At 38.5% G+C, this 71,030-nt stretch overlaps 5 protein-coding genes across 7 annotated transcripts; 2 read left to right on the top strand and 3 right to left on the bottom strand.

Annotated features, from left to right (window-relative positions):
* Nucleotides 1-16,912: 16,912 nt before the first annotated feature.
* Nucleotides 16,913-21,590, bottom strand: LOC140926851 (hemicentin-2-like). The gene is made up of 4 exons (XM_073376529.1): nt 21,371-21,590; nt 20,658-21,155; nt 18,701-19,471; nt 16,913-18,111 (listed from the first exon to the last, which is right to left on the bottom strand). Exons 1-4 carry the CDS (start codon nt 21,549-21,551, stop codon nt 17,543-17,545), a joined length of 2,019 nt encoding a protein of 672 aa, XP_073232630.1. The 5' UTR covers nt 21,552-21,590; the 3' UTR covers nt 16,913-17,542.
* A 7,053-nt stretch (nt 21,591-28,643) lies between these two features.
* Nucleotides 28,644-35,239, bottom strand: LOC140926850 (kelch-like protein 25). Its single transcript, XM_073376527.1, has 5 exons — nt 34,728-35,239; nt 33,154-33,443; nt 32,370-32,788; nt 30,381-30,533; nt 28,644-29,939 (listed from the first exon to the last, which is right to left on the bottom strand). The coding sequence occupies exons 1-5, from the start codon at nt 35,097-35,099 to the stop codon at nt 29,497-29,499; spliced, it is 1,677 nt and encodes a 558-aa protein (XP_073232628.1). The 5' UTR covers nt 35,100-35,239; the 3' UTR covers nt 28,644-29,496.
* A 2,327-nt stretch (nt 35,240-37,566) lies between these two features.
* Nucleotides 37,567-40,587, bottom strand: LOC140926849 (glutamate receptor ionotropic, kainate 2-like). The gene has a single exon (XM_073376526.1). It carries the CDS (start codon nt 40,570-40,572, stop codon nt 37,642-37,644), a length of 2,931 nt encoding a protein of 976 aa, XP_073232627.1. The 5' UTR covers nt 40,573-40,587; the 3' UTR covers nt 37,567-37,641.
* Nucleotides 40,588-40,929: 342 nt separating this feature from the next.
* On the top strand, nt 40,930-52,995 carry LOC140928322 (dual specificity protein phosphatase 22-like). Of its 2 annotated transcripts, XM_073378058.1 has the most exons (8): nt 40,930-41,069; nt 42,876-42,909; nt 43,375-43,457; nt 45,510-45,559; nt 46,402-46,446; nt 47,647-47,676; nt 48,042-48,213; nt 49,782-52,995. In XM_073378058.1, the coding sequence occupies exons 1-8, from the start codon at nt 41,049-41,051 to the stop codon at nt 49,998-50,000; spliced, it is 654 nt and encodes a 217-aa protein (XP_073234159.1). In that variant the 5' UTR covers nt 40,930-41,048; the 3' UTR covers nt 50,001-52,995. The 2 variants fall into 2 exon arrangements, with proteins under 2 accessions (XP_073234159.1, XP_073234160.1); XM_073378059.1 differs by lacking the exon at nt 42,876-42,909 and having other exon boundaries at nt 40,943-41,069.
* Nucleotides 52,996-55,508: 2,513 nt separating this feature from the next.
* On the top strand, nt 55,509-66,597 carry LOC140928321 (uncharacterized). 2 transcript variants are annotated; one of them, XM_073378057.1, is made up of 9 exons: nt 55,509-56,280; nt 60,753-60,811; nt 61,666-61,848; nt 62,585-62,896; nt 64,048-64,102; nt 64,212-64,249; nt 64,542-64,616; nt 65,178-65,480; nt 66,000-66,597. In XM_073378057.1, exons 1-9 carry the CDS (start codon nt 55,941-55,943, stop codon nt 66,306-66,308), a joined length of 1,674 nt encoding a protein of 557 aa, XP_073234158.1. In that variant the 5' UTR covers nt 55,509-55,940; the 3' UTR covers nt 66,309-66,597. The 2 variants fall into 2 exon arrangements, with proteins under 2 accessions (XP_073234158.1, XP_073234157.1); XM_073378056.1 differs by having other exon boundaries at nt 55,513-56,280; nt 60,750-60,811.
* Nucleotides 66,598-71,030: the final 4,433 nt, after the last annotated feature.

Raw genomic sequence — 71,030 nt, 5'->3', positions numbered from 1 at the left:
CTGTATTTTATTGTGTAAGAAACACATAAAATAGAAAAAATGTGACAGAGAATAGACCGTTTGCTTTGGGAGATGGTGCCCAGGAGAGGTGGAGATATTAAGAGGGCCTACACCAAGAAGAACAATATTATAACAAAAAACAATAATCTTGTTGATCAATTATTATTACTAGTAGCCTTTTTTGAGTACGATAGTATACCAGAAAGATACCACATGCCTGCAATTGCTGTGATCATAATTTATTGTTTTAGAGGGAGGCATGCAAGGTTTTTGCTTAGGGGATTTCAGGGGTGGTAACAGCACACCTACACTGTATGACAGAGTGCATTGTTGTTTATGGGGTATTGTGAAACTTAATGACAGCAAACTTAATTTGCACAGATAAGCAAAATTGCATTGCCAGTTATTTTCTCTCTGTGTGGTAGGGGATAGACAGTTCAATTACATGTGAAGCACTAGAAGCATATTTTTTGCCAATTTTCCCTTGCCGAGCCTTAAAATCCATATTGTAAGACAGTTGTGCATAAGGGATATTTGCATTATTTGATTCTAGGATCCTTAAAAGTTGTAAGGAGAGGGGGTCTTCATGGCCAAAACAAACAAAAAGTATTTTATATGAAACTTGAATGAAATTTCTACCTGGTAGGGAGTTGTTGGGAGAAAATGGCCTCCCTGGAAAAAGGAAGGATATTTTTTGTTCTGTAATATGAAAATTTCATCTTAAGACTTGCACTTTTTGTTACTAGAAACAATACGTGTAAGCGATGGAACCAAAATTCGAAGGTTACTGCAATAATTCACTTCAGTAGAATGGTTTTTCTGTTTCCAAATAACAATGTTTTTACTCTGTAACTTTTTAATAAGGTTGACAGTGGTCTTCTTTTATTACAATGTTGAATGGCATGCCTGAGGGGGAGGGGTATGTACCGGTAGCTGGTGGGGCAAAAGGGAGTATCCAACAGAGTTCAAACCTTTTTAGGAGAAACAGTCACCCAGTGCAGCTCTGAGTGAGCCAGTGATCATTTTTTTTCTTTTGGCCATACATGGACAGTATTTTTATTTTTTGCTTTATACTTCAATTTAAATTTTTTCCTGTGTTTTTGGTTATGAAAATGTATGATAATGAGTATGACACAAAGGAAACTAAAATTATCCAGGGATAAAATTGAACCATATACAGCTGTGTATAATTAGTATGTATACAACAGTTTTTCTTCTAGTTTTAACGGAAATACTGAAATTTCATTCACCTACTTTATTTGATTGATCAATGATATTATTATTGTTCTAAAAAAAAGAGACATCAAAATATTTTCAATAAATTACATGTGTGAATTTTAGAAACGTGCAAACCAGCCCTGAGACATTCAAGCTGTATTTATTTCCTTTTTCCAAAAAAATATCCACATTCCTTGTTATTGACTAACGTCCTTTGATCCTGTATTTGGCTCAAAATCTTAGTGCTTAGATTCACAATGCATTTTTGATTCTTTTCCAGTATCTACTGAAAAATACAGTCAAATATATACCATCTCTTATTAGTTGTATCCTTGACAACAGGCTTTCAATGCAATGTTCAAGTTGTTTTAACACACAATCCCCCAACAAGTGAAGGTCTAGGAAATATTGGGTAAATGTAGATAATTATAAACATCTTTTTTGTGTCAAAAAGTGTTTACACTCCTATTTCAATTTTCAAACGGCTTGATTTGCATAAAAAGAGTGTTTTTTTTATTGTTCAGTAGCTCTCGGCTCAAGTTCATATCTTGATCCCATCAATGTATCTTCAGTTTTTACTAGAGGTTTCAGTGGTTTCAAAACAAGCCAGTGACTACCGGAGTTCCATCGGCTACTTGATTGTATGTTGCCAGCAATTCCAGTGCCCCCAGCCTCCAGATTCGGCTGCCTACTTTAAAACATTTTGAAACCCCTGAAGGTTATCTACTGACGGTGAGCTAGTATAATATTACAAAGGAACCCTACCAAAGGATCAGAAAGCCAAGCCAAGTAGTGTAGGATAAAGACTGATCATCTCAAAACCCACTCCCTATTCCATGGCACATACCTGTATAGAAGTACCATAACCTTCTCCCTGGGTGTTAAAGTAACAGTAAAGAGGGGTTTCAGGTGTAGCCTCTTGTCTTTGATTTATTTTTCTGATTTGCTACAACCTTTGCTCCTCTGTAGGGAAAGATGGTTTGGCAAGAGAAAAGCAGAAGACAGTTTGATCAAAGAATTTATTAATTCACATTTTGCTATTCCATCTATTAAGAGGATTTTCTAACCAGGCCCGGGTTGCTCGAAGCATGGTTAGTGCTAACCAGCGTTAAATACCATGGAAACCTATACATTTTGATACCTCTTAACCAACGGTTAGAGCTAACCAGGCTTCGAGCAACCGGCCCCAGATCATTAAAAATATAGTCTGGAATTTATTAAAGCTGAAAATAAAAATACATGCTGTTCTTGTGGTTCCTTTAAAAAACAGCCTTAAATAAATTGCAGGTCTGAAAAATGGAGTTGTAAATAAGCTCATCTGGCTATGTTAATTTTTGATAATCTTTTTTTCCATCAAATTTAGTTACTAGTAAAAACCTGCAACCAAGAACCTGTATTTTCCCAAGTTAGCCTAAACAAGTCAGGTTCTTACATAAAAACTAATTAGCACAGATTTAGGCTATTTAGGTTCAGCCTCAAATAGGTCCTTATTTTCTGAAAAAAAAAAAAATACTTTGTATCTTTGAGCTAAAAGTATTTAGTGGCATTCAACTCTTTCCTTAGTATATGTAAAACCTGTACGCCATCACATTGCAGTCAGAGTAATAATAAATATTATTAGACACCTATGTCTCAAAAGAGGACCCTGAATGTTGACTTATCTTACTTTCCCAAGTGTACACTGTGCAGAAGCTTTTTCTAAGAGATTTTATAAATAATGGTAATAGGACTGAGGGGAGTCCAATTCAGTCTGTAATCATACAAATGTTACAAACTTGGACAACCACGAAGCAGGAGTCAGATTTGTTTAATCATGAGTATGATTACAGATTGAATTGGACGACACAGAGTCCTGTTACCAACCTGTTATAACCGTTACAATTTCCAAGAAAATAGATGCATTCCTTTTTGGTGAAAGAGTGTTTGTTCATACCAAATGTCCAAAGTAAGGGAAAATATCACTGGTGGAGACACGGCCTAAATGTTGCATATTCATCCATTTTGGATTAATCCCCAGTTTGTTTGGGTAAGTGATTGTTGTTATGGTTATCATGATAACTTCTGTGATTGGTGGATTTAGCTGAGTGCATTTAATATGATTGGCTAACATAACTGTCCGATTACAGGCAACTATACACAATGATTAAAGAAAAATAAAGCAGTTAACACACCAATCAAATTTGAGGAAATTGTAATGGTTATGATTAATAACCTGTTTCAAATTTGAGTGCTCTTTTATAAAGACAGCCTAACTGGAAAATTTTAGCCTGACAGGTTCTTAAAAACCAGTTTCTCAGTTGTGGATTTTTCCTGTATCCTTGTTGAGCTTAATACTGCACATCACTATGCTGGGTGTCAGCCAATCCCTTTTTTGTTTCTCCATGTCAATGAGGTCAGATAGGGATTTACATTTGGTCTTCTAGACCATGGTGCCTTTAATAGAAAGCTTTCTTCTCCTAATCAGGATCATATTAACCATCCTTTACTCTGACTGATTAATTGAGGGATGAAGAACACTAAGGGATGAAGTTGTCATAACACAACCACCAACTCCTTTCCACAGGAGGAACAGAATGCTTAGGGATGGAAAATAAACATGAGAAACTGACTGAAGTATAGAGAGTATTCATATGACGTCACAGTGGCCATATTGGTGTCCCAAAACAATGAAACAGAGACCATGTTGGGGTCCCAAACTAATAAGCCAAGTGAGTGAATACTCTATTAAATTCAAGGTTAGTTTGGTTTCTTATAGTTGCATCTAGGGTGTTTGCCTTCGTATCTTCAAGGGAAATATGTGCAGGACAGCCTTCCCCCCCCCCCCCCCCAGCAACCTTGATTTCTTCAAAGCTGCTTAGTGCAAGATAATTAGTTTCAGTCTTTCCTGTGAAGTTTTTTAAGTCTTACAAAAAAAAACTGCTGTTAACACAGTTGTCTAGTTAAAATTTGCTGATCCCTGACAAGAAAGTGAATGTCAGGGAAACAGACACTTAGCCTTGAGGTCCTTGAAAGAGAGTTGGTATTTAAAGTCAAGAAATGTCTTACCAAGGACCAGCTTCGAAGCACACTACTGTACACTGGCCTAGACACTGTCAGAGGATTCCATCTAAACAGAATTGACATCCTGAACCAGCTCAACATGATTTCAGTGTCTTCTGTTGCTGCAGATTTTCCATAAACCAGAAAAGTGTATTCCTCGAAATGTCCGCATTCTTCCTTCCTTTTAACTTATTTGACAGTGAGTTGTACTTAACATTAATGTTTTATGGTTCTGTAACAACATTTCTGTCCTCATGGACTTTCACCTCTCTTTACAAGTTGTGTGGTAGATATACTTTTTAATACTTCTTGATATTCTCTTGTTTGTGCTCTTCTGTCATCTATTTTTGTCTTCCCAGCTAAGCAACATAAAATACATAATTCAAACATTAATGCCCAGAGGACTAGCCTGTGCCACAGACAGAACTAAACTTCTGGTTAAGTCCCCCTGTGAGACAGCACTGAAAACCTGCTTCTGGGCACCCCGTGGCCCACCTGTGAACTAGCACTTGCATATGTGCTATGACTGGCCTCTTAAAAATACCATTATCAGTGTGCCAATCAGGTTGAAGGGAATATCGAAACACATTGTAATTGGCAGCCCAGAATATTGGCAAGGCTTTGCAGATGTTACTAACCGGCAATAGATTATGTCTGCGACACAGGCTACACTGACAACCAGACTTACAGTGTAGGATTTAAATTATTGTTTATAAATTCAAAAGTAAGCATATATTGAAGTCTTTAAAAATACACAAAATTCATTTTTTATACCTACGATAATCGTCAGATAAAATAAGGTGCAGTACAGCATTATGAATGACCCTACCTGACACTTAATTCATAGCATGCAATTTACATCAAGAAATACAAGTAATTACCAAGCCAAAATATGTGCTTTGCTGCAGGAAACTTCTAACGTGTTCTAAAGTAACTAGACCTCTTATTGAGTATCATATTACAGCTCTAGTGATCCCTTCAGACCTTCAAACCTCTAAAACAGTTAAAACAGCTGTTTTGTTTTTTCACTTTAATTTCATTCTTTTTTGATTTACTAATTAATTACATAACTATAATCACTGTAAATCGTAGTATTTTTTTTTTCAACTGTAAAGGTCAAGAACCAATCAACACATGTTCGGGAGCGATACAATTTTAAATAAGTGTTGTAGTTATCAGTTAAGATAAGGAGTAATTTCGAACTAGTCATTTTGACAATATGACTTGTAGTGTATAAGGGTTTCTTTTCAGGTGCGTTACACTTGCAAGCTTAGAAAAAAAGGAAGGGTACAAACTTTCTTGATTTCTGTCAGATAATGACAAATTGGACTACTTTTGGGCTTAAGGCTTGTTCTAAACATAAATCCTGAAAGGCAACTTAAATGCTAAAAATCCAACACTAACCTTCCAGAAGCACCCAACATGTGACTATATCGAAATTAGTTGAGTAAAGCTTTCAGCAACTTTACGTCGAGTGGCAAAGCCTTCCAGCTGTTAAAACCTTAAACTGTGACCATAGGCTTTTTCTCCACGGTATTTCGCTCAGGATTGGGTATTTTGATTGATGACTTCGGTGAATCAGAAGATGCAAAAGCCAAAGTCTTGAGTGACGGTCAATTAGACAGAGAAAGACTCACCATTACATTGCTCAAACCGTACAGTCGAGAAGAGCTTTCAGCAACTTTACGTCGAGTTATAAAGCCTTCCAGCTGTTAACACTTTAAACTGTGACTATAAGCTTTTTCTCCACGGTATTTCGCTCAGGATAGGCAATTTTGATTGGTGACTTCGATGAATCAGAAGCCGCGAAAGCCAAACTCTTGAGTGACGCTCGATTACAAACAGCGAAAGACACGCCATGACATTCCTCAAAACCATGCAGTTGAGTGCAAGTTTCTGCAACTTTGCGGGGCGTGATCCAGCCTTCCAGTGGTAAACACTTTAAACTGTGGCCATCGGCGTTTTCCCCATTCTATTCCGCTCAGGAAATTATATTTTGATTGATGACTTCTCTAAATCATAGGCCGCAACAGCCGAAAAACGTTAACGACACTCGTTTTGAAACATCGCAAGACTCGCCATGACATTCCTCGCAGCTGCATGATATTTATCATTAAAATAATACTAAATCGTCTTTGTTTGGTCATGACATTTGCTTGAAAGGCCGGCTAGATACCTTCTCAACATTCTCGGCATTCAAGATACATAATTCCGTTAGCCTGTTGGTTAAAATAACGAAGAAACAAAATAGCATCGGGCGTCCATCTTAGTGCTTCGCGCGAAAACAGAGCAGCAACTTTGCAACCGGATGTGATGTCATAAATCGGTGGATCATAGGTACACGAAACAAGTACTAGGCGCTATTGGAGTCGTGGGCCCCCCCCTGGAATTTTCGTCCCAAAAGAGAAAACACTTGTGCAAACAAAGAGTACCACAGCAAACACGGTTGAAAACAGCTGGCCTGAAAGGAAAGGACACAAGAACAAAACGACACTTTGTAATCCTTTTTTCATCCTTTACAATAGGTGCGGTTATATTGTTTATATAAAATGACGACAGCCAAACCTGTTGTTTTATTCAGGACAAAAATATAGACATAAATAACAAAACAGCAAAGAAAAAAGCGACTTGAGGTTTCCCGATTACATTTAGCTGAGTTAACCATTTTACCCTTGCGCACATGGCTTTTACCCAGAAATGTAACATTTGTCATTGTGTGAGCGGTTTTTCCCAAGGTGAAATTGCCTCGGGAAAATTTCCATACGTCAAAAAGAACAAAAAAAATTACCCCTTGTCAGTTTTAAAAAATTAAAGGTTAAATTTTTGCTTTGGTGGCCATTTGGCGACCAAGGGATTTTTAGGCGCCAAATTAAATATATATTAATAATTAAAGTCTTAATTATTAGTTGATAATTAATTTGGGCTTAAGAATGGTCAGTTGTTCAGCCAAAACAATGTTTCTAAACTGCATTTACTAGGACGTACAAAAATAAAAAAGTGTTTGGCGCTAAAACTAGCTTTAAGCTAGTGTTCTTTCAGTATTTTACTAATGAAACCGCAGATTGGAGACTCTATGGTGAGCAAGGGCCAATTTGTGGGTCTCGACTGGAACCGCATCACGCGGCTACACAGCCAAGTAATGATAGGCACACAAGAAGTGAAGAACTCACTAACAGCATCGCGCTGTCACCTTAAAGCATATCAAAGATGCGGCCAACCAACCTCCAAAGTGAGTATATTAAAGATGAAACAACAACAACATGATATTAATTTGAGGAGGACTCGGAAAAAAAATCCGAGTCCCAGATGGGATTTGAACCCACGACCCTCCGTGATCTAGTCGGATGCTCTAAGTGGTTAGAGCATCCGACTAGATCACGGAGGGTCGTGGGTTCAAATCCCATCTGGGACTCGGATTTTTTTTCCGAGTCCTCCTCAAATTAATATCATGTTGTTGTTGTTTCATCTTTAATAAAACCGCAGATTGAGAAGTTATTTACCTCTGTCCCATGAAACTAACAATGTCTCAACGACGCAGCCGGAAAGGACAGCGTGATCTAAAAATCCCATCAGCAAAAGAACGCAAACAAAAATACCGCTTGGATATTGCAATAAATACCTTTTGCTTTATTTGGTTAAGGCGTTAAAGACAATTGTTTTTCGCAAAGTTTAGATTTGTCTGATGATGATGTTGTGTTAGTTTGCAATGGTCGCTTTTTAATTTTAAAAGCGATTCAACATTTTATGTTACTCAAATTTATTTTAAAATGTTCTATGCCGACTTTAACTTTCCGCTTTTACATTTATTTAAACCCCCAAAATATATATTTATTTATGATGTAATAACCTTCCTTGCCTGTACACAGACATTGTTTTATTCTTCTTTTCGTTCTTTTCGTAAACATCGGCAGGCGCTCGAGCGCGCGAGAACGAGCCCTTCTTCCCCCACCCAAACCGCGCTAGCGGTCATTTAAGCCCCCGCGGTTTTATTTTTTATCACGCGCGCTCGACAGACTTTGAAGAGAAAATAGAGGGTCTGTGAACAGGCTATAGTCTTCCTAGTTTAGTACACATGCGGTTTCCGACGGAAAATTATGAACAACAAATCGATTGATTGCATGCTGATTGTCACGCGTAAAAAGGTTTAGAAAATGTCACGTGCTAGGCAACTGACTTGTGCTCAATGGAGGGGAACAATATTTTAGTAGAAATCTTAGCGAAGTAAGCGTTCATTTGAATGAATATCGATGATAGCCTGAGAAAACAGCCGACATTTGGCGACGCTACCACTGGTTTTCCCCGCCAAATGACGTCCGAGAAACGAGCGCAGAAATTCCATACTTATGACGCGTCACTACCAAATCTGGGTAGTGCTCCTGATCATGGTTGAATCAATTTCCCACGCAGCACGACCAATCAGGAACACTACCTAGATCTTCAGTAGTGCCGCGTCATCAGTCTGGAATTTCTGCGTTCGTTTCTTAGGAGTCATTTGGCGGGGAAACCATTGGTAGCGTCGCCAAATGTCGGCTGTTTTCTCAGGCTATATCAACGACATCTTCTTACCTCTGGTATATCAGCAGAGGACCTTATCATTTCAGTACAATTCAGACGATTAATTATCTTTTTCATTTCTTCAAGTATCAGCTTTTTGAGGTCGCCAGCTTGGTGACTATTTTCCGAATCGAGTCACTAGTACCAAAATTTTAATCGCCATGACACCTAAAGTGGTCGCAGCTTGGAGGGTTCAGGCCGAGGTATGTTCTATGGTTAACAAAGAATTGCCGAAAGGCAAGTTTAACTGGGCTGCCACGGGGCGAATTGGGGCGGCTGTACACACTCAGGCTACCATAACACCTTGTCGCGGAACATTGCGTGACATAGAATGTCGTGTGAGAGTGAAACATAAACTCATTTTGAACATTATACCCTTTTGGACGACTTTCCTAACAAGAAAAATGAGTACCATTTTTAAGTCGGGAATGTATAGAAACTTTTGAAATTCCACCAATATGAAGACTGCAGGCGGATCAAGAGGATCCAAGGAAACACTCTGCCCACGGTGAAGAGGAAGGAGATGCCTTTGTGGTTGTCGCAGTTCAGTAGTTCAGTAGTTCAGTAGTTCAGTAGGTCATGATCTGCGATACTGCTCCATCTCAGGCTAGACTAAGGACCACTCATGCAGAGGAGGTAGTAGGGGAGCCTTGTGGTGCTTAGTCAGGTCTGGGGAGATATCAACGATACCTGTAGTTTTGCCTGCGACCATGCTGTCGATGGCCTAATGCAGACGGCGAGGACTTGGTTTAGCTAAGCATACTACAATGAGTTAAACTAATGACTACGCGACAAGGCTCAGCGAAAACAATAATTTTTGAAATTTCCGGATAGGTCAAATTAGTCACGTTATACTTTCACACTATATTTTGGAGGGCAGAGGGATTGGGGGAGGGGTGCGTGAAAATAACACTAATAGTTACCTCTGTTTTGAATGGCTAACTAACGTAAACGATGTCGTCCATCATTTCCCACACACTCCCGTTCCACAAGATCGACTAGAGGATCTGCGTCGTCGGCACACTGCTATACAGCAGACGCACATGAGTCACACCAGACAGGAGACAAGACTCAATACTTTACACCTGAGGAGTATCCACCTTGGAGGACAAATCGGGCAAAACAAAGTGTCCGACGTCCAGGTCCCGTCCCGCTTTTACCTTGCCAGTGTGTACACACTGACTAAGCAGGCTGTAATGGCTGTCTCCACGAAGAAATGACAGTACTTGACGTGAGTATTAAGTCTTGGGTCCAAATGAACCCACAAGGTGGAGTACCCTTAATCATCAACTAAAGACGAGTGAAGAGAAGAAAGAGGCGACGGACGAGCTGACACGAGACGGGAACGCAGTAACTCCACTGATCTTGCATTTCGCTTATTTTTTCATTCTTTTTGGTAGATCATAAGCATTCTTGCCTTAACTGACCCACTTTCCTGATATTTATCTTGTCGGCATCCTTTTTGCACAGCCTGGCAGTTCTTTGTCAGATCTTACCCTTCTCATGATATAGATCGTTTTCACTGTCACGCAACAAAAAAATAAATTGGAAACCGTCCTGTGGAAGAAGCCAAGAAAAAGAAATGTTATAAAAGACTAATATATAAACAATTTATCCAAGTCTCAGGTCTTTGTGGCCCACAGTTTCTGAGTTATTTGCTGAAACGTTTCACGCACCTTTGTAGCGGAGCTTCTGGCGCGCGAAGCGTGCCTGCGGAGCACCATGGGTAAGTGAATCTACCCTTCCCACAAAATTTGGTAATCACGTGACCGTACACCGCCCGCCCGTCCGTCCGCACCACAGGCTAACCAATGTCACTCTAGCTAGTTTGGAAGCACAGGAAGACTGATATTGCACACACATTGTACATCAATGTGATCAATTGACAGTGTTGTGATCAATTGACAGCTGTTTGTTGCAACATTGTTGCAACATTGTTGTGATCAATTGACAGCTGTCAAAACAGGGTATCCGCTGACCAGTATCACCTGACCATATCGCGGGCTCAGGTCGACCCATCGAGGTCGAGTATCTTTTTCAAGTTATCCGCTGACAAGTTACTAGTTTTCAAATGATCGCAGGCTCAAGTTAAATTTTTTTAAATTGATATTAAATATGTTGTGTTTTATATGTGCCGCACAATTAAAATTTTGATTTCAAACTGACCTCGGAAGCTAAAATTCAGCCAGTTTTTACAGGCAGGGAAGACATGCCAGTTGCTTTTGACTTTTCTCACCAAGGTCACGCGTTGGTCACGCTCTACGTCCAATTTTTATGCTCTGATTGGTCAAAATTTGACAGGTGAGTTCATGCGGAAAATTTATGCAGCATCTTGAAACTTGTTTACTTTGAGAGTTGAAGCTGACAGAGTTTTGTGTCAGCTTGTGATGTTTTTAACTGTCTTTTTCCACTGGATGTACAAAATGAAATTCTGCTGCTATCAAGAAGCTTCAAGAGTCTTCTGTTATTCACAGCTAGTTTGTTTATTGGGGTTTTGGTTGAGAAATACGTCGCTTGTCAAAGTCGGAAATCTGATTTCGGATGGCATCGTTTTCGTTTTTCACCTTGCTTGATGCGTAAGAGGATTGAAAAGTCTGAAGCGATTCTGGCCTTACTTGATAGTTTTCAGTGCATCTCGAATGGTGAGCCTGAGTAATTATTGTATTTGGTGTTTGTTTTTTATATCTAATTTAATGAAGTCGGGCGTAGTTTATGCGGCTATTTAGTTTATGCACGTTTGTAAGATTTGAGACAATGATCTGACCGAGTATCAGGTTTGATTATAAGCTAATAGAACTTTAAAAAGCCTTTAGACATTTTCTCACCGCAAACAGAAAGAAAACGTTTCAAAGAATATTTAGCTATAATTCTGGCTGTAAAAGAAAGCTTTGAGCAATTTTCTTGCCTCGAGTTCATCTTTGAAAAAAGCAAACACCGGGAAGCCGGCTTAAAACATAAACAAGGATTTTCAGAGACACTTTAATACTTGTCTTCGTGAATGAAAATTGTCGTCTCTGTATATTTTTCACCGAATTATTTTCTTTTTATTGATTATTAGTGGTCTCTTTTGCAATTTCAAACGCTGTGCCGTTTGTTTTCAGTCGCTCATGAACATCGCTTGCAGGAGTACTCAAAATGCCGCGCGTATCAAACGAAGAAGATTACACATCGTTATAAAACCATTAAACAAAAAATAAACATAATAAATTCTTTTTCATGTTGAAGCGTATAACTCTATTAATCTTGATTTAATCAGTCGACTCTGGCGCTTGTCAAAAGTGAGAACCGGCTAGCCGTATATGTAGGTGATTTTGGAAATTTTTTTAACGGTTCCGGTAAAAGCACACGCGTGCTTCGACCGTCCTGAATCTTGAGTGAGTGCAATTTGTATTGCAAAATTGTGAAATACTGCATTCTTTCCGAGGTCTGTATGATAGAAACAGCGCCTCATGGTACTGTTTCACCTCAGATGTGATGTATAAAAAGTATAAAAGGTTGGTTTACAAGTCCCCAGACTTGTTGGCAAGATTTTGTAAAGTAAATTATAAACTTGTCGAACGCAAAAAATTCGGCCTGATTTGTTTTCCAGGCCTAATCTACTGTGATCAAGAGCCATTATGGCTCTTAAATGTGATCGAAGATGATTGCTATTTTTTGGGTGTACGTATATAGAGGCTATCAGCTCGATCTAAGGTCATGTTCACTCTTAGTTTGGACTGTTTGCAAATTATTTTTCTCTAAAATAACTTAGCCTTTCACTCAAAAGTCACATGAATGTGCTCTAAAGTTAACTGATTCGTGGAATACAATTGCAAGTTTATTGTTCGATTTAAATTATAAATTCGAGTTAATAGGAGCTTCGCTTTTAGCCCTGGCTAAATCTGTATATTAGAAATTTGTATGGAGACGCCATAATGGTGTACTGTTTTGGTTCACCAATACGGCCGCCGCAAATCAACAAAAACATCTGGAGTTCACTTTTTCTATAAAAGCTCTTTCTTTTCACTTGAGAACTAGCATACGTGCGTATTAACACACCTTCTAACACTTGAAATGGTTATACTGCTGAAAATCAAGAGGAGAGACATTTTTCAACAAGACAGCATTCCTATTTTGGTCTTACGCTCTGTGAAAACTCGGAAATTCAAATTGCTGTATTTTCGAAATGAAAAATGCTACGGGAATGGAAACTTACAGAAAGATTTATTATTTTTTTTATCTTCAACCTAGTGTAAAAAAGAATTCGTAAAACCTCGCTATTTTGACTTTACAATTTGATGACGTCACTGTGAAAACCGTCTATATCACTTGGGAAAGAATCTTCTTCGGAGCACTTCAAGATGAGTGAACTTACCTTATATAAATAGCAAATTGCGGTATTCCTACTTCCTTTTACCATCTTCAAACGCCATTTTGATGCACCGCATTAAAACGGCGTTTAATGACACGTTACAATATTTGGCAAATAAAGGCATGGAAATTTTAGACATTAAAAAGAAATTATATATTTTGCCCTTGTTAAAAAAGACAAAAAAAGACAAAATTAAAATCAATATTGGCATCCCCGTTTTTAAGCAATGACCCCTATTGTAAAGAAGGAGGCTTTGGCGGAGTTTTTGAATGACATTGTTTTAGACAACAATTAATTTGTGTAACAAATTTCTCTCTTTTCTCAGACTCCCCGTGAAAATAGCTGGTTGGGATTCTGCTGTAAGGGATAATTCAATATGAGCTCTGTTAAAATAATGACAGAGCGCGTAGCGTAGGTTTTTTATTTTTACGATGTCCAAAGAGCAAAAGCATTATTTGATTTAATGCACCTTCTCATTACTTTAGAACGAGAAGTTTATTATTGTGTTCACTGAAGTATCACACTAGGATGATGACCTACAATTCCAATTCAGTAACCTGCTCTTCTATCTATTGAAAATAATAACCCGTTCAAATAACCCGAAAGGTGTATTAAACTAACATCATAGGTGATTATTTTTCTGAAAGTATTGAAATCGCCTAGAGCCGTATTTCTGCTTCAAAATAACTAACAGTTTGAAGACTTCAAGCTAGACCGCGTTGATAGCAAATATGTAAAAGGACTTTCGCCTTTCGCGTAGTAAGTGAGAAAACACAGCTGGTATCCAGCTGACAACTAGCCTGCGTGGCAGGCGTTAAAAGGGGAAGGAGAAGGGAGAATTTGGGCGCGCGGTCTCGCGCCCTAATTCCCTTCCCCGTCCCTTTCAAACGCCTGCCATGCAGGCTAGCTGACAACAGCAAACAAGAAACATAAACTTACAGCTACTATAAGTTTCCACTTAACCAACATTTACCCATGAAATAAAAAACCGTTTCATTGCTATTGTATTTATATTTGAGCAATAGCCGAAAATCTAAGGCCCAGTTCAGACGTCGTGCTTCTGCCGTGCATTGTAATTTGGTTCGACTGTAGCATAGCAGGAAAACAACTTTGATTCAGACGTCGTCCCAGAGTCGAACCAAATTCAGGATTTACTGATGCCTCGTAACAATTCTTCTCCCAACTCCCCGTGGGAACGCAATCTCGCCAAAATACATTAATATAATTTATGAATTTTGGTTTAGCGCGGCAGAAGCACGACGTTTGAATCGCTGCCGTGCCAGAGCCGTGTAGCACGACAGCGCTTGTCGAACTTAATTGCTTGCCGAACTTTTAAAATTCAAAAGTTTGATTCAGACGCCGTGCTTCTGCCGTGCTTTTGTCGAACTTAATTCCTGAATTTAGTTCGGCACGGCAGAAGCGCGACGTCTGAACTGGGCCTAAAAATCCGCAAGCTACATAAAAACGTTTGCCCAATGGTCGCTTACATAGCTTTTCCGAGTGACAGTTAAATTTAACGGCGAAATTGATCATTTATTGCGATCAAAATTAATTGGACAGCGTGTTCTCGAGCGAGTAGCATTTTAATGATTTAGTAGCGGTCCACAGATAGCGATAAATGTACAGACTTTTGCATGTCCATTAGGAAACATTAACGATACTATCTTCAGAAATCACAAGAAACTAGGTCGTTAATTATTATGAATCTCTTAGTCCCAAAATCAAAAGTGAAACTGAACAGTTCTGTAAACAAATAAAATTTCAGCCAACACAGTTGGAAAAAATCGCAAGTGGTCAGTAATCCATTTTTTCATCCCTTACAATAGGTGCAGTTACTCTTATAGCCATTTTACCCTTAGGTAAATAGCTCTTTACCCTCGGAATGGAAACTTTTGACAGTGCTTGACCGATTTTCCCAAGGTGAAATTGCCTCGGGGAAATTTCCATGGACACGTCAAAAAAGACAAAAAAAATTCCTCATGTCTGAGTTCCCGTGGTATCTTCTATAGGTTAATAAGAACCCAGACTGGCTCAAAAAATCACGGAAAAATTGTACCCAAAATTAGAAATAAAGTGCGGCAGCACTAAAAGACGGAATCCGGAATCCGGAATCCGGAATCCGGAAACGGAAACGGAATCACGGAAACGGAAACGGATTACGGAATCTGTGAAAGAAGGTTCCAAGCGATCGATTTGAAAAAAAGAATATTAGCAATGACAATGAAATAAATAAACAGATAAAAAAAGACACAAATGAATAAATTAGCTGAGTAGAGGAGAGGAGACTGCTGTATCACTAGAGGAGTCGATTCCGGTGAAAAGACGCTTGATACCAATATCGGCAATGAATGCAAATTCTCATGGGACAGCAAAGCGAGGAGAAAAACGTTACTGACAAAAACTAGTGCCTTAAGAAAAAGGTAAGTTATATGGAGACAGACTTCGTTTGAATTGTCAGAGACGTCGTTTACATAACTTAAAGGCGTCGCCGTCAAGTTTTTCTCAGTGTCTTTTCTGGGTTGTCTTCAACAGTGTTCAGTTTTATTTATCAAGACAACTTACTCAAGAGAACCATGGCATTGTGGAGTCCAAAGAGAAGAGAGAATTGTGCATGCATTTGCTTGATTCCGCAACCGATTACATCAAAGTAATGCGCCATGTTTAATAAGCCTCTTCAACAAAAATACGGACGTCCACGTAAACTCAATTACCGGTACACCAGTATTCCATCAGTATTCAGCTTGGCAAAAAAGTTGAACTTATTGCTAAAACACCGGAACTGTGGTCACGTCACCGGTCGGTCATATGTGGAGTATTCGGTTTGGGGACAATCACGTGGTGTGGTCTGAGGCTAACTACGACTATTCTTGACAATTAGCTGCAAAAGTAATATTTAAGTGTATTATTCAACCCACGAACTCGTGAATAAAAATTACTCATAAAATTACTTTCATCGGCCTTGCAGTGTAGTAACCCACACTACGGCAAACCTTATTAAGACACAATAACAAGCATATATATTTAAGGGAACTGCCAAGAAAACTAAGACAAATTCTCTTTGGATTGTACTAAATTGTGCAATGTGAAATTCTTTAATTTTCTATTATTGATATTTGATTCCGTATTCCGTTTCCGTTTCCGTTTCCGTTTCCGTGATTCCGTTTCCGTTTCCGGATTCCGGATTCCGTGTTTTAGTGCTGCCCATCGTTCCTCTTATTCTTGCGTTTGTAATGTATTATCTTCAAGAAAACACGCATTTTTAAGAATTCCCACCACTCTCTCGCAGAGCCTGCCACCACAAAAACTACCATGAGAAATAAAGATCACATTCAGCGTTTTTTCCATCTCTGTAACATTACGAGCGTATTTCGCCTCTAAGGTAATGACTGCGCCGAAATCGACCACATGATTTCTTTCTTTTCGCCAGTGAACTAAACGCACGCGCAGTTTCGAAAGCATTCGTCGATTCGTGAAGAAAAATAAAACAAGAGAAGATCTATCCTTGGCTCTCCGTAAAAGAAACCCTGAGTATTTAGTTTAATCTGGCTATATCATGTAAAACGTCTGAGAAGGCGTTCATCATATCATGTAAATATAAATTAGAACTGTCGAATGTTTGCGGTAGAAAAGGGAACTGCTTAACGCCAGCGACATAGATTCCACATTTCAAAGAAAATCAGTCCACCTAACTCGAGCAGTTAAAAAGCATTACCCATTCATTTTTTTTCCGGTACATAAAAAAGGAAGCTGTTTTCAGGTCTTTGCATTTTATTTCATTCTAAAGAACGATCCATCTACACCGTAACAGTTTTGTATACTTAAATGGCTCCATGACTGAATTAACCCAATTATGAATTAAATTTAAAAGAAGCCCTAATTTTAGAATTCTCAAATTTAAAGATTAAGCTTTCCGTTTAGTTGAAGCCTTCGCCACCACTCTTCATTGAACGCGGCTTCCTCACAGTTAGTACTTTGGATCAAACTTCAGGCGAAATCTATCATTTTCTCTTTGCTGCATTACCTCAATAATATGTACCAACTGGTGAAAGAATTTTTCGCAAAGGTAAAAGAAATTAGTTGAGACACTTTTCCCTAAAAGTTCTTTCTGACGTTTTCTTGCCTCGACTTCTCCATACGTTATTGTGCGGCTGTTAAAGCTACCTGTGAGAAACAACAAGCATCCCAACTTTGAATGGAGAGGAGGGGCAGGGATGGGAGTGTTTTTTGTTCTCAGAAGTACTCTATTTGATGACATTGTCTCAACAATTTTGTTGCCGATTGTAGCTACAATTGAACTAACCTATGCTTATTGATCAGCGTGATTATAGTAGACAAAACTAAATGTTCCAAAGACCATGTCCTACAGTAAAACCTAACGTTTTAAGAAACCATCAAACTCACAACGGTCTTGGCAGTGGCTTTCGACGTTCGGCCAGTTACAGTGACTAGCACGCTCGCTGCGGTTCCTGGGGCGGCCAAAGGCGATGCGGTAAAATACACGTAAATGATGGCCAGACGGTCTTGGTAAACGAGGCGTGATCTTTGATAGTGAGCGTTGAAAACTGACCTACCATCAACTGAAACATCAAACATTTCGGTAAGACCAGCGTTGTAGACGAAAAATGTGATTGATTCATTGGTGTGTTTGGGAATCGTGAATTCACTCTCTGAATAGATGGCTTTGACCATTACATGGCTAGGTTGTATAGTAATCTTGGAATTGCGTTCAAAGTCAAAGTTTTTCTTGGTCTTGCCCCTTAGTTGCAACTTGAAGGGGGCTGAGGGAGTAGCAAAGGTGGCTGAGTAATGTGCTTTACTCGTAGTTCCAGCTGGTCTGACAGACGCTGTGCGAAGGACGCTTCCATCTTCCTTCAGGATGTTGAGGTACAGAGATGATAACTGTATCTTGTCAGCCTCTCTTACTATCAAGACGACATGCGCATATTTTCCTGAATATAAGATAAGGAAGAAACGTTGGATCAATTTGGTCTTCTAGAAAATAGCCCACCTACCCCTCTCCAAACCCAACGCGTGTTAACGTTGAGCTAGGGGAGGGGTAGGTGAAAGTCCACAGCACAACGTTTCACGTCACCGAGCTAAAAATGCATTTTAAGTGGGAAGAACCTTAAGTTTAACTTCACAATTTTGTGATGAAGGTAACACTTAGTTTCTTATTGGGTTTATTCCTACCAACTTGAAAATTCAACGGGCTGTTTCAAAGCTCAGGAACCACGGAGAAGTTGGCGCTGGACTATTCGTACGCCGGAACCATAACTACACGTTTAAAAAGAATTTTAAGATTCACAAGACCGATTGTAAAAAAAAAAAAGAAAAGAATAATAAAAATATAACGAGAAAGAAACTTAACATCCATCAGGTTTTCTTTAGAAGAAAGGCATTGTAAGTTTTCTCTATTTCAAAGTCCATGTAATTTAAGTTCATGGATTGCTCGATAATAATGATAATGATCAGTTCTTCTCTCCACACTTATCATTCTATTTATTCTTTGAAAATAATAGATGCTGATTAAAGTCTCACCAGTTAGGGGATGTGATATTGGCATAGGCGTTCCTCTTACTCGAGGAATGACAAAGATGAAGTCGAAATCCATGTTGGTCTTGCTGGTTGCCTTGAATTGATATGTGTGTTTTCCAGCGTCGGGTGGTACAGTTAGCGTCCAAAGTCCAGGCTTTGGGCTAGCCACCTCGAATATTGTCACCTTAGACACCGTAGTCTTTCCAACTGAATTTCCCAGGGGATCTTCGAGTGTTATTTTTGGAGAGCTGTTGGCACTAGAGATCGATACAATTATTTTGTCCATTGTGTCGTCTACCATCAATTTGTATTCCTTTGCAGCAACACTCCGTTTCTTCTTACCAATCGATAGCACTTGTAATCCACTACCACAAGTTGTCCCTTCAAGGAGCACTTTTGTAAATCTCTTCATCTTTGCGATCTCAGACCTTGAATTTGGCAGCTCAAAAATCTGACCACAAGTATGGCTTGCAAGTTCCTCGAACGGCAGGTAATCTGCTTCCTTACCACAGCCATTCGTTAGAAAAAAATAAACAGCTATACCTTGAAATTTTGCTTCTTCCTTTGCTTTCTTTAACAACGAAACGTCTTTCGGTGGTGCATCTGTAAAAACGTACAAGGGTGAATCGCTCTCAGGACCTTCATTCAGGGCTCCCCGAATTCCAGTGAAGGCCATCTCCTTACAGTCTCCTCCGCCACTTGCATAAAGGGCATCAATTTGGTCAATAAATTCTTTTCCTTTTCCAACACCTTTCTTTATGGCTCTGCCACTTTCTGAGGAGTTAAAAGATAGAACTACGTCTAACGTCTACATCTTTGGTAATATATAAAGTTAGCCAAGTATTAAGTCGAAGCTCCCGTTAAAAAAGTTGAGCCTGCGATCAACCGAGAACTAGTAACTTGTCAGCTGAGAACTAAAAAAAAAAAACTTGTAACCTCGATGGGTCAATACCTGAGCCCCCATCGGTCATGGGATTCTCGTCAGCGGATACCTTTCTTTAGCAGCTGTCAAATGACCTCAACATGGATGTGCAATATCAGGTTCCAGGCTCCCATACCAGATAGAAAGTGTTATATTTCACATTGGTTTCCCTGTGGTGCGGACGGAGGGACAGGCGGACGTAAGGTCAGGTGATTATCAAAATTCCTCGGCTGGATAGATTACCACATTTTCTTAGTTATAGGGCTCCTCTCGCGCGTGGAGGTCCCCTATGAAAGGTTTCTTTGTTTGTCATGAGAGGGTTAAATAACCAGTCTGGAGTTGTATTACTGCTAATGATTTCATTTTCAGCGCAGTGAGTGGTTGTGTGACCTGGAGATTTGAGTGGCAATATGAAAATTGTGCCGTCACTGATTAGTGTTCTTAAAGTGATTCAGTAATTTATCATCAACGACTATAAAATTATTCAAGACAATGTTCAGTTTATTAGTTTTATTTCGGAATTTATGTAGGAGGGGGACGAGATGGTGGGGTGGGGCTTGGCGCTTAGTCATGGCGGTGAGCGGGAGGAAAATTGATTGGGAATTGTAGTTGGCCGTTCGAGACAAATTTATACACAACCATACAGGGGAAAACCGTAGTACTGGAATTAACATTCCTTAGATGTTATTTCCCGCTCATTAAACACCTACTTTTTACATGTAAACTAGTAAAAATAACTTTAAGGACACTACGTTTTAAGTCGTTTCTAATTTTGAGGAAGTTTTGGTTGACTCTTTATGGAAAGAGTTTTATGCATTTTTTTTTAGCCAGGTGTATAGCTTTCTTTCATAGGCGTTTGTCGACATTTACATTTATCAAGCCTTGAATAGTACTTCATTGCAACTGAAAGATTGTTTTAAAGCAGCTGTTGGAACCCTTCCAACAAATTGCACATCGAATGCCAGAAAAGAAGGAACTGTTTTTAATCTGTTAAGGATACTTTCGATGACTAACTGTATAACTTAAGAACTCACAAACCTGGGTCGCTAAAAGGCGACAAAATGTAATCCACTTGTAAATTTGGCCTCGGGAATTCGACGATGTAAGTTGCTATATCCTTGACTGCTTGAATTTCTTGATACATACTTCCCGTGTCATCCACCGCAAACATAAGTGTCGCCTTATTCATGTTTTGGTTGCCAATAAAATTTTTAAAATTGTCTTTTCCGATGGCCCTTTTGATTGATCGCATCATTTTCTTAACTGCATTGACGCATATTGCACATCGCTTTGTACGACGCGAAGTCAGGGAAGAGTGCTTGCTTTTCTGTATGTTGATGGTAGTGTACAGCGCATGACCAAGTGCTTTGCGAAGAAATTTTCCTTTGCCATACTGAGCGGCAAGTTTGATGATGCCTTCGATCTTTTTCACTCTGGCTGGTGTTTGGAGGTAAAGAGAACGATGGGCCTGGCTCTCGTAAACTGCTTTTTCTATTTCTTCCACGTTTGTCAGCAGGCTGTTGGACGGCGACGAAGCTGATTGAAAAAATGGATGGGAGAATGGATGGAAGGAAAAAGTTACGTAATGCAAAGAAGTATAAGCATGCATTTTTGTACCTTACAAAACATGACCTTGATATGATAAAAGGGCAGTACTTCAAAAGAAAGTATAATAACAAAAAAAAGCGTCGACTACAAATATAGTTGCGTTCTCGTAGCGTACTCTATGCACGCCAGTATCCAACACCCACCTGACGTTTCTGCGAAATAAGACAGCAACGCCTTTCTAGTGTCAACCAACGAGTCCACATGATATTGGTAATTGGGTAATCGAGAGGAAACCAAGTTACTCTGATGGAACAAAAGTATAACCAAACACAAAATATTCGGTGTGAAATTGCAAACAAACCACTGTTTCTGTACCTTGGCCATTGTGTAGTAGCAGGAGTTCTCTGCTGTATGATGTCCTTTGGTTTTCTCCTTACCTTTTATAACCCCGCGTAATTGCACACACTTCCTTGTTATCCGGGCCTCAGAGCATCCAGCAGATGAAAATGTCTTCCTTTCTAGCTTCTGGTCTAATTGATACGCTTGCATGTGATTTCTTCCCGTCGGAAGCTATTGGTCCATTCCGAAGTTTGCATTTTTATACAAAGTTTCGAAACTTTCGCGTTGCTTTTGTTGTTATTTTGTACTAGGCAACAGAGGTGGTGTAGGGGTTGGGTAACTGCATGCCATATTTCGGACCTTCCTTCCCAACCACGATCACTTCAAGCCTTTTCAATCAAAGATCGAGACATATCATCAAAGAACTATCATAAATATCATTATTCCAGTAGCTTTATTTTGCTGACAAACTGTGTAGCACAACTTTCCGTTGTTTGAGATATTTTTAATTAGTCATTCAAACTCTAACCTATAATGTTACATTTCTTTTAATTCAGATTATTCCAGTAATACAGGACTAGTCAGGAAACTCAACCAAGCCTTTTCTGCGTTTCAGTTTCAACGGATGTAAACAGTGATAGTAGTAGCAGTAATGAAAACTGAAAACTGTGTAACTCGATCATTTTTGTCCCAGAGCTTTCTTGAGAGGAGACTAAGCGAGTAGTTTACTCCACGTCGAGAGACACAATACATGGATGCTTCCTCGAGGTTCACTATTGCGGTACTCTAACATGTAACGAATTTAACAGCTTACACCGTATTTGAACTGTGAAAACTAATACATAGCACGACTGGTCAGGATAGCATCAGCCACGGTACTTACATGTAACCACTTGCAATTCACCCTGCCTTAAGCGCTGTATTTAGTTCATGCCAGAGAGTGTACAAAATTGATTTTTCTTTAGAGAGCTTTCCATTTAGGTAGCAACTCACAATTTCGGCAAATAGGTGGTTAGCACTCCCTCAGCACTGAAATGCAAAGTATGGTCTAAAATTTAGCTCAAATATTACCAGAAGAGCCGATAGAGGGAAGCAAATAAATTGTCCTCCTAAACGTTTATAAAACAAAAGCCGGCACTGTGCCCTATCAACGAAGATCTCTTTCATAGAGCTGCTTGGAAACATCTCCGACCAATCACACTAGTTCCAAATACTTACGTCAATCATTGCTGACAGACAAACCTGAAAGATGCTAAGTCTACGCCTATTTTGAGGGACAAAATTTGAGAAAACAGCATCGTGGTCTGTTTCATGCGCTCAAAGGTTGCATCGAATTCAATTTAAGTGATGTTGGTCTCAGTGAAAGATAGGACTTAAGAGTTAACCCTTTCCAGGGTGGGCTAATTAACCCCCTACCCTCCCCCTAACCGTTATCATGATGACAATCTAAGTTTCTGAGGAGAAAAAATCTCCAAAAAAAGATGTTAACATTACTTTGCTCACAGCAGGTTCCGCGATCATCCTTATATACGATATTTCAGCAACATAGTCTCGCTTCTTTTTCCAACTATTTTCCTAAATTTATGATGTTACAGTAGCCTAGGAACATAGGCTTGCATGCCTCGATGACCCCGTTTCAGCTTGAACGGATGTTTACTAGTTAGGCGGGCTCAATTAAATTCAGGGCTTCTGACAGGTCGCGGAAGGAAAAGTCAAATTTCTTGGGATTTTTAGGGACAAATTCGCGGAAAAATCGGCCGATTTCACGGTAATTTCGCGGGAGTTTTCGGGGCAAACTTCACCAAAAAGCGATCGGTAAAAAACGGCCGATTTTGTGGTTATTTTCAAGGCAAACTTCGCTAGAAATCAATCGGTTTTGCACTGATCAGACCAGCTTTTTTAACGTCTTTCTAACAGAGGTCATTATTTGCTCTTTAGACAAAAATACTCTCGAGAAATGAACCAATGGCAAAGCCTTTAACATCATGGCTAGTGCCCAGTTTTTCGCAACATAATCCACGCCTGGTAGTTTCGAGATGTTGTTTGCACGTTTCAGAGACGAAGTTCTGAGATAAATTTGCAAATTTACAGCAAGTAAATAGCCCAAATAGCTGAAAGAAGTTTCAAATATGTTGTACAGACATGTATTTGATAAGATTTCTACCGAATTTCGCGGTACTTTTCTGTGTTTTTGTGAATTTTGCGGGATTTCGCGGATTTACCTGTCGAATTTCGAGGTACCACGACGGCGCGAAATATCAGAAGCCTTGATTAATGGCCTATTTATGACCGTAAGACCCCAACTCTGGAGTACAAAATCCAAATAATGCACTTCCATGAAGAAAAAAATACCAGTGAGCAATATCTACTACGCAGCTCGTACTACAAATCCTTTTCAAAGATGACAAAAGCAACTTAACTTCTGTTCAACCACAATAAAGCCATAAACGTGTGTACCGGCTACTATCCACTGTGTTGGCAGTTATCAAATCGCTCTTTCTCTGTACACAGATAGCCATGGTAATGGTAGTACTCCTCTGTTTTTAAGGGGTCTAGACAGACGGTTTTTTCCGCTCAAAGTTTACTTAAAAATATTGGTTTTGATAGCTAGGCAATAGGTTTACAGAACAATAGATTTATTGGAATCAAAACGTAACATTAACTTACGTTTGAGGAACATCCTTCTCGCCCACCCCATGACTATTATCTCGGTAACAGCTAGTTTAGCCCTGTCGATTACCGAGCAACACCCTCCCCTCCCACGCTCCCCTCCGCCCAACTGTTAAGCTTAAGTCTTTTCAATCGGTGACATAGGATAAAAAAATCATGATTCAAATCATTATTACGGTAGCTTTATTTTGCTCAAACTACATAGCACAACTTTTTTTTTTTTTAAAAAGGTATTTTAGTGATTCAAATTCTGTCCTATAATTACTTATTTCTTTGAATCCACGTTTTTCCAAGAATACAATCGGGAAGCTCAATGAACCCTTTACTTCCTTTCAAATTCAACGGATGTTTGGTATTTACCTGCTTGCTGAAAGCATATTAAGCCTTCATTCCGGTGATTTTTGCCACGAAGCCAGCTACCTTTTCCGAGAAAAGTTTCCTTCCCAGCTGATACCTCACTTTTGACAGCTAGTAGTCAACAAACAGTACCAATGGAATCAAAATCATGTCTTACTTTGCATAAACACTACTATACAATAGCTGCATGAAACTGAAACAGCAGTAGTAGTTACATACAATGGCTGAAACTGTTTAATTTGAAATTATTTTAGTACTAATACTCTCTTGAGAGAGTATTTTACTCCACATGGAGTTATTCCTCCTCTGTGCAGGTGTGCTTCCTCACGTTTTACTTTCGTACTTGAACAGGGGCCTCCCAAGTCCTTGAAGATGTAACAAATTCAATGACTTACGCGGTATTTGAACTGTCACAACTAGAAGGTAAAACATTAAACGACTGGTTTTAGCATTATCCACAATTTCTAATTGTTCGAGACTCTTTTTTTACTTGTTTCATACTATATAATTTATGATCACTAATATCCTCCTAAAAGTTTCTAAGACAGAAGCCGCTGGTCATCCTATCAACACAAGCATCCCGTCTACGGCAAACAGATCGGCTGGGAAACATTTTTGACCAACCTTTGCTGACAGACCAACCTGAACGCTTCCCTGACTCTTCCCTTATTGTAAGGGACAAATTCTGAGGGAATCGCAACGAGGTCTTTTTCATGTGCTCAAAGGTTACCTCATATTGAATTCAAATGATGTTGGTTTTAGTGAATGATAGGCTTTAAGAAGACTGCAAAATTCGCCCGTTTCAGTGTTGACAAATTAGCCCCTACCCTCCCCCTCATGATCACAAAGGTTGACTTACTGAGGAGTAAGAAAAAAAAACTGTAAAATCAAAGTGTTGGTGGCATGCATTACTTTGCTCATACTAGGTTCCGCAACGATATTTCAGGGACACAGGCTTACTCCATTTTGAACTATTTGCCTAAATTCATAATGTTGCAGGAGTTTAGTATAGGAACAAAGTCTCGCATGTGTCGATGACCCCGTTTCAGCTTGAACGGATGTTTACTTATTACATACTGGTGAATAACTTAGTAAGCTGTCAGTTTGTAATGTTTCTTTTAAGCTATCCACATTTTGTAGGCGAAAATTTCGTTCCAGCTGAAACGTATCTCTGTACATGGGGACTTCGCTGTTAAGAAGCACATGAGGGGTGCTTACCATTTGAAGGAAAATTTCGGAAATCCCTGTTGGAAGGTAAATGGTAAGCTCAGTTTTCGGAAATTCCAACCGAAAATTAAGGAGTAGGTTTTGAGGTAGTCCTTTCATTCCGGTTGGTACGAAGCAAACGGAATGTTGCTTACCATTTGCCAATTTCTCGGTTCCTTGTCAGTTCCAGATTCACGCTACACAAATTCGTCCCCTTTATGGATTCAAACCGTAACGGATGTGGCACTCTGCGGTAACCTAATAAATCGCTTACCATTATGCTTTCGACACCCCAACCGGATTTTTCTGTCAAATGGTTAAGCACCCCAGTTCTCTTGAGTCCCACACACGAATCGTGAAAAAAAAAAAAATAAAATAAAATAAAATAAATTGCGAAGAATAAATTAGGCCACTCTTTGTTTTAATGATTACTGAGACGAGGCAGGCTCAATTAATGGCAGAGAAAACAGGTTTTTTTTACATTTTTTGTGAGTCCAAAACTCAGTGACCCATATCCGTACAATCCGTCAGTTAACCCCCAATCTTAATCAAATTTCAGAAAAGCAACTCAACTTTTACTCTGATCTAACACAATAAAGCCAAAAACGTTTGTAACTACTATATGCTTTCTTGGCAGTTATCAAATCACTTTTTCTCTCTGCACAAATAACCATTAAGAAAAGAGCACTTGGTTAGCACTCCTCTGTTTTTAAGAAGTATCATATTAGCAACGTTGCTTCAAAGATAAGCAGAAATATTGGAATCATTGCTAGACTAAGGCATTTTACGCCATTCTCAACACTTGAACACGTTTACCGGTCACTTATCTATCCATATCTGTCGTATGGTCCTATTTAGAAAAACTTTGAGTGTTCCAAAAAGATTAGTTCGTCTGATGAACTTTGCCAAATTCCAAACTCATGGTACCATACTTCATTTCATCTGACATAATGCGAATTTAATCTAAGCTACACTGCAAGCTCTCCTCTGTCCTGCATGATGTCTCTTAATGATTTTGCACCGCCGGCCTAGCATGAGTGGCATGTTCACCCTCTCAAGTCAAGTTCACAATTACAACACCCGATCCTCTTCGGCTGTCAATTTGTATAGGAAATACTCTAGACTGAATCATCACAAATAAAGCTCTTTTGCTAGCGTCGGGGCTAAAATTTGGAACAGTATCCCCGAGAATTTGAAAAAAACTCCTAAAGCATGCTTGTAAGAAACAAATACACAATCTATTTCTACTCTATCAACCAAGACAGGATAATTACGCTGATATAGACAGCCTTATTAATAAAATTAAAAAAGGATAATCTTAATCCAATGTATTGTAGCCTTTATTTTTCTAATAATTTACATCTTTATTCATTCGAATCCTTATTTTTTAAACCTCTTTTTCCATAATGTAAATCTCTTTAATTTTCCTTGTTAAACATCTCATCGTAAGTATGTAGAGTACCCAAACTGCCTGCCTCGAATAGCTTTAGCTAAATGCAGGGCAGTGTCCCACACTTCCCTTCCTCCTCCCCTCCCTCCTCCCCTCAACTGTCAAGTTCTTTTCAATCAGTGACATATAGGATCAAAAAACTCTTATTAGAATCAATAGTAGTTTTATTTTGCTCAAATTACACTAGCACAACTCTTCTTCATATTTCAGTGATTCAAATTCTCTCCTGTAGTTAATCCAGGTTTTTCCAGGAATGCAATCGGGAAGCTGAAGAAAACCTTTTCTGCGTTGCAGCTTTAACGGATGTTTGGCATTTACTTTCTGCCTTACAGCTTATTCAGCTTTCATTTTAGTGATTTTTGCCCAGAAGCCAGATACATTTTCCGAGAAATATTTCCTTTCCAGCTGATACGTCACTATTGACAGCGAGTAGTAACAAACTGTCTAATGTGTATGCAGTTTAAGGGAATCAAAACTCAAGTCTCACTTTGCATAAACATTACAAAAGTTGAAATTGAAACAGAAGTAGTAGTAACATACAATAGCTGAAACTGTGTATGATTTAAAATTGTTTTGGTACTAGAGCTCTCTTTAGCTGGCTGGAGAGTGGACGAAGAGAGTAGTTTACTCTACATGGAGAAAGTCCACTGTAAAGGTGTGCTTCCTCGAGTTTTACTTTCGTACTTGAGGATGCAACACATTTAATGACGTACACGGTATTTGAACAGTATCAAGCAGAAGATACAACATTAAACGACTGGTTTTAGCATTATCCACGATTTCTAATTGTTTGAAACTCTTTTTTTAGTTGTTATATTCTATATATGATCAATTGCAATTCTAACCCTGCCCCCGCAGTTGTTCATGCGTGAAAGAGTACAAAATTGTTTTCCTTATGAAAATCTTCAGTCCATTTTTAATAATATTTCTCAATTTCGTATAGCTGGCTAGCACTACCTCAGCACTTAAAAACTGCAAATTAAGGTAAGGTTCAAATTTTAGCCAAAATAGCTGATCAGAAGAGACCGATAGAGGGAGTACATCAGTATAGTATCCTCCTAATAGTTTCTAAGACCAGAACCGCTTGGACCCCTCTCAACACGAGAATCCCATTTTCGTAGATCTTTTCATGGATCGGCTTGGAAACATTTCTGACCAAACTTTGCTGACAGACTAACCTGAACGCTTTTAACTTTTCCCTGATAAACAAATTCTGAAGGAACAGCAACGAGGTCCATTTCATATGCTCAAAGGTTGCCTCATATTCAATTCAAATGATCGGTTGGTTTCAGGGAATGATAGCCTGATAAGAGAACTACAAAATTCACTCATTCCAGTGTTGACAAATTAGCTCCTACCCTACCCCTCCCCCGTTATCATGATCACAAAGTTTGACTTACTTAGGAGAAAAAAAAAAAACAGTAAAATTTAAAATGTCGGTTTTATTACTTTGCTCACACTAGGTTCCACAATCCTCCTTAACTACGATATTTCAGGGACACAGACTTACTCCATTTTGAACTATTCGCCTAAATTCATAATATTGTAGGAGTTTAGGAACAAAGACTCTCATGTCTCGATGACCCCGTTTCAGCTTGAACGGATGTTTACTAATAACGTACTGGTTAATAACTTAGTAAGCTGTCATTTTGTGATGTTTTTTTTTTTAAGCTAGCCACGTTTTGTACGTGGAAATTTCTTTCCAGCTGAAACGTATCTCTGTCAAGACGTACAACCAGATAACGAAACGTGAAAAAAAAAAATTGAATACAATAAAAAACCTACTATTTTCACTATTTCTTTTTATAATTACTGAGAAGAGGCATGTTTTCACAGGCGCCACTGTCATAACTAATGGTTTACTGCTGACATTAAGACCCTAGTTTCGGGGTACAAAATCCGATGCGCAAAACTTTGTCTTTGGCACAAAAAAAAAGAAGAAAGGAGCTTAGCTCAATCAGCTCATGGCCAGCACCATTTGCAAAGAATTCGCACATTCATAGCTACACCGTTCAGGGACCGCGGAGCATGTTTTGGATTGGAGCTCAAGGAGCGCCAAAGGCGCGAGCTTATCAAGGGGGTCCGGGGGAATGCTCCTTGGGAATATCATTAAAATTTAGAACTTCTGAAATCACCCGGAAACCCGTTTATTCCTATCAATCCTGAGAAAATGTTGTCATTTTTTTCAGTAACACCATTCTGTTAGTTTTTTGCAGAAAAATGTACATTCCACAAGGAAAACCGTCCTCTTAACACAAAGATTAGTAGTACTTTTGTAAATGCCCCACAACTCCTCGGTCCCTGCCGCTACTGCATCGGTGGATAAAACATACAGCTTATACTAAAATTATTTTCTCCAGTTGATCCAGCATTTCTCCATTTCTTTGCCACGACATCAAAGGACTCGATGGAGTTTACTCCTCGGCCTCCTACACAGTAAATTTCGTGATTTCTAACCACTAGTCCGAAATCATTCCGAGACTCGGCCATCTTCTCATTTAAAAGCGTCCATGACTTGGCCTTGGGGTCGTACACTTCTACAGTATCCAGGCTCCTCTCGTTGTTTCTGCCACCTATTGCGTACACGAGTCCGTCCACCGCGCAGGCTCCTAGCTGAAAACGAGCCATGCTTAGGGACTTCAAAGTGATCCACTTCTGTTGTTTTGTGTCAAAACGTTCCGTAGATACTAAAGGTCCGTCAGGACTATGGCCTCCAATAACATACAACTTTCCGGTCAAGAAAGCCACACCTGCAAAAAGGTGTAAAAGAACTTCATCAGCACATCGTTTAATACGTTTAATTGAATTATAAACTTTTTAAGGTTCTAATTTAGCTTTCCTAGGACATAATGAGGGGCACGAGAACTGGAACGCAGCCCTAGAATGGTTTGAGGAGACTGCTGTGAAACATGAAATCGACAAATGGACAAATACCCAATTGCGTTGTGTTGAGGGAATGGAAAGGTAAAACTGAGTTTGAATTGTGGTAACGGAGGGGCGGGTCGCACGCAAGCACTGTGAGCGGAATATCAAAGTCCCCATGCACAACAACATTTAGGTTCAGTGCCCCTGAATAGTTGAAAAGAGGTTATGACATCACCGGCAGTGAATTTTCTCCGCAAAGCTGAACAGCGGAGACTAAAATAGAGTGTCCTGTGCCACTTTCCTACCACACAGCCAATGTCAGATACCTGGGCTTCTCCGTCCTGTGGTCATTTCAGGCAGATCCACCCACTCCAATGTCTCTAGATCCAGCCTGCAAACACCGTTTTCTTTGTGCCGTCCTCCTACCACATAAATACAGTCTTTTCCTGCACATATGTTGGAGCCTTGAACATCTACACCTGGGTAAAGTCAAATCAATTTTTTACGAGGAAAAATCGTTAGTTTGCGAAGACCGACTTGTCTGTAAGAAGTACGATCGCATTACACGAGACCTGTACTAAGACTTGCACAACTTAAGAAACTGACACGCTTTTTTACATAAAATCGACATGCTATATAATCTTAGACCCCCTAACTGCTCAGGCCTGTTGACGGATAATTACCTTTACTGGATCCGAGACCGATTTTAATTCACCCAATCATTCGTGTCGGTTGAGCTTTTGGAATCAGTCTCGATTTCTTTAAAACGGAATAACAAATTAGTACGGGGATTGCCTCAGTGACGTAGACATTAATAACAAAACAGGAAAGAGAAAAGCCACTTAAGGTTTCATGGCTTGCCGTACTCTAGTAATCACAGTATAAGAGGCTTCTTTCGAGAAAATAGGAGAGCCTGATCCTGTAATTAATAACTTTACCATCACCTTACAAAAAATCGAATACTGAATTATCCTCTCACCTAATAAGGCTTTTCAAACAAATAATTCAAATGTAACACTACAAGTTTTAGAATCTCAACTGGTAGGAGGCGAACCAGTTGGCTATTTACAAGCGTGGCCGAGGATATGAATTTGGAACTAACGGAACAAATCCAGCTGGCGGTCAGGACGGGACTTGAACGCGGGGCTCCGGATTACAAGTCCAGCGCTCTAACCGCTCGCCTCTTTCTCGCTTTTGCAAAAAAAAAAAAAAACAAAAAAAAAAACAAAAAAACAAAAACACGCTCAAAAAACAGAAAACAAAACATAATACAAAAAACAAAAGCAGAAAAAAAGAAAATAAGTTAACTAATTTTTTCACACAATTCAAAGGGAAACTAAAACTAATTAGTGGAGAGACCACAGGGCGTTGGTAATATACAAGCGTCAGTTGTGTGATTACGTTCTAATTTAGAGCTAAAGGTTATACCATATGACATTGTGCGCTTTCTTCTGATTTTCTCCGGTTGTTCTGAGAGATTTTTCTCCGGGTACTCCGCTTTTCTGCTATCCCCAGAAACTAACATTTCGAATTCTAATTTGATCCAAAAAGCATCTCCAATTAGTTGGGGATACTCAGAAATTAAAGGGATGCAGGGTTATCAGCTCTTAAAACTATCAAGTGTCACGCCCTCTTTAAACAACATCAGTCAAGTTGGTTTGGTTTGTAAGGTTAAACATCGCCGGTCAACTATTTAACAATTGTTCCCCGAGCGCTTGTTGGATATGAGGTGGTGGATCGCCAACGAGGCGCGTTACCCCGAGTTGGCTATAATCATCTCATATCCAACAAGCGCGAGTGGAATAATTGTTTTACTAAAAACGCCCACAAAATATCGAGGATTCTTCTCGACTTTACTTGTACAAACCACCGATTTTCAGCTTGTTTTTAATTTTGAGCAGACGCCTACGGTTACTATACGACTTTTAGTAAAATCCAACTAGTGGTCTATTATCAATGCTGCACTCTGATTGGTTGAGCTACTACTAGGCTATATGTTATAGCCTACTAGTAGCGAAAAGCGCCGGCTTTGAAAACCAAAACGATGGCGGCTGAATCTCGTTTTGGTAGCTAAAGTTGTTTTGTCTCGATATTTTTGACCAACTAGTTGGATTTTACTAAAACAATTATTCCTCTCGCCCTCTTGGCCTCCGAATCAATAGCCCATGAGGGCGAAGGCCAAATGGGCTATTGACTAAGAGCCCATTCGCTCTCGAGGAATAATTGTTAAATATACCATGATGGCTAAGCCAACCACAGCTGTAAAACTGCATTACCCAATGATTCAGTTTTTAATAATAGTGGTTAGTTCATACCTTCTGCCACACGTGTCCAGCAAAGCTCTAGAACGTTAAACTTTTCAACTTTGGTGGAGGACACACAGTAAAGATCTTGACCAACTACCAGTGCACAGCGATTCTCACTTAAGCTTTCCCCATGCTCCACCGGTGACATTTCATCACACCTTACACATGCACTCTTCACTGTATCATATCGCTCGACCAGACTGGTCCTGTTACTGATTACATACAAGACGTCTTCGGGTTTCCTCGCAAAGTCGGTTTTCGACACAAGACCATTCTCTCCTTCCGTTTGCTGTTCCAACGCCTTTCTTACTTGTTCTACACAAATTCCATACTTTTCACAAAGATTTGGGACGATTTCTTTAGTGAGATATTTTGAGGGAATTTGGTGGAAACGGACTTCCTTAAAAACACTCTCAGCATTGCTTGTCCTGATGAAAAACAATGAAGAGAAGAAATTTGATTAACGTACGATTGTGCCTTCGACTTTCATTTACAATTAGACTTTCCACTTACAGTTTATCATAATATATGACGCCGTGACGAGATGACTACAACGTAGATGTTGTGGTTCAGTTTTATCCTCGGTTTAAATTTTAATTTCCTTTGTTTTGGGGTATGGTTATATATGATAATAAGTTTGAAACAAAGGAAAATAAAATTTAAACCAAGTATAAAATTGAACCACAACATAGATATAGCCGTCATCTTTTTTCCGTTATCTTTCGCAGATACAGGTTACAATCAATGGAGGGATGAGTATAAAATCTAATAACAGGAAATTAACAGTGCCTACCTTACGTTTACGTCCTGTCTAAACCATCTATAAATTGCTTCGTACACGGTCTCCTCACGTTTAACTCTTAGATTTTCGCTTTTGATAACTTCAATGAGATGTTCAGCGGACATCTCCATAAAATCAGGCTCTTTCAACAGGTTCTTGAAATTCCAATCCACAAAGCGGCCGATTTTTATCTTGAGGTCGGTTAGTTGCAGCTTATGAGCCAAACGTTGAAACTTTAGACAGTTTGATACACAGAGATTTTCCACAATGAACTCCTGAATCTCTTCAACGATTTTGTTTACCTAGGATATGAGGAAAAAAAAAAAGTATTTACTGACAAAGGACATATGGCTGGGTTTTTCTTACTGTGATTCAGAAAGTTTCGCGTTTTACTTTACTTTCACTGTGACATTGTTCATTTAATTTATTCCTACAAAGTTTACTTGATTTGATCTTTTCACTTCGTGGTCTGCGAGAAATGGTATGTTTCCCTCTCTTGGGCCATTTTAAAGGACTTCAGAGAGTTATTCAAACTTTAAACACTATTTGATATTTCATCATATCTTCTTTCTATTGAAGCTTATCTCGATATACTTATTTCGCTATTTTAGACCAAAAAAGAGGTTTAAAACTAACCCTGGATAAAAAGGACAATTAAAGGGGAGGGGCGATTCTTTTAAATCATTTTCTATTGTAAGGAAAGATGATTTTAACATTTTTGAGGAGACAAACGAGTCAATTAGCAATTAAATAACACACCATTTTGTATTACGGTACCATACGTATATTTCGAAATATAAACATTTTGAGATATTGGGGCTGTATTTTAGCAAGAGAAAAAATTAAGCCGACTAGACCGACTCATTTTCTATAGTAGCAACTAAAGCCTTATCTGAAACGAATAACATTTATCAGAAACGAGATTCTCACAGGTAAGCCACGAGGCCGCTTAAATAGGAGCACGTCCATTTCAGAAATGAGCTGTAAACTGGCTGCAAATATAAAGTAAAATTGAAGAATAAATGATTGTGGAAAGGAAAGCTCTTGATTAAAATGACAAGGATATTCTCTACGGCTTAGGACTTAAATTAAAGCATCATCAATATATCATCTTTTGTCTGATGTACGTAGTGATAAATGCTTAAACACAAAGGAGTCAGTATGTTGCTAGCTTTTGACACTTCAAGTGCTAAAAGCCCAGTAAACTCAAAAATAGCAAAATATGCTTAAAATTCAGATAACCCCTCGCCACGTATACCAACAGAAAAATAAACGCTTTTTCCAACCAAAAGGAAAAACTAGTAAACGATATTAAAAAAAGGCACTACCACTGTCTAATTATCTCCGCGATATGATAAATGTGGGTACTACTTTTCACCCGTTAATTGGCGTCTAAACATGATTTACGATTTTTTTTAACTGAATGGTATCTGAGAAGATATGCTCTTTTTTGATTTCTTGTTATTGCGCTGTATAAAAGACACCATATTTAACGGAACCAAGGTTCAAGAGGAAGTATATTATGTCGAATTAAAAATTTCAACAATAAAACAGTTATCACAGTTCTATTACAGGGCTATTCTAACCTGCAACATGTAAGCCAGAGACAACATTTCTTCACAATCTTCCTCGTTGACTCGTAGTTTTCCGGAGTAAAAATACTCCAACATTAACCTTACTGTTTCGTTGCGAAAACTGTTCGGCAGAGATATTTCTTGGCTGCTAGATTCTGAGCTTTCCGCGCTAAAAATGCTTCGGAAATAAGGTGAATTTGCTGCGAGAATTAAACGATGCGCCGAAAATTTAACATTTCCAACTTTCAGACAAACGTCGCAAAGCTCCATATTGGTCTTCATTTCGTGAAAACGCTCGAATACGGCGACAAAATGGGACGTCTTTAGAGTGTGGTTAATATCTTTACAAGGCCGAGAAGAGCTGTTTACATTAGTGCTAGCCATTTTGTGTGATTTGTACTCAGATCTTGATTCAAGCACCGCCGAACACTGACGATAATTATAATATTTCTTTAAAACAGCGCCGAAAATTGCCTGGGTGGTCTTTCCAGGCGAGATTATATGTTTTTCTTAGTTCGATTGGAGAAAATGATGGGCAGTACCTGATATTTTTTAATGGATAGCTTATCTTTTCAGCTGTTTAATATTGACCTGCAGTTTTGAAAGAGGTTCTTGATCTATCTACGCACTACGCGGGCCGACCAATCATATCTAACGAAAGGTATATTTCAGACAGCTTTACTGCAAATAACTAATCACCTTAGACGAATCAAACTCTTTTATATATTCAACAGATAAGGTAAACAAAGCCGGCAGAAGTAAGCTTGCCATTTAATCTAACTGGGAAAAAGCGTCTGTTTGCTCTGTAAAAGCGAACGATAAATAAACTGAATTGAGTTATGGTGGTCAAGAGGTTGGTTATACTTCACCTAATTTCGATCGAAACCGTAATTTAAAATTTTGTCATTGTTATTTTTGCAGTTCCGCTTGGCAATTTGTACCATTTCAATTCGTAACTCAATTAACAGCATGCAATGGTTACCTTTAGTTCCAACCGTGTTTGATTCCAAGTATAAATTCAATCCGGCTAGAATTTAATCAATGTCTTCTTTGACAGCTTGTCTCGTACACTATCGAAAAACAAACGGTAATAAATCCCAGTCCTATTTGCTTCACCGCGCTTCAAAGGCACACCGACCCTGTTAAAATTTTAATGATGCGGACTCAGATGTACTGAGTTGTTATCGTTTTTGTTTGTGAATGTGTCTCCATTTTCACCTAACCTGGCTAGCCCTACGTTTTTTACACTGTCATTGTCGTATGATAGAATTATCTGTACTTTGTCAGCTTTTATTATGAAAGGTTGTTTTTTTACAATACGATCAGGCTCTTTAATTTCTTAGCGATACAAGAAATCTTGATCGATCTCCGCGAAACATTGCGTTTTCAAAAAGCATAAACTGGTACCAAACTGTGACCTACAGTGAAATAAAAGTAAAATAGCCACACAGTGTGCCAAGGAAAATTGCATTCAAGAGGTGTGAAGAGATCAGTGGCTCCAGCTGAGAATCACTCTGTCTAATTAATTCTTAGTCTTTTGAACATTAGACAGCGGTATCTACTCACAACTGTCAGTATTTTTGGATCTCTTTAAGCTCACTAAACACTTTTTATGCAATGAGTTAAATTATTATTATTTTTATTCTTATTGTGATGCTTTTTTATTACTATAGTACTGGATTTAATTTTAAATTAACTTATATCTTTAACATTGTCCTTATTTTATTATTTAATAGAATAATGAAATTGAAGCTTTAAATCATTGCCAGTGTCTACTCTTAATACTAAGTGATATAATGCAACTGTCGAATATTTTACTTGATTAATCATTATCTATATAATTACTTTGTATCAGTATAAGATTTTGGAACCTGTTGTAGAAAGGCCTAAATGTGAACTGGTCTTAAATGTTATAAAGTCCTAAATGTATTAACTGACCTTAAAGGTCATGAACTCTAATTGTGACAACATTCGGCCTTAAATATTATGACTTCATGCTAACGTCATTAATGACGTAAGTAACGCGTCATTAACCATACAACTGGTTATGAAAATGGCCACCTGATCTCTCGCGCCATCTGTCAAGAAAATCAGCGACGTCATCGTCAACCACATGACCAACTGATTACAACACCCAATAGGCTAATGAAAACATAAATCATGTGTCTTCTAAGGTTTGGTAAATTTACCTTCTTGTTTCCTTTACTCACAAGTTTCTTTGCGTGCAAGGACATAAAGCGAAGCAATAACACTTGTAGTGCTTTCTTCAGAAAAATTTTTGTGGACTCCTAAAAGTGACAATTGACAGAGTGAGAAATGAAAACGCGAGGGCAGTAACGGAGGCGCGCGCAGATCTGAAAGCGAGCTTGACCAATGGTAGAGTGGAGAATTAAGCAACGATCGAAGTCGCGTTTGGTCCTTAACGCTCTCATTTGCCGCCGAGCTATCATTTCTACATCTGTGCATTGATTTACGATGGATTCATTTGGAACAGTTTATTTTAGCAATACGTGTATTCTAAAAACGAATTAATTCTGGATTTACTAAGATGCCTTGTCTCTTTACATTTATGTTTGGTCCCTAGTTTTTCCCATCATATGAATATTTCACTTTCATTTATTTCAGGGATTACAGCCGATGTTGCTAGAAAACAGATTCGTCTTTATGGAATTTTTGTCTGGAAAAGGTTAATATTTTATTGGAGGAATTTGCACAATTGATTTTCATCAGTTGGGGATCAGTCATACCTTTTTTGTCTCACGCCTGAGAAACTCAAATTATCTAATCCAGCTGGAATAAAATTACCTGGTAACGTATTAATGATATGCAAACACAAGCAAAAAAATGGCACTTTGATATTAACGAGGAACTTTATTAGATTGGTCAGTCAGTTTGGTAGTTCGAGGAAAGGATGAATATGATTCAGTCATGGCTGAAAATCTATAATTTCTTCTTGCTCTAATTTAGGATCATCATTCTCGTTTTCACTTTCTTCACTCTCATCCTTAGGTTTAGCCTCCATCACGATTTTCTCGGGCCATACTTTTTTCCCTCTTATTCTTTCCCTGAATCCCGCAATCTGCGCCAGAATTCGACCCATTCTCCCCAATGCGAGAGAACTGATAAGCCGAGGCATTTCGGGCACGTCGTCCCGGTTTCTCCAGTCATGCCAAGTATTTCGCCGTCTGGTCTGAAGCGAGTTCCAAAGGGTTTTAGGTGCATCGGGATCGTGTTCCTTTGTACTTGCGTACGATGCTACTAGCCATTCGACAACAAGGACGATAAAACTGATTCCAACACCAGCGCAGATAATTATAAACACTCCCGCCATGTCTGCCAAGCCCAGCTGTGTACCAGAATCAACACCAACATGCTCTTCTTTGCATTCTCCATGAGCGTGCAACCACTTTTGCTCTAAACTGTCTAAAAAGCCACTATGACGCAGTTCTAGGATGGCTTGACTCAGCTGTTTAGTGTAAGGGGAGTTTTTCGGCAAGCCTATTCCGTAGCCTATTTTGCCAAACAAGGTGCCAATGGTAGTGAGAGTCCCACATTCAACAGTATGCAGTGTATGTTGCAGAATAATAGAATCCCATATGAATGCGTAATTGCTGCCCTTTACTTTATCAATACCTTCATGACTGTTCTTTACTAAAGTGTGGTGGTACTTCATGTACTGCCACATAGTTACAAAACTTGGAATGGTTGAAGACTCAAAAAAAGCCTGCGGTTGACTGTTACCAACAGTACCATAGGGTATCAAGGTTTGACCAGCTAAATCTTCGATACTGTTTATTGGAGATGAAAACCTTTTAATGGTTAGAAAAGCAGCTAGATTTGCAGTATAGGTTGAAACAATAATCAAGATGGCAAACCACCAAACTGCAACTGTGATTCTGCCAGACGCTGAGACAGGGTGAAGGCTGTCTGCACTTTGCCCTACATAGTAAACAAGAGATGACCATATTGAGTTTGCCAAACGAAGTGTGTGGCGGCGCTTGAGGTTCTCTCTTGGTACTTTGTGATGGGCTATCTGCACACATCTTCCGTAAAATCCAAAAGGACTGAATGTGCTAAAGAACCAAAGTAAAACACCTATCAGAAACGTAGTAAGCGCAATCATGAGCCATAGATCTCGTTGGAATGGTTTGAAAAATGCAAAGAAATCTACGTCATCATTTATAGACTTGATTAGAACAGTCAACCCAAGATCCATAAAAGGCTGCGTAAAGTCGAGGACTTTTTGACGTTCTGAGCTGATCGTGAAAGAAGCAACTATCATCTGCGCTCGTCCTTGCAATATCTCTTTTACCATTCCGTTCCATTCCTTGGAAATTGGATCCTGGGAACCAAAGTTGCCATCCGGTACCAGATAAACATCGTAAGAAAATTTTAACTTTTCTTGTAGTTTTTCAATAAGATCGATGCAATAGCCCATCAGTGTGTATTTTCCATTGTCAGTAGGGGAGACTTTTCTAATGATGAAAGGAGCCTCTTCAATTGTAACTATTGTCAAGGTTTGATTTTCCATAGTTAAAGATGTGTCTACTGGAACAGTTGTTTTTCCAGAAGGCCAAAGTATTTCTCTTTTCTCTTCCATAACTAGCCCGTCAACATCATTCCACGTGCCTACCTTCTCGAAACCAAACGAACGCAGATTTACGATGTCAAACATCGCATTAACTGGAGATAGATTTGTATTGAAGTTTAAAGGGCCCATTACACCAGAAGAATTGACATTTGAAATGTATTTTAACAAAGCCTCTCCAACTGGGCTGAAAGCGTTAAAACCACTTTCACTGTGAGCGCTAAACTGCAAACCCTCGGTATTGGTGATGTTGTATCCATCTATCAACATATGATGAATAGCCTGTGCCAGCACCAACACTGAATCAAACGTGTGACCCACTGTTGCATCGTTGTCAAGAAGGCTTGTGTCATATCCCTTGCTCTTCCACATACTGTCAAAATTACTGTGCTCTTTACCTTGTCCGAAAGAATGCCTCACACCAACAATACCTTGAAGATATTGTGGTATATGTCCTTCACTTTCAAAAAGCCCATCAAATGCAAAAGCGCCATTTGTTACTAACCAAACCCATCCGTCAATCATGCCAAGATTGTTAGCTTGTCGTAATATCACGGAAACTTGTGCGGCTATGCAATTTAACACAACGATCCTGGCACCACGACTTCTAATGTGAAGTAGCTGTGTTGTGGCATTAACCAAGGATAGATTTTTATGCTCTTGAAAGCTCTCTACAGCTACCAATGTCCATCCCTTGTGAGAAGCAATGTCTTTCAAGACGACCAGCCCGTTCAATCCGTAATCACTTCTGGAAGTCAACAGTGCTATGCGTGTCCAGTTGAAATGTGATATAATGTCTGCCAGTGCGCGATTTTCAGTCGCATCACTAGCACTCATGCGAACCAAATAGCGGTAGGACAGTGGAGAGAAGTCAAAAGAAGGATCTGTAGCATAAGGCGCAATCTGAGGGATGCGAAATCCAGAACACAGGGGATGACTTGCCTTCACCGAAGATGAAGTAGACGGTCCAATAATAGCCACAACACCGCTGTGAATCTGTTCATACACTGCATTTACATTAGAGAAAGAATCAGTCCAGTGGGTTTTGTTTACTACCGCATCAAGAATTGTGTTAGGCAGCAATGATGTGTCACTGTTCACGTATTCAACGCCTAGATTGAAAGCTAGAAGCTCCTTGGAATTTGGCTCATCGCAAACGACACCTCCAATCTTGACATGGTTGACCCCCGAGCAGAATAAAGGACACCAGAACAGAATGGGTAATAGAATTAGGCTTTTTTTTGGCCATTGATCTGCTTTGCTTTGCATTTCTATCCACAATCATGCAACGTGTTCTAATAGTTACGTCACAAAACTAGGTTTCAACCGATTTTTTTTTAAGCGCGCGCTTTCAACAATTAAAAAGAATAGGGCGTTTTACAAAATTCAGAACTGGAGCTCGAGCTGAACAATTGACCGGACCAGTCATTTTGACAATGATTTAGGTTTTTTCCAAGAGTATTTTTTATGTAAAACCACTTCCTTCTTGCATATTATTTAGTATTTAACTGATCTGATTGGATAGTTTTGATTAAAAGTGAAATTACGAGGGTGGCCGTACGGTTGCCGCGACGACGAGGTTGTCTGCTACTTTTTGGAAAACACTGGGACCGGCATTGGCTTATGGGAATGCACCACAGGAAGCGCAGGACTGGAGCTGGAGGACATGGCGGAAATTTACAAGCTTTGATTGTGAAGTGTACGGATTATCACATCTGTTTTGATCGCGGATCAGTGTAGAAATCATGGGCAATGGGATGAACAAGGTAGGGTTGTTATGTTTGTTGTGTACATGCAGCATTTTTCTGTCGAGGAGCGACAGATCCGTTATTCGCGGTGACAGAGTATCTCACTACTAAACTCCGAGATTTTTCCTTGATTCGCTGTCATTCTTCTCTCAGTTTTTTTTCTGGTTTTGTGAGAAGCGTTATTACCAGGACGAAATGCTGTGTGTTCCCAGTGTGTTTAGTTCTGCTAAAGAATAATGTAGAAACGCTTCAACGTTTGATGTAAAAAGCTAAATCTCCATAACTGCTCAGGTTGCATTTGTGTTCATGTTGGGAATGTTTTAATAGTTCGAGACTGTAGTTTTGTCCGTTTATTTCGAGCTACCGGGAAGCGTTAACCAAAGAAGAAAGGCTTGGTAACTCGTTTATTTAAGGTTTATTCATATCCAGCCATAGCCAAGTTTGCAAAATGTTTAAGTTATCGAATATTTTTTAAAAATAATATACGTCTGACGTCACCTTCAAAAATCGCTGAAGACCTTACGGAAGCAGATGTTTCGAACTGTATTTGAAACATATCGCTGATCTGTAGAAAATTAAACTAGAAACGTCATTTCAAAATTTTTTGTCAATTGTTTTTCTTTCAAGGTCTGCATTTGAATTTTTGAAGACAGATACTTGAAAGATAGTATTCATTACAGCTGGACTGTTTTGACAGTTTTGAGTCTTCTTTTCGATACCCTTTAATTCCGAAAGGTATTACTTCTGTTGTATCATTAGAAATATTACTAGTAATAGTTGACACTACAGCTGCCCCCGCTCTGTATATTGTCGGTCAATAGCATTCTGGCTCGTTGTGTAGCTCTTTGAAATATACTGATTCATAAGGAAGATTTTCACACATATTCCATACTATAGGTGAGATAAATACAGGAAACGCAAGGTTCCATGCACAGTTTCAGGTCAATTTACACAGCTTTGATCAAAACATTCTCAGTTTCGAGAATAGTTTATGCTAAACCATAAGAAAAGATTTAATTAGAAGTTGAATTTTTTGGTATTTCTCTTTCACTTACATTCAGTTCATTTTATTTTCTGGAAAGGAAGCATTAGAAATTAAAAGGACGTTTGATCAATTCACACTCGCGCATTCTAATCTTATTTTAAACTTTATAGCGGAAGGACATCTGTGAGCAGGGAATAAGTCAGTGTAGAATTTGATTGTCGGCAAATTTCTGTAATCGTCCATCGTCCTGCTAGTGAGAAGGTAGCCGTTGTTCACTCGTCTTGATTGTTTAGGGCTGAGTCTTATTCCGATCAAAGAGAGAGAAAGAGTGTCTGGCAAGGTTTCCAATGAAAGATTTGTGAACTCGTGTCTGGCAAACTCTCCAAACGCACCTTATAACTTCTTCTGCACTTGACGAGTGTTGTTAAAATTTTGGTCCATAACTTTTACTGAAACAACTGCTCCACAGGATGTCACTGATAACACGTAACGCAAAAGAGTGTCGAAGTATAACTGCACAATAATTGTCACAAAATCTACCTAAGCGGTCCCTTGGGGATATTCTGTCTTAACGTCATCCTAACCATTTCGTACTTGCGGGCGCAAACAATAGAAATGTCATCATTACCTACTGATTCCTCACAGCCCCTGTTTAAGCAAATCGAGATTTTTTCTATATTGACTGTATGACTGTATATTTCAACTGTAAGTACTTTCCTTATTACACGCTCGAGTTACTAGAGTGCCTCCTCGGGATTTTGCCTTCTGGGCGAAATCCCTGCGGGGGCAATTACCTTTATTTACACACTTATTTGTTTTATTTTATATATTCTGAATAGGTTCTTCCAGGTCTTTACCTGGGAAATTTTCGAGGTATGTTGTAGATTGTTCCCTTCTTTGTCAAACAAACATGTCTCCTGGGCATTTTATGTAATGCTTTAGACATTCTCTATTGAAAATTTTTGCTTTCTTGGAAACGTTTACCATCATTACTTAAATTTTGTGCTTCTAATATAAATTTATTGTTTTCATACAAGCTGTTGATTGGCCCACAACTTTCTCTTATTTGAGAGAATTTGATACAAGATCAAAGCATTTCCTCTTTACGATCATTTTATTAATTCTCATAACCTTTTCTTTTAATTATGTTTGGAGAAAATTGATGTTGACCACTCTTGGGAGTTAAAGGTTTTGGAAGCGAAGAGCTTTTGGGTTCCCTTTTTAATTATTTTTCTTAGAGCACAGCCCTGCACTTGGACTGTTTATAGGAGAGACACTAAACAGCACCAAGAATTGAATTAAAGTTGAATCATCACTTGCTTTTTTGCTTTGTTTTAGATGCTAAAGACATGGAGCAATTGAAACAGAATAAAATTACTCATGTACTTTCTATACACGATAATGCCCAACCAGTGTTAGAGGTATGTAATGTTCTACTGGGCTTTCTTATTGATGTGTGTTAGCATGTACATTTAACAATTAATAAATGAGGCTGAGTATCTTATGAAGAATTATGGAGATCGAGGAGAATGTTATCCGTCAAAGCCATAGGCTGAGGTGGATAACACCCTATGAGATCTCCATAATTCTTCATGTGATACGAAAGCCGAATTCAGTAATTGTTTTATTATTCATTCAAAATAATTTGTAGTTTAAAAATAACGCTAAAACATGCTTACCTCCATCGATGTTAAGTTTACCTTCGATGGTGCACATTTAGGGTTGTTCAGCCCTGCAAATATTCTCCAAATAGCAGATGTCGCCCTTCGAGTTGTGTTCCTGCTGTTCTTGCCGTGTTTTTGGCTATAATTTTGCCTAGTTCTCACTCTCGAAACGAGTGAAATGTCCTCCATTTTTGTTTTCACAACCATAACAACTTAACCTCGTCCCCTGGTCTTCTCGGTTGATGGTGCCTTAACCTGCCATAATGCTGCATTTTTGACATCATTTCCTCATTAAACACAAAATTCTTCCAAATTTGGTCATCAGTAACTGGTTATGGTGAATTATGCCTGTGCTTATAGCCAATCAGAATTGGGGAAATATTTTGAATGAATAATAATTTGTATTATTTTATTAAAAATGGCTGAATCAATATGAGGTGATTCCTGTGTCCTGATTGGCTACTTGAGTGGTCGAGATGGGCCCATCTTGCCTTCTTGGTATCTTTGGCATTGGTCCTACAAGAAAAAAAATTGTAATTCTGGCTGTGCAATAAATCCTTTATTGACTACAAGCTTGTTGGGTCTAATGACTGGATATTGGCCTGCTCTCTCTCTCTCTTTTTTTTTTTATAGAACTTGACTTTGCCATAAAAATGCCAAAATGAACTCTGTGATTTTGTTGCAAATAGTTGTGATGATTCCTGGGATTCATCTTGTGAAAAATCTTGATTCTCAGTCTAGAACCATTGAGTCCTAGTTCAAAAAATGTGTCCAAAAGCCCTTTTTGTAACCAGACAGTTAATCTGAAGGTAGACTCCAAAACTCTGTATTACAGTATTCTGAAATTAAAACATAGTGAGTCCTTCTAGTCTATTTTAAAGCACAACAAAGGCTAAATGAAAGGTACATTGTTAAACATTAGCCATAATACAGTGTAACTCAAACTGCCACAGTAAATGTGTAATTACACAAACAGAATATTTCAGATCCATTGATCGATATTTACATCCCATGGGACGCATGCAATGAATTATTTTGCATCTTCGGGGATTTTTATGTGTCAGGGACGCAGGACATACATGTACATGTAGAGGTAACAAAATCACTATTAACTTGGCCAATATCCAGTCATCTTGACTTCATACTTGGTCTGTAATGCATAGACACCTGTAAATTTGTAATTGACAAGTACATTTACATTGTACATATTTAAGGTCTATTGTATACAATTGTACACTGTAAATACACTGAAGTTGCAAAAGAGGGTAGTGGCGGCAGTGACCTTCTAAAAGTAAGGATAAAATCTTGCAGTTGCTCCCAAAAGAAATTCCAAAAGAAGCAATCTCATAGAATTGAGATGCTCTGAAAGAAGCAACCTCCAAGGTAATATCTCCTTTTAAATGAGAAATAAACAGAGTTATAATTGCTTTAATATGCTAGGTGTTCTTAGGTTCCGTGCTATGATTTTATTAATCTTTGATATTCTTGTTCAAGGCCATTTTTATACCTGGTAGCTGTTTAAGTACAATTTGTGTTTTATTTTTTTTCAACAAGAATTGCCTTGAATCCCATTGCATGTGTGATAGGAATAATCAATCCTTTTTCTCTAGTACAAAAATTACAGTTGACCAGTGGTATTAAAGACATAAACAACATGGATCTAAGTCAACCAATTACAACCTACAGACGGACCTTTTGAACCCACTGAAGTAGGCCTGTGTTTCCTGAGATGTCCATTAGTCCGAACAGGTTTTTAATTTTAACTGAAGATTCTTGTTAAGATATGTTCTTTTAATTTTGCTTCCACAGCATTTAAAATACAAATGCATTAATGCAGCAGACTCCCCAGACCAAGAGATGTAAGTGTTGTTATTCTCCAAAAGATGCGAAATAGATTTACAAGCCTGATGCACATTGCAATATATTGTGTTGAGGGCTGTGCTCTAGCAGAGCCTGGTGGCTAATGGTGCCCAACTTTTGCTCTTGGGACTAGAAAATCTTACTTTTTTCATATAAATCATATGCTGGGCAACCTAGATTTTACAGGTTCAGAGCACTGGGCTACCTCCAATTTTCCTTAGAGCACAGCCTTGGTGTTACACACTTTCATGTCCAGGCTGTGACTGAGAGCTTGGGATTGAAGATTTTCCCCAGCTACTGTGAGCATGAACCCTGGCTACTATCACAGGAAACAAAGGGAAAAACAAACAAACAAATAAAACAACAACAACAACAACAACAATACAAACAAAAGAGCTTCCTAGCTGTTCAACTTCCTGCCTGCTAATTGCATTATAGCCAGCAACTTGAAATTTTAGTGACATCCCTGCCTATCACTGCAAACTCATACATTTGTTTGTTTTTTTTTGTCAGCAAGTTTGATAAATATTATCATTATATCATTATTATTATTAGTTTGATATCATTATCATAGAATTTCAGTGTATACCATGTCAAGGATTTCACTAAGATTTCAAGTTGCCGGGTAAATACGACAAGTAGGTGGGGAATATTACAGCAAGGGATTTCTTTTGGTGCTATTTTTCTTCTGTTTTCCTATGAAAGTAGCCAAGGCCACGTTCATAGTAGCTGAGGAAAATCCCTCCCCCCCGCCTCTTAATGACAGCCCTGATACTGATTTGAAAGGGCTAATGGTGGTGTTAGAAAATAAAGTTAACAACCAAACAAACTTATTTTGCAGATCAGTATTCTTTCAGGAATGCATTGATTTTATTCATAACTGCAGGTAATGTAAATATCAAACCATTTTCATTCTCAAAGTAGCTTCTTGATGAACTTTCGGTTCAGCTTTACCATGGGGCCACGTAAAGTTATGAAGAATTAACCGGGCTCCAATCCCCAATTCCCGGGCTAATTCTCATAATTCGGATATTGGGAAGATGTAGGCCTTAACCCATCGATACAGTGGGTTTCTGCTAGCAGCCTCGTTTCCATTAGAGAGAGTTGTGCAGAGCTTTAGGGCATGGCTGCCTAGCTGTCTTTGCCTTTCAGAATAAACTAAAGAAAACTGGTGTTCATGGCTATCCGACAAATTACAGTAAAAACCCATGACTATGAACCGCATTTTCCCAAGTTAGCCTAAACAGGTTTTTACATACAATGTAAATGGTAATTAGCACAAATTAATTTAGGCTATTTAGGTTCTTAAATAGGCTCTTACTTTCTGAAGAAAAAAATACATGCAGATAAGAGTATTTAGTGGTATTCAGCTCATTTCTTACATGTAGGTAAAACCTGCATCACTACAATTGCAGTTGGAGTGAGAAGGTGCCTATGTCTCCAAAGAGGCAGGATCCTGAATGTTGACAATTCTTATTTGCCCAAGTGCACTGATTTTTGAAAAACAGATTTTACAAAAAAATAACCTGTTTCAAATTTTAGGCAAAATAGGTTTTTGTAAAGAGGGGGCCTAACTGGCAAATTTCGGCCGAACAGGTTCTTAAAAACCAGTTTCTTAGCCTCAGGGTTTTACTGTAGCCGAATTTCTGACTAAAATATTGCTCGATGGATGTCCTCTGCTTTTTAAGGAGTATCCGCAAGTAAAAAAATTGTCTTACCTGAAACCATGCCGAGAAAAAGGCGAATTTTGAGGCAAGTCTACAAGGAGATCCATGTATGGTTGTTTTAGAACGTAGAAATATTTTGAATGAATAATAAAGCAATTTATTGAATTCGTTTTCCGTATGACGTGAAGAATGTGCAGATCTCAGACGATGTTATCCACCTTGGCCTTCAGCCTCCATGGGTGATATCCTCCTCGATCTGCATACATGTAAATCTTCATAGCCTCATTCATCAATTGTTAAATACACTGTATACTCTACACTGTACCGAGAATTACAGCTGTACACGTAGGCCTTGTTTACTAGAATTATACAGTGTACAAATTAAAGCTATTTTACTTAACCTTTTTTTCTTATTGCAGGATTAATAATGGCGCTTGCTTAGTTCACTGGTAAGTTATTTTAGGTCATATTTTATAATAGTTTTCAATGGTCAGAAGGGGTAGCTCTAGTTTGCTCCAAATTATTAAGGTAGTTGTTATGTTTATTTTGTAACTTATTACTAGTGCTTGTGTACGTGTAATTTGAAGTGCGTAAGTTAAATAAAGTAAATTTCTTTAGTAAAAAAAGGTAGTTCGAGGCTTATTTTGTGCAAAAGAGTAGGAGGTATCTCCTGTGTATGTCATCTTTTGTTGTGATAGCACAAAAAGGCACCGCGACCTATTTCAACTTTTCACGCGACTTTATATGCTTGACTAGTTTCATGAAAAAATTTTGCAAGGAGTTTCGGCCTTAACAAAATCTCCCTGGTTCACAGCATGGCAGGAATTTCGCGTTCTACCACCATTGTAGCAGCATATATCATGGCCGTCACAGAACTCAACTGGAAAGACTCCATTAAAGCCATAAAATGCTCAAGGTCAATCGCCAATCCAAACTATGGATTCCAGAGACAACTCCAGGACTTCTGGAACTTACAAGCATCCAAGGTACAGTATTTGCATGTACTCTATAGTGACTGTTTCATTAGTGTAACATGGTTTTCAGTGGTTTGCATTAGATACCTTTAGATTCCTGGACGAGAACGACTACGAAGACCTAATTATTTTCGCGTATTCTAGAAAAATAGTTCATTGTACCTTTTTCAACAGAGAGGCACAGCAAGGTTATTTTAGTTGAAGAAAGTTACGCCCTCTCCCGATCGCAAAATGATAAAACGTGTAACATTTGGTAACTTGTGGGTCCGTCCTGACTATGACATTGTAATCTTAGATCAAGCCCAATTTTAGCAGCTTCCATACATTCTCTCGTACGTGGTTTCGTTTCGCCTTTTACTGCAGAATTTTATTCAAAAAACGGAACGAAAATAGAGCCTGATCTCAGGTTAATGACATTAGAGACCTTCAGTTTTGAGGACGAGATTCGACTTTAAGTTCTTTTTAGCGTATTCTTAAAAAAAAAAGTTACCACGGTTATTTTTACTGAAGGAGACTAAGCCCTCTCCCGATCGCTTAATGATGATAGAGCTTCTGACCGTTGATAACTTGTTTCCGTCACTATGACGACTAAAGCCCGTAGTAAAATGACGACGGCTACCACTTTTTCCCGCCAAAATGACGCTGATTCACTCAGTATTGAATAAATCTCGTTCTCGTAGTCGTCATCGTCTTATTGGCTGTTTACATGGTGGGAGGAAGATCCTAGTACCATGAAGATCCTAGAAGGCGTAACATCTTTTCGTTTGGTTTACAATGTGCCTGCACAAATTTCGGATCGAGAAGGAATTAAAGTCATTAAAGATGGCGGGCCGCAAAAGACAAAAAAAAAAAAACAAAATAAAAAAAAGCGAGTTGAGCCCTTCTGCTATCTTTACTGGAGCTGATAACTACCTTTCAGCAGAGTTTAGACAATAATCAGCTAATGGTAATCCCAGACAAAATGGAAACGAAACAGCCTATATTACCGTGATCAGCCACTGAACGTCCCGCCCCAAGTTTTGTCTGGTTTGTCCCTAGTACTAGGATCTTCCAAGCGAGCGTAGTTTACATGGTGTTAGGATCTTCCTAGTGTCAGGATCTCCCTATCTCTTGGCAAGATCTTAGAGCTAGGGACAAGTACAACCCTTTGCACGTAAACTGAATACAGAAAACATATGGCGCTAGGATGATCCGCCTTCTAGGATCTTCCCGGTGCTAGCAGGATCTTCCTCCTTCCATGTAAACAGCCCCATCAGAATCTAAAGGTCTCTAACTTTTGTGAAACCCGTACAGTAGAATGACTACGGATATCACGTTTTCCCGCCAATATGTCGCTGGTCCACGGCGCGCACATCGTTGCTGTCATCATTAGTGTGTGGGTATTCTTTCAGACTATTTGCTTGAAAATACGGTGGATTATGCTGTTACGGCCGTTTCTCCTCCAAAAGCAAGGCTTGAGTTGAAATCAGAGGACCCAACGTAAAACTAATGCGTATGGGCTATTGAAAACGTTGTGAATATTAAGAACAAATAATTTTGCGTCGATACTGATAATTGGAAAAATCATGTCTTTGTGCTAGGAACGAGAAAGAATCAGAAAAGACTTTCCAGATCATGCTGATTTTAAGGATGAGGAATATCTGAAAGAACTTTTGGCAAAAAGTGAAGAAGAAGTTGTTTCGGATGAAGATTCCATTCCTAGTGCGTTAAATCGACAAAACAACAGGAGGAAATTTTATTATGTTTGTAACGAAAGTGAAACGTCGCAGGACGACGGGATTACCACGACCACGGGGTAGCTACAAAGATGGCCCTTCAGCCTTGTTACAGTATGAACATTATTTTGTTGGGACAATGCAATCAAAAAATCGTCTGTTAATCACGATCGTTAGTTAAGTAGAGGTTCACATCATTTCAGGGAGCTCGATTGGGAGAGAAATAGAAGAAATTAGCGTTTGATCAAGGCAGCTGAAAAAGTTAATTTATCACTCAGGGGTTCCACTGCTAACCTTTTGTCAATTTCTTATCTCATATTGGGATAAGATCAAATTTCATAATTTGTCGCGATTATTCCGACTCGCCTAAATTGTTAAATAAAGGCGATTCTTTTTTCTGGAGATGAATTGTTGGGGCCTGCATCCAAGGTTACGAAAAAGGAGAAGCAATCGTCGTTGATTGTTTACGTACAATATACTGATAGCACGTCGCATTACAATCTACCCCGCCCAGAGTTGCTGGTTTTATCACGAGCTGAAAAGGAAACCTAGGTGGATTCCGAAAGCTGAGCTCTACTAAGCTCTTGAACTGCTGTTGGTGATTCGAGAATTGTTTTCTGCGTTATAAGCAGTTAAAAATTTAATTTCCTTACCCCATGCATTTTGGTAACCATCTTCATGACTGTGGCGTGTTAACTTTAAGTTCATCGATGTGACCATTCAAATGAAACCTCTCCAGTAGTACTTTCACGTGGTTCTTTTTGTTGTTGTTGTCCGTCAGTATTTCACAAAATGAAGTTTGCAGATATTTTTGAAGGTTGATGTCTGACACTCCCGTGGGTGGGAGGGGAGAGGAGAGCTGAATTTGAACTGAATTTAATCCTTCCATCTCAGTTTTAAAATGTAAATCCTTTTCTCTGTACATTTATTGTACAATAGCATGAGACATTCAGTGTTATACGAAGGGAATCAATGAAATTCATCTGGCGTGGTTTAGTGCTTATTCTCGTGATCTCTCTGACGAATCAAGTACTGATGAAGAAATCAGGAAATTTCATAATGTTCGTAAAGAAAATTTAACGCTGTATGTCGACGAAATAACCTGGACAGGGTTGAACACTTCCCGTTTAAATACTTTGAATCCTAGATAATTACAGACAAAATATAGTTCTAACTTCAAAGAGGCTATGTCACGCTATTTACTTTTTATTAACCCTTTAAGCCCCCAAGATCCACATACAGATTCTCCACACTGATCTCCATACATTTCTTTTAAGAATAGTTGAGAGAATTTGGGTCAAGATCAAAGTATTGTTCCTTTGGTAATCAATCAAGTAATTCTCTCAACCTTTACTCTTGATTATCTGCGAGTGATGTTAGGAGAAAATTGATGTTGGTCACCCTCGGGACTTAAAAAACGTGTCTGCGCATCAACTGAATTCCAAAAATAAAAGTACAGTATCGTTATTTAAAACTATATTTAGCACGCGTTGGAATAGTTTCCTGTCATCTGTTGTTACGGATGGCGATGATGGACATGGATTGAAAACTGAAAAAAATTGGGCCAATTTTTCCGTAATTTTTCCGTTAATTTTTTGCCGGAAAAAATTGCCAAAAACGTGGTCCGTACTCCCTATTTAAAGGGGCTGTGTCACGGCAGTCTAGTTCATTTTGTTTAATTTTGCCAATTACTCGCGCTCAATCGCTATGGAACTTAAAGTAAGCAAAGAAATTACAGGTAAGTGACAAAATCAGAGATCCGAGACAAACAAATATGTCTCCTGAGCATTATTTTTGAAGTTGCGAGCAGCAGGGACCAACTTTGAAAAACTGTTAGGCTGAACAGTTTTCAAAAATCCTAATTTCAATCCGTTTCAATCTTCTTTAGTGTTGCCCATCCGTGACGTCTGTTGTTTCTGTCATGTTATATTAACCTTCCTTTAAAGTTTTAAGCGGTTATTTTCATGTTTCTCGTAATTTAACGGGCATTTTGTAAAATCCTAATTTGGCTGAATTTCGTGACACAGCTCCTTTAAATTTGTTTGAGATCTTCATAACTTTACAGGAGCTTTTTATGTACAGTTAAAGGTACTAAATAATGACTATAGCACAGAATTGACCTGAAGCAGCAATATCTTGGTGATAATCTGTTAGTTAGAAACCCATGGTACCATATTCAGACTATCCGTGCCACTGCTTTTCGTTAATGACTACCTGTCATAAGCTGCAATGTAACAACAACTATGCAAAATATCAAATTCAGTTTTTTCCAGGTGCAATCAAGGTAAAGAGGGTGAAAAAGGGACATTAACCATTTACATGGAAAACTGGAGATTCCGGTTCGAAAATTAAATGGGGCGTGACATAGCGTTTAAGAAGCTTTAGAAAACAGGGCGCTTTAAAAGGAACAACGACGGCGACGGCAATGAAAACGGCAAAAAAAAAACAACAACAACAACAACAATAAGTTCAGAGTAGCAAAACAACAACTTTCTATTAAAGGGCATCACCCTTTTTTCTACATTTCTTTGCCGTCACTTCAAGTCACTTCCCGACTACGATTGTAGAGGACGTAAACACAGGACAACGACTTTCGTTTTCTTTCCTTGGACGCCGATAGAGTCTTTTAGAATTCAATTCCAGACGAATTTGCCAGTATTTGACAAATAGAACGAGAGCGAATAAGCGTGATACAGTTAAAGCAGAGCGAATTAACTTTTTAAGTGAAGTTTTCTCAGCCGTGGCCGTCGTTGTTACTTAAGCTCCCTACTATGTGCTGTCATTTAGGGCGATGCAGTTTTTCTACTCTTGTTAGTCTCGAGGTGAATGGCTATACTTCGTGGCAGGTCCTTCTCCCACAAGGACAAATTTAATATTGTAGAATAATGAAGATTTCCAACTAGATTGTTTGTGTAAATGGTGAGTCCTTAATATGTATGGTTTTGCCTATGTCTGTATTACTTTCACGAGTTACTTGTTTTTAGAATTTTACAATGGTTTTTGTAATGTTTGAGAAAATGTAAATATGACAATTGTCTGGTGTGAAATGGTTGACGCAAATAAAAAACTTTCAAATTGATATAGCGATAGCGGATTGTATTTTCGTAATCATCATCACACTCACAATTTACCATCGTTACCACCACCCACATAATCATCATCATCACCACAACCACCACCACCACCACCATCGTCGTCTACATCATCATTATCACCTTCATCATCGTCGTCATCATCTTGCGGCTATTGCGGAGATGTCCTGCACAACACGTCTCCACACATCCTTGTCCTTGTCGTGTGCCATAGCGCCGGAATCGCGGTTTCTTGGTGTCCACCTTAGTAGTGGACTGGCTATCTTCTTGTTATTAAGGGTATGTCATGCAGTTATCGTAATAAGGATGCTTTGGCGGAAAAGGGGTGTTAAAAAGGTTTGGTCAATTGTCAACGGAACATATGAGTATAAGTATTAAAGGTTAATAAGTCTGGATTTGCGCGGCTAATCCTCTATCGAATAACTTTGCCCAGGAGGGTTACGTTGGCTGATTACGCCATTCTTTAAACTTAGACTGGGCCGTCATCGTTGACGCGTTTTTTAATTTTTCCGCTCTGCGGTAACTGAGGAGTTTTGTTTTTGATAATGTTGAACGGTTCATGGGTCATACATAGTTAAAATGCAACGGTTATAAAACCCGACAAATCCCTGTTGTTTTGGCCTTGACTGTGCGCAACGAGTAAGAGCTGTCGATCGAACCAGGTTCGTGTAACGCGGGAAACGTTCCTAGTTAGAGGATTCAGTCATATCGTGTGAATGTAAAACGAAAGACTGCGCACAGTTATGGTTCTTCCAATATTAACCACAGCACCACCTTGTTTTTCCTTTGATGTTCGCCGACTTTCATTATTTTAAACTGCGTCTGGTGTGCCCAGCTAAGTATAAAGTGCAAGCAATCAATGCCACTGCCTAGCTATACTATGATTAAGTATGTTTTTACTTCTTTCTACTCTAAAAAGTCAAGAATGCTTTATGTGACGTTTAAATATTATTTCGCTGTGTATGCATTTTAAATTTATTATAAGCCATGCATGGTCACACTTGGCTTCCTAAATATCACATTTCCGGAAAGGGTGGGAGAGGAGTCAACTTTTTTATATTCTTTATTTGAACACAGGGTGTGCCCCGTGCACATGAACACTTATTTCACTTTAGAAAGCGAAAATACTTATCTCAAGACAGACATATTACAATATAAATAAATAAATACTAATATGACAATTTTAACTTTACTGCAGGAGGTCGATAAGGTGAAATATTGTAAAGCCGATTTGCACAGGGGAACTTTTGTCTTAGTACAGCTTATTATTACTGCTATCATATGAGCGCTGAGATACGATACTAATTCCCCGTCGTAAGACATCTTGAGCTGATCGCATAGTGCTAAGTTGCACCTTGTGAATTAAAGGACGTGTTGGGCTCTTTTCTAGTAAAGCAAGAATTAGTCATTACCTGACACATTCCTAATACGAATTTCGGGAGCGTTCTGGTTGAAGTTTGTTGTAGAATCGGGGTTTTAATAACCTGACATATCTTCAACCAGAGATTCCGTCATTAAAGTAAAATACCATAAACATGTAGCAAAGGAGAGGAAGATGGAAAGTGTTTTTTAAATGGGGTATTGCCGTTTTTGTTTGCGTCGTTTCTCAAACTGATTCGTATACTGTTACATAGGCGGATCTGAGATGTACAATGTATAGTGCATTACTGATATAGCGTCTGAGTGAGTAGCGTACATAAACGGCAGCCCGTAATGTAAATCAGTTTAGATGTTGTGAAAAACGAGTGTGAGACATTAGTCGTGGATTGACCTCTAACCAACGGGCAACTATCTAATACGATTGAACTGCTAACAAATGTGAAGACATGTGAAAAAAAATGGCATTAGTTGACCGAAATGCTCCTTTAATGTTAGAAAATCTTTCCTTTTTAACCGGTGAAAGAATCATTTAAAGCAAAGTTAACGCCTATCCCTTGTTTAGAATAAGGAAGTCGTGTATTTATCGAATAAATTCCATGAGCAAGCACTGCGCCAGTACTTGTGTCACACAATCGTACTGCAAATAACGAATGACAAAATTTTGTACCTTTCAATATAAAGAAAGCGCCGCTCTTTTAACTGTCATCTTTTAAAGAGAATCAGTCAACTAAAACCTTTAATTTGGTTGTCACTTGTTATTTGTTCCATTTTCACTTCCTTGATGTTTGGCTCACCGTCATTTGGTAAAAAAAGCGAACTTGAACAATCATAAATCAGTTACTTATTTGCATACACTTTGTCTAGTTCGAGAGGCGGTCTTTGGCTTACATTTTCAGTAAAATGGAAGTATCAAACTCCAAATGAAGAGTATTTCTAATAAAATTTCTATTTATTAGAAACATTTCTGTCTTTTATTGTTTTCTTTAAAAAAAAAAAAAAAAATCAGAAATAGCGCTGTGTCGAGTAACTTTGAAATCATTTAGTGAAATTATTCAGATCGTTTTGTGGCGGACCAAAAGGTGTTTTAAGTTGGTCAGTATTTCTCTCTTTTTAGTTTTGATTTTTTTAATTTATTAATTTTTCTTTTCTTTTCTTTGTTTTGTTTTTGAGGAACTTTGTTTCAACTTGCGTGCACTATTCTGATAGGAGTATCGCGATCGGTGCACGTGGTAAAATTATAAGAAGCGGAAGTCGCACGCTTCATTGAATTCAGCGAATCAGAACGTGTTGTTTTGCCCTGGGAAAAACCCTCTTCGAAAGCTGCGATAGGTGAGTTCGTGAGTTAAATAGGGCAACATGATGGAAGGGAGAAACGAATTATTTCAATAAACACGCCGCATGGACGTTAGAAAGCGAAAGACTAGATCTTCTTCTAAGTGTTCGGAGACAGTAGTCTTTCAAGTCTTTCACGGACAAGGTTAAGGTCGTTAGTTGAATTTTGCAGGAAGAAATCTGGGAAGGTGCATTTAAGCGGTAAATATTTTCGGAGGAGATGTCGGAAGAGCGACAAAGGTTGAGACCGTGGCTTGAAGAAAGGATCAATAGCGGAAAAGTACCGGGGCTGTGTTGGAGAGATCAAGAGAAAAAGGAGTTTCGAGTCTCGTGGAAGCACGCAGGCAAACCCGACTTCGATGTGGAGAAAGACGCCATGCTCTTTAAGCTGTGGGCTGAACATACAGGGAAGTACAGACCAGGCGAGTCAGCAGATCCCTCGACTTGGAAGACGCGCTTCAGATGTGCTCTGCACAAGATGCCGGACGTGGAGGAGGTTAGAATTCCGCACAGCTTGGACGAAAAGGAGCCGTATAGAGTCTTCAGATTTAAAGACAAAGGTAGGCGCAATACGTTGTTTTTATTTTTATCACCTGGGATGTAAACCGTATGAAGCGTCCGGCCAAGTGTACAGAAGTAGGAAAATGTTACTAAAATATTTTGGAACTGTGACAAAACTTGAGATTCTTTAAAAGACTTCAGCAACTGAAGTTCGTTAGCTTGACAAATGTAACCCGATTTCAGCACTATTTTACAATAACTGCGTAAAAGCGATGTAGTGCTAGACAAGTGTACTTCACGCGTGAAATATTCATAAAGAGAGCTACGATATGTTTATTCTTTTTTCCTTTATCTTTTGACTACGCGAAAAACATAGCTCTTAAAAGCTACAGTAAAGATAAGAACTGACAAAAAAATTAAACTAACAGAAACTAACATTTACCCCTTAAAAGTTTACGATGTCAGTGTTGTGTCGCTTTTTGCTAAACAAATTCCCGTGACAGAAATTACAATGGCCCCGAAGCGGAAGCCACAACTTATTGAGGCACCCAAAAAACGTTTGCTTCTAATTATACCCCGTTCCTTTTTGTTATGAAACACAGTCTCGGCACGAGAGAAAAAAAATAAATCTAGAAGACCTTGAAACTAGGGAAGTAAAAGCAAGTATTTATAAGGGAAAGAAAAATTCTGTCAGCGCAAAAGCAAAAAAGAAATGGCATGAGGTTTGGGGATTCCCGGATCTCTTTGCAAACTCGAAGACGTAATGTTATCGGAATGATTTCCTGTTTATATGTTTTGCATATTAATTTGCCAACTGGGACATGTTTTTACTGGTTGTAGCAGCGAACCCTTTATTTCATTTAAAAATACATTGAATCTGTCCGTGTTGGTCACTGTTCATGCATAGCGTCTATTATATTTGCAGAGACCATTATCTAATATTTTATGTAATATCCTTTACACGTGGTGTCATACAACACTGTCCAAAAATGACTGATTAATTTCTTGGATGCAACGTCAAATAATTAGCATTTTAAGAGCAGTCATTAAAACCTGTCTCATTTTATACTCACCTGTTTCGAACCTAGGTCGTCCCAGCTTACGATGAAACGGACGGCTTAAACAATTAGCAGAATTATGACACTGAATGGCATCTACACAGTTCGAACCAGCTGGATTAAGTTCGCAACGAGTTTAACAAAAATGACCGATTAAATATCTTGACCAGCGTGTTTTCGGGCATTGACATTGCATTAAATATAATATCCGAACTCTGCATGTGAAGTGTCTGGATATCGTTTAGATTCACTTGCCATTTATAACCTACAAACATTTCTTTTTTCTTATGATATCAGTTATATTGATTATAAAGGGCGATATCGATAGGCTATAAATAATGGACCTTGTCACGGATTTCGACGCCATTTTGACGAGCAGGCAAACGCTTGAGAAATTACAGCGTTTGTATGAGAATCTAATGTCGAATAATTTCCGTAGAACGGCTGTTCTGAAAAGAATATGAATTGTAGACTAAAGCTCCACTCCTAAGGATTCTACTGAAAAAAAAAAAATGAGGGTGTTACATGCGCTACAAGACCTAGAACCACTTTTTTAAATTTTCTATACATTTGTGTGTAAGAAATTCCCGGGAAAAGTTACAGACAAATACATGGAAACCTAAAGCAAGCCTCTGGAGAAATTGAAGCACAGGTACGCCCCGAAAATGTTTAAGTACAATCCTTTGCTTTGTAGCTTTAGTTTACAATTAATATTTTCTTCAGAAAAGCCGTTTCACGGAAATTATTCGACATTAGATTCTCATATAAACACTGTAATTTCTCACATGTTTGCCTACTCGTCAAGATGGCGCTCGAAAACCGTGACAAGGTCAGGGGCACCCAACGACAATTTTCGGAAAATTATCTGTTCGGAGGACGATTTGAGGTCTAGAATTTTCGGATCATTTTCTGAAAAATTTCTTGCTTGCCTGCCTCTCCTAGGATTTTCGAACTTCAAAAAAATCGTATAATTGCCCATTTTTAACGGATTTTTACCCTAAAAAGGTCACCTAGAATTTTCGGGAGCCTTTTTTCTGGCTGAAATTTTCGAAAAGGTAAATTTTGATCCCTATAGTTTTCGGATCACAATACTTTCAGCTAGGAAATCCGAACAGATAAAAATTTTTAGGGGATAAAAATAAGCCTTTATCTACCGTTTAAATACTAAAGTACGTTCAACAATCGCTGTTTATGTGGTTTTGAACTATATTCTCGTTGGGTGCCCCTGTTATATGTCACTGATATGTGTATATAGTAGCAATCTATCAAGGACGACAGAAACAATTTAAGTTAAAAACAATGGAAAAGGAGAAAAAAGAGAATTGAGGGGATTTCAGTTGACGTGGCCAATTGTAATGACTATTGAAGTCTCTTGAGTTTAGAAATTTGGGGAGAATGGAATAGGGGAAAGGACGCTTGGGGTAGAGCCGGTGCAGTGAAGAGTAATACACGAAAAATACCCCAGAAGTAGTTGTCTTTTTGGGCTGCACATGGTTACCAGTCCAGAAAATAGTTTTATAAGCCCATAGTATGGAATACGTTGCTTGATGAACATTAATAAATTAAAATTGTTTGTTATGACAATACGCGACACTGGAAAAGATCTACTCCAAGAGGAACAAACGCTCGTATATTCAGAAAGTAGCCTTTGCGTGAATAGGGTTTTTGTATTTGAAATCCTTGTCACAAATTTATATCTATAAATAATGTGAGCTGTGGTTGGAACAAAATAGCATAGAGAAAAAGCCGTCTGACTTAAGGTCTGGCGAAAATATCTACTGCATCAACAATACGACTTGAGAACGTCTTCTATAGTATGGTTCGTTAAGTCTTGATCAACCATCTCGATTGAGATAAGAAGGTGACACACGATTGATTTTAAGCAAAGATATACAGTGTTCATGAGACGGAATAACGGTCGTGAAATTCAACGTTATGCCAGAAAACACCTTGATGTAAAGTTAAAAAGTGCGCTGAAACGTTCTTCATTTTCAAGAAGTTGAAAAACCGTTTAAAAGACGACGACGTTTCGACGTTCAGCTAACGTAATTATCAACACTTTAGTTTTGGTTTATTGCTAAAATCTCTACAGTGTAGCTGTACGTTTACCAATTAATGGTTTCCGCAAACCAATATTCTTTCTCAAATAGACTAGACCTCCTTACGTTTTCATGGCATACGCCGGAAAAGAAGCGATTCCGTTAAACATCTGGATATAAAATACTGTGCTGAAAATTTCCTCATATTTAAAAGTTAAAAAACTGTTTAAAAGACGACAACGTTTCGACGTTAAACTAACGTCATTATCAAGTCATCATGATAATAACTATATAGTTTTTTTATGTCAATAAGTAAACTAACAATGAAACACCCCTTTTACCTTAATTTCTCTTTTTGATTTGAGCTAAGGAAATTTTCCAAACCCCTTAATGTGAAAAGATCTTTTTCAATTCCTTGTTCAACAACTTCCTTTAAAAAGAAAGGAAGTCTTTAAATTAATTATTGCTTCGTTTGTTGTATTATCATTATAGGGTCATGCAAATATCCACGGATACGTTAAGTCGTGTGGAAAGTAAAAATTGTGGTTCGTTCCTTGCAAACACATCTTAAACGCATAATATTAACTCTTATAAGTACACTCTATGAACGGTATCTAATTGGGGCGAAATCGTTCCCCAGGAAAATAACATCTTAAAATACCGGGTAACCTTAAAACTTTAGGTTTAAAACGAAATGAAATGTGCTCCTTATCCACTCATACTGTAGCAGATCATGAAAATTAAATATTTAAACTGAGGAATCAAAGTACTTCGGTCATTCAGTCTTCCATCAGTAAGCACTTTTTCGGCCCCAAACCGCCACGCCTACGTGACTGAAAGAGATGTGACGTATTTTATAACATCCCTACAGTCAGTGTATCTGCAGTACTTTTACTGTTACGAGTTACCGACGTGAAATAAGGATACTTTTACCTTTAAGTTGCCTATAACACCTTGTTGAGAACTGAATTGTACTATTAAAAAAAATAACCAAATAAAAAAATAATAATAATAATAGAAAAAAGAAACAGAAAAAAGCAAACACCGAATAAGGGTGATTTTAAACTGAAATTTCTGACTACCTTGGGCTGGCTTTACTCGTCCTGAACGGCCTTTAAGAAACTGACTTTTTCAAGGAAAAGTCGCTAAGTGTGGGACACACTAGCACAGCCAGTTGCGTTTTCTCGTTTTCGCCCTTGGTATTTTGTTTGAACCTAGAAATATGTTCTGCCTAGGATTTAAAAATTTAGGTTATCTTATTATCTGCCAAAAAAAAAAAATAATAAAATAAATGAATAAAATAATAAAAAAAATAAAACAACTTAATTTCAAATTAGAGGAGACAATTTTCCAACAAGGCATTTAATCTGTTATCTCTCAAAATTATTTAGTTCTCTTCTTAATTTTATTTCTATATCTTTTCACACACAGAAGGTGGTTCACCAAAGAGTCCAAAATCGGAGAAAACTCGCAGTGAAAGACGACATTGTCCGGTAAGTAGTTTTAAAATGGCGAACCATCTATTTCCCGCTTCCTCTCGATCTGTCCTGTCCTTTTCCGTTGCGTGTCGGTGAATTGCCCTTCGCAATCGTCGGAATTGGCAAACCTTTAACCTTAAAATAGCACTATACCGTCGCGCGTGGCTTATACCAAGTCGAACTGAACTCGGGTCATTTTGAGCTACTAGTAAAATTAGTTTCTCTCATACTGTCTGAAATAAGAAAAAAACTGCACACACACGCACATAAATATATATACTTCTGTTTTCTTTGTTTTATATCAGTCATAAATCCAGGTGCACGTGTGGATTGACACTGATAAAGGTGCACTCTATCACCTTTTTACATTTCCCTGTCTAACCAGCAAGACACCCCCACTGAAATTTCCTCCCTCTCCTTATCCGGTGATTGTTAAATACTTTTCTTCGGAGATCGCGATTTCCGTTTTTTTTTTTTTCGGATGGTTTAGACAGGAAATCTGATTTGAGATGTGCTAGCTGACTCTAGGGAGACGAAAAACTTGTCTGCGTTTTCTCTTTTCCTCTCAATCGAGTTTTGTTTCAGTTGATGTGTTATCTATTTGAACATGCCTGTTTTATCCCTTTCTTTCTCTTATTTGTAAAGCCCTTCGTGAATGTTAACGCTAGACTAACTAGTTTCATCAAGAATTTTCGTCTTGGAATTAGTTAGACTTTTTACAAGAATGAATTCCAAATACAGCAGAGTTGAAAAGAACATTTACCAAAAACTTTGCACACAGGAATCATGTTTATGTTCCCTTTTAGATCAATCAGACTAATGGGCTATTCAGTTATTTGACTGATAGGTGCTCGTTGCTTTTTTGTCAGTATCCTCGTTCGAACAGTGAACCTATGATCATCAGACCTCCGGCAGATGTAGATGAAACGGGCTACGATTTCAAATACTATGTTACTAGTTTTGGTGGGTATGGCAACCGACAGCAAGATTCACCACTCAACGACAGCAGTGATAGCTCCCTTGAAGACTGCGACCTTGACAGTATTACACCGGTAAGAGCAAATATTGTTTACACCACTTTTTTCAAAACATCAAAATTTTCCATGCACTTCATGCAAACTTTTGCCAATTTCCCTCTCCCATAAGTAGCTACTTTGATTCAATTTTTGGGTCGATACAAAAGAAAGAAAGAAAGAAAGAAAAACGCGCATTCAACCACTACACACATGCATGGTCTGATATTTTTGTCAATTTAATTTGTGCAGAGCAACACCACGCAGCAATTTAAAGATACAAAAACTTTGGTCTTCAGTTTTTTGTAACGTTTTGTTTCAGGTGTCCAAATGCAATATTCGCTATATATCAGCACGCAACTCAGAGTATATAACTGCGGAAATCTTAGGCCATGCTGAATTGGGAATCATAAAATGATCTGTATCTGACCCTGTCGAAAACCTACAGACCTAAAACGAAAATAATTTCACACAAAAATCTAATCGTTTTCCTCAGTTCTGTGTTCGATTTAACCATTGCTTGCGCAGCAGGTGCTAGTTTTTTAGGGCGAAGAAAGAATCTCGAGACGCGCTCCCGAGGGGAGGAAAGGAGAGGTCGCATTCCCCTCGCGCAGCTTGTAAAAAGATAACCGGCGACTGCTACGCAGGCTAATTTAGCTACAGTTCACGCGATGATCGTAAATATCGTGACAAATTTATCGCATCCTACACACTGTATGGTAGGTTCCCTGTTCATCGTTGGACCTAATTCATTCCTTATCTTCTGTTCTGTTAGACCATTCCACCGTACCTATATGAACCAATGTTGGGTGGTGACGAAACGACATGTGGGAATCAAGTAAATCAGTTTTTTTCATACTCCAACGGCCACGGTTTTTACAATAGTGAATTTACCGCTGGCAGCGGCTTCGTAAACACCAGAAGAGAAGTCATCGAGGCTGTTTTTCCAGCTAACGGTCACGTGGCAAGTAACTCCATGCTGGGTGATAATGGACAAGCACTGTTGCAGCATTTTCTTGCTGCTAATAATTATAATCCAAGTGGTCTTATGAAGTTGTGGTGGGGAGGAGTTGTCATACCAGATGAGGTGAGCAGCGAAAGAGGGCAGTTTGGTGCCTGAATAGTCTGCGACCAAGCTCTTCTCTTGGGGGAGTCGCGCGTTGCGCGAGAAATCTGCGTGAGCTGCACGCGAACGAAGACGTGGGAGCGAGAGACTGGGAAAAAACCTGTCAATTGACCGTGGGTCATTTTTCAACTTTTTCGCTTTGTCGAGCTGGGCGAAGCAGTTATGAAAAACCTTTACTTCCTTCGCCTCTCGCGGCTTCGTGCTCGCTTGTGCATTCTCTCGCGATTCGCTTCTCCCGCCAGGAATGGAAAATTGCTCGCAGGCTAGTGCCTGACCAGTGAGATAGCGAAATGATTCCGAGCGGAGCGAGTTGATAACTTTGTCGAAATTGGCATCGCGCGTGGAACGTGCGTGGATCGCACAACGAGGCGCAGAAACACGAGTCGGGTTTATATTTATTCATATATCTTGACTTCTGGTTGGTAGTCGTAATGACGTCATCGATTGTGCATGACGTCGAGTTGAATTAAGGTTTCCGAGCAACACGATTTCCACTGGGTGCACTATTATGTTTTATTCATGAAAGGCGGACATGGTTATTCATCCTCTGTCAAAATTCTGTTGACCTGAGATCCATTGAGCCTAATATGGTTGCGAATGCAACTGTCGTTCTAGCGAGATAGATTGACAATTCCCGTGACGCCGAAATTGTTTTATCCGAAGTAACAACTCGGAATGATGCTAACGGTGATGCGGTGAAAGCTTTTAACCGTTGGCTTAAACAGTTCTGTAGGCAAAATGGATGAAAACTGATAAGTCACGCTAATATTACCCAGATCGGACTCAACAAAGGCGGATTACATCTGAATAGGGGACGTAATGACTCATTACATTGAAATTTTGTTAATTTTTGAAGGAATAACTGATCTCCTGGTTCCTTTAATGCCGAATCTTCTGTATCAGTAACGCCATCGTATATTACTTAAGGCAGTAATAGTTGTGACTCGAGTATACGTACAACAACGGTTTCCGAAACCTCTTATTTGTCTTATTTGCTACCCGCAAAACGCGGTTTTAAAATAGCGTCCTTAAATGTAAATAGTCCAATTAAAACATATTTTCCAGTCATCCTTTCTTCGTGAAATTCCTGATTTTAATTTTTTTGCCCTTAGCCGCCTGCTTCATCTTCAACAAGTACTCATCTCAACATGGATAACGGGTTAATAGGTAGGGATCATCCAGCATAAACTATAATTTAAAGGTTTTCGTTTTCTTTCCTATTAAAATGAATACGTATGTCAATGGCATTAATTTTTGATTTTTATTGTTTTGACAGTACCATCTGGGATTGAGCTGGATGATTTGGGGCGCACGGTACGTTTTCGTAGGATAAAAATCGTCAGAAACTGTCTCCTTTCCATTTCTCGCCCTATGTAAGGGAATTCGGATTCCGGAATTCGAGAAATTTTTGCTTGTGGTCTCCGAAATCCTGGACTTTGGAATCCGGAATACAGCTCAAGGAACGCGGGAGCTAACTGACGATTTGAATCCGGAATCCGAAATCCACGGTGTGGAATCCAGAATCCAAGACTGTCTTGGATGGGCGACTTTCCACGCCATGACCCACCATGACTTCAAGACTCAAAATGACTTTTTTCTTATTTAGGTCACCATTCCTTGCATGGATGATATGTCCCGGTCGTCTTTCTCAAGGGCGAGTAAATCGCCTTCAGATAATTGTAATGGTAAGTGATAAGAATACATCATGTGGTTTAGATAAACCTTTGGTATTTTACTATCCCGAAACGTTTTCCCGAAAAAACCACGCGGTTCACGCGGGCTGTGAATATATTTAAAAGGTTTCAATGTTAGTCCGGTTCTACACATCTCGTTTAAAAGGCATATACTATTAGACCTTTTGGAACCGATCGTGTAACGTTTTGAATAGAATAACGCGCTATTTGATTTGCCAAATTAAAAGAACACTCGAACCCTGTGTCGGATTGAGAATTGTTTAAATAAGCAGCAAAATTTACGCCGTTAAACGCTTTGTAAAATTCTAGGGATTCAAACTTACTACTCTACAGTACATGATCAAACAAATAATGGAAAAAAAAATTCCGATAAACTGCGTGGCACTTTAAAGAGTAAGTAAGGGAATGTTCAACAAAAAGACAAAAAAAAAATAATGACCAAACACGGCACTTTCGTTCATCATTTTTCTTTTTTCTTTTTTCTTTTTGTTGAACATTCTCTTATTCTACAGTACTAGCTCTTACACATTTTATCATTTTCACTTTAAGATTTCGCAACGCATATCCGGGTATTCTATGGAAAACTAGAGGTTTTGTTCACTGAAGCGAGGCTGACGGAGAGCGAACGCATCATCAGGTTCTTCTATGGGAGCCCCATAGCACCGGAACTGTTACAAATGGATTTGTACAGTAAAGTGTACGGACCGCCGGGTGCCAAGCAAATTAAGCTACCGGAAGTAGAGAGCACCTGTCCGGAAACTAAGAAAGTGATGAGCTATTTGAAGCGCGGGCTGCTACTCGAAGTAACTGAGGATTACGATATATTAGCTACACGATTGGCCCTCACCAGGGTAACTACTCCCTTGTAACTTAGTAGAGAAATCTAGGTTCTAAAACGCGCGCGTGAACCAGCGTCAATTTGGCGGGAAAACTCAATAGCCGTCGACATTCTAGTACGGGTTTTATCGAGGATGACGTAGTGTTGGAAGCAAGTGTCAAATGTTAGAAGTTTCATCATTTGGCGATCGGGAGAGGGCTGAACCTCCTTCAATAAATCACTGTGCTAACTTGTCTGGTTGAAAAGTAATGAGGTACGGATGGAGTTCACGAATGATGCCACAGTGACTTTTTTGGCATAAAGAGCAAACATAAAACAACAACAACTACAACAAAAATGCCCGTGAGGAACAAATGAAATAAACAACTCGGACGACTCTTTTGTTTTCACTAGCCCTAATTACATGTAAACGAATCGTTAGCAATAAAGGTGACCATTAAAAACTAGGTTTTTCTCGGCGAGAATTACCTTACACAAAACACATTGTACAATTCGTATATGCTCAAATTCTTCTTTTTCTGTCCCTCACCAGGTTTTCTACTCTAACGGAAAACAACCGGCCACAAAACTACAGCGCGAGAAGCAAACTAAAGTCTTTGATTACACAGGTAAATTTATTCCCACTCTTAGAGAAAGCAGAAATGGTAATTGTGAATACCCAGCTTATGACGTCACTTTCTACTTGGGAAAGGCCGATAGCAGCCTGGTATCCATTGTTGTCACTCACACCAAGGCCCGGACGAATCTGCGTAAAGCAAGTACAACAGGCGAGAAGTTTTTATCAGAACCAAATCTGAATGACCAGTTAGCAACCAGTTTAGAGCAGGATTGTATGTATTAGAATTGAGGCGAGGAACTTAGCTGTAGTATGAACGCTCTGCCTGTTAATTGTATTGCGTTCAAGATAAATTTTTAAACGTTTTTCATTTGTGTGGAAAAGCGGGTGAAAGATTTTCACCAGATGGAACAGTTTCATTTGTCGTTAGAGCAATGCTTACTCTGATTATCTTTGCACATCAGCCGGGCGTGGCTTGCGAACATCTAGTCTTGTAAGTTAACAACGAGCGACAGATGTAATGACCATGAAGCCGTATTCCCTCTTTTTTTAAAAAAAAAACAAACAAAAGAAATAGTCCACTGGAGACAATTGTTCCACTTAAATAAACCTTTGATTCTCGATACCCACCGTCTTTGCCTGCGCTGTAGGAGTAATGGAGTAAAAGCAATGTCACGTGTTATTTTAGGGGGCAAGCAAACGACAAAATTTGCCAATGCGAGAAATCGCGGTTGACTTTTTATATTCTCTCAAAACGAGAAGATTTTAGCCTTGCAAAATGTACAGTTCGAGTTTCGACAAGTTCTACGTCATTACTGTTGCTGTCGCTACTGCATCCATAAAAATAACAATGATCACTTCCTCCCATAATTTCCCATTAACGTCTTTAAGATGAAAAATTCTTCACTTTCTGTTGTCTTGAATAAATAAACTCGATCGCGATTTCTTGTATTTGCAGATTTTATCACTTGTTTGCCTCCTGAAAAACAACGTAACACTGCTTTTTATCCCATTGGTCCTTAAGCTTAAGTGCGTTTAAAGCCAGGTGACGATATCATTATCGTGAAGACAAGGTTCTTGTTTGAAAACGCAGTGAAAGACCATATTTTTCATACAAATGGAAAGCGCTTTAGTTCATATACTTTTCAGAGTTAAAAACTCGTCTTCCACATTTAAAAGACCTTACATCAAACCAGGTTAAGACCAAGTTTTTGTGAGAAGAAAGCTGCCGTCTTCAATTGTGGAATAGGCGAATCTTTGTTTACATTGTTTGCCTCATTAACATATGCTTATCTTTATCCGATGGAGGTAATAGAGAAAAATCTGTGAATATTGAAAGAGCACAACAATTTCAGTTATCTCTGAAAATTTGAGCTCGATATACCGAATGGTTTCGGAGAAATTCTCCTTAACATACTCAAAATTTTACAAAGAACGTATGGCTCATTAACGTTTTTGCCACCCAGCAATTTCGCAGTTTTTGCTCGCTGATATTTCCTTCACTATTGCTTGCAAAAAGCTGAAAATTGCACAAATTGCTCAAGTCAATCAGCTTTTTCAACTTCTGAATTTAGTTCGTATGCCACTGACGGCTTCTCTGCGTTAAGTCGTAAGCATGCTAATGAGGAAAATGTAAACAATGACGTTAGTAAGGATTCGCCTATAGCCAGTCTCACACTAACGAATTTCAATATAGTACAATCAAAAGTTACTTTAATTGCTCCTTGCAAAGCCTAATACGATGAAACCCCTTTTCAACGAATTGCCAACTCAGTAAGAATCCGGGAAAATATGTTCGTTATGACGACGGTACATTAAATCTGCAGTGTCCAGTCCCGTACCTTCAGTTTAATTAGACTTTCTTATCACTACAACTACGGTGAATAATATCGACCGCTTGTTTCCATTCAGTATAGTATTTGATAGAAAATTCATCGCTCGTTAACCTTTATTTGAATGTTTCGTCATGCATATGATGTACTTCAATTTAATCCGTGGTTAAAAACTGTATTTTCCTTATTTGGGGACCGGGTAATATATGACAATAGATTGCTAACAACGTAATGTATCAACAAGTTGAAGCAAGGGGAAATGCCATATACCTTATTCTAAAATGGCGACAAATTTTGTTACTCTTTCATCTTACTGATAATGGACTCTCGAAGCCTCGTTTCAAGGTGAACATTCTTTTGAATTCTGCAAGTGCAATCGAGGCTCCAAAGGGCTAATTAAACATGAACATAAAAGAAAAGCAATATTGTCGCCATGTTGAATTAGGCGCATTATCGTAAGGGTAACGAAAAAAATACCTTTTACAGGCATCAAAACAAACAGTACCATGGAAGTTTCTGTTCGTTTACTTGCTCTCTACCAATGATCACTGAAATAACGATTATTTAAATGACAACATAAATCATCAGAAGAATCAGTGGAAAGAATTATTTACAAATTAAGGGACTAAACCAAACCTTAAATAACAGGCACATATAAATTTAATATTTTTGCTAACATATTTATTTTATAAGTTTACTTTTTTGAAAGTTGTTATACTCAAGAGCTTTACATTGATCTTGAAAGGTCTATTTGTCGCGTTTAGCTTCGTTGAAGCTGATTAATATGCTCCTTTTCTCGGTTGCCCCTATTTTGTATATAAACACACGAGCAAGTTCCACCATGCGCTTCAAAGGGAAATTAGTGTTTAGCAAAAAACCGATTTTGGCCTATGACCATCTCGCTTGAAGCGATGGCTAGCTTAAAACCTCCACAATTACACTGTTTTTCCTGTTTTTACTTTATTTTACTTTATTTTTTTGGTGAACAAAGAGAAAACTCTTTGCGGCAGACCAATTTATATCCAGTTTGTAAATAATTCCAAGGCAGGATTAATGGTACCATAACCCAGATGTAATGAGTTAAAAACATAGTATCAGATGTTGATGTCATTTTGTTGATCTTCGATTGTACTCGTCTGGTCGCAATTTAAATGCAGTGAAGTTAAGTTTATCTTTGAAGGAAAAAGTCTTGTTGGGAAAATCAAACTATGACTGAAAATAATTGGAAATTCAGTTTGCGTGGTAAACTTGGAAATGCCGAAATTTTTCTCAACGTGTTGATTTAACTTTTCCATTTTGAATGCATTAGTTTGAAGTATTTCCGAAGACGCATTCTCTCATTAATAAGGCAGACCAAAAATCACTGATAATGCAAAAATATTAAAGATTTAATGACGTCCGTAACATCCCATAGAGTAAGTTTGTATCAAACGTTTGTTTTGGTAGAGTAAAAATTAATTTAATATGTAAACATTAAGTATATGACACGTAAAGTGTAGTACAGTTCAAGCACTTTACGCTAAGTAGTACATATATTATAAATTGGATTTTGTTGTTTTTCAACTGAAAGCAAGGTTTATATTAAACAAACATATTTTGAAACCATTCTGCTATTTTGAATAAAAACTCTGTATAGAATCTACTGTGCTGAACTTGTGGTTTGAAGTTAAAGAAAATTGAATATTAACCCTTTCACTGCCAGAGTGTTTGATGGAGTTTTGTAAGGTGACTCTAACTTTTGAGTCAATGGAAGAAATCCTGTGATGTGACCATTCAAATGAAAGCTCTCTGCCTGTACTTTCATATGATGCTATTTTTTTGTCAAAATTTTAGAAAATGAAATTTGCAAATTTGGTTGAAATTTGCCTTTGGCCACATTTGCCAGTGAAAGGGTTAAGTCACTGCGGTTAACAAACGCGGCCGAAACTTGATTAAAAAAAAAAAAAAACCTAGGTCTGCTTCACAACTACCCTATTGTTTTTCTACCATTTTCCTCTTGTTAGAAGCTGTTTCACGAAGAAATTTATCTGATTCAATCCGAATGGGAATCGCCACCAAACTAAGTGGAAAAAAATAACTCTTCAAGAGAAAAAAAAAATGTACAAATAACACAACAAATACAAAAGAAGGCAAGGATGGAAAAACTTGAAAAGATTGAAACGTATTGCAATTGTGGTTTTTGAAAAAAATTGTTGGCGTAATAGTTATTAATTGAAAATCATTTTTGTTGTTTGTAACATTTGATATTATGTTCCGGAGACAATATATATTTCTTTGACACCAAGCTCTTATTTTTAATTCACATGCAATGAGTGATTGATCAAGTTCCATAGCGAATATACCACTTTGGCTTGTATGTTTTGTTTTCCTAATAGACGTCCCAGGGGACCTTGACCGTTTGTCTTTTCATAAATTATGCGTCGATATTCACGTGAATAAGACGAAATTTGAAAAAAACAAAAACAAAAACAAGGGCGTTATCACATAACCTAATTGGGGAAACAAACCATACAAGCTGAAGAGGTCTATTAAGGACGTGTAATTGGCATTATTAACAAAATGAACTAAACAGCCGTGGTACACACAGCCCTTTTAAAAAGAAAGCCTATAGAAACCAACAGTTGAATGAATCTGGGTGATTCATCATAGGCATTTTGAAAACTTAGGGTAATTACATGCAAATTAAATTCGATGTTGAGTATGGGAGTTTAAAGAGCCCTCAGGCCCTAAACTCATATTTATTGTCTCGCCTTTTGGGACCATTAGGTAGCAAAGATTATATTATATTTGTCGTAAATGTCATTTGCCATTTTTAGCCTCAAGAGAATGGTTTAAGTCACTAAGTAAGTTACGTCAAAATTCCGACTTGCCGAATTTAATGCTATTGAGGAAAACTCGTTGTTCTGGCTTATTTGTATTTAGATTCTGCACATATAAAGATCGACGCTTGAAACAAGCTTGTTTGAAAAGCTTGACTGCCCTGCATTGACTCTTTAGGGACAGACTGAGCTGACTGGATCGAAAATGACTTCGTTCTCTTTTCAAAGTAATTTAATAACCGCTCTGGCCGGTCATTTTTTGCCTAATAGTAAAAAGATAATGCCTTGAGTTCGAGCACCCAAGGCACGGCCTCCTTTACAGAATCGACTGTACTGAAGGCTTTTAGGTTTGGCCT

The sequence above is a fragment of the Porites lutea genome, chromosome 2 (assembly GCF_958299795.1).
Source record: "Porites lutea chromosome 2, jaPorLute2.1, whole genome shotgun sequence".
NCBI lineage: Eukaryota > Metazoa > Cnidaria > Anthozoa > Scleractinia > Poritidae > Porites > Porites lutea.
Note: the sequence above shows the minus strand (reverse complement) of the source record. Positions and strands in the feature narration are given on the sequence as shown.

What these genes read in the sequence shown, in the direction of transcription:
- LOC140926850 (XM_073376527.1), bottom strand. Translation starts at nt 35,099, where the DNA reads ATGGCTAGCACTAATGTAAACAGCTCTTCTCGGCCTTGTAAAGATATT. An exon ending in CTCTGGCTTACATGTTGCAG is followed by an intron (nt 33,444 to 34,727) that starts GTTAGAATAGCC and finishes CTCATATCCTAG; the next exon opens with GTAAACAAAATCGTTGAAGA. An exon ending in AGACAGGACGTAAACGTAAG is followed by an intron (nt 32,789 to 33,153) that starts GTAGGCACTGTT and finishes GTTTTTCATCAG; the next exon opens with GACAAGCAATGCTGAGAGTG.
- LOC140928322 (XM_073378058.1), top strand. Translation starts at nt 41,049, where the DNA reads ATGGGCAATGGGATGAACAAG. An exon ending in GACTCCCCAGACCAAGAGAT is followed by an intron (nt 45,560 to 46,401) that starts GTAAGTGTTGTT and finishes CTTATTTTGCAG; the next exon opens with ATCAGTATTCTTTCAGGAAT. An exon ending in GGCGCTTGCTTAGTTCACTG is followed by an intron (nt 47,677 to 48,041) that starts GTAAGTTATTTT and finishes CCTGGTTCACAG; the next exon opens with CATGGCAGGAATTTCGCGTT.
- LOC140928321 (XM_073378056.1), top strand. Translation starts at nt 55,941, where the DNA reads ATGTCGGAAGAGCGACAAAGGTTGAGACCGTGGCTTGAAGAAAGGATC. An exon ending in ACCTTGACAGTATTACACCG is followed by an intron (nt 61,849 to 62,584) that starts GTAAGAGCAAAT and finishes CTGTTCTGTTAG; the next exon opens with ACCATTCCACCGTACCTATA. An exon ending in GAGTTGTCATACCAGATGAG is followed by an intron (nt 62,897 to 64,047) that starts GTGAGCAGCGAA and finishes TTTTGCCCTTAG; the next exon opens with CCGCCTGCTTCATCTTCAAC.
- LOC140926851 (XM_073376529.1), bottom strand. Translation starts at nt 21,551, where the DNA reads ATGGCCAAGGTACAGAAACAGTGGTTTGTTTGCAATTTCACACCGAAT. An exon ending in GTCGCCTTTTAGCGACCCAG is followed by an intron (nt 19,472 to 20,657) that starts GTTTGTGAGTTC and finishes TTAACTCCTCAG; the next exon opens with AAAGTGGCAGAGCCATAAAG. An exon ending in AATATCACATCCCCTAACTG is followed by an intron (nt 18,112 to 18,700) that starts GTGAGACTTTAA and finishes TCTTATATTCAG; the next exon opens with GAAAATATGCGCATGTCGTC.
- LOC140926849 (XM_073376526.1), bottom strand. Translation starts at nt 40,572, where the DNA reads ATGCAAAGCAAAGCAGATCAATGGCCAAAAAAAAGCCTAATTCTATTA.